This window comes from Peromyscus californicus, unplaced genomic scaffold (assembly GCF_007827085.1).
Source record: "Peromyscus californicus insignis strain IS unplaced genomic scaffold, ASM782708v3 Scaffold_4__1_contigs__length_199733344, whole genome shotgun sequence".
In the NCBI taxonomy this organism is placed as follows: Eukaryota; Metazoa; Chordata; class Mammalia; order Rodentia; family Cricetidae; genus Peromyscus; species Peromyscus californicus.
This window is the reverse complement of record NW_026294562.1, coordinates 192,866,975-192,939,063: the sequence shown is the minus strand read 5'-3', so window position 1 is coordinate 192,939,063 and position 72,089 is coordinate 192,866,975. Positions and strand designations below refer to the sequence as shown.

The 72,089-nt window shown below is 39.6% G+C and overlaps 1 protein-coding gene and 1 pseudogene across 1 annotated transcript; both read left to right on the top strand.

Moving 5' to 3' along the window:
* The first annotated feature begins 30,668 nt into the window (after positions 1-30,668).
* LOC128124269 (zinc finger protein 54-like) lies at positions 30,669-62,268 on the top strand. The gene is made up of 6 exons (XM_052760440.1): positions 30,669-30,742; positions 30,906-31,105; positions 40,469-40,560; positions 57,505-57,631; positions 61,066-62,019; positions 62,102-62,268. Exons 1-6 carry the CDS (start codon positions 30,669-30,671, stop codon positions 62,266-62,268), a joined length of 1,614 nt encoding a protein of 537 aa, XP_052616400.1.
* Positions 62,269-70,856: 8,588 nt separating this feature from the next.
* Positions 70,857-72,089, top strand: part of LOC128124268 (zinc finger protein 54-like) — a 5,603-nt pseudogene continuing 4,370 nt past the window's right edge.

Here is a 72,089-nt window from a genome sequence, read left to right as displayed (position 1 = left end):
AGCCTGAAATTAGTATACTTTTATTTCTTTTTCTTTTTGCCCCCAAAAAGATCCCACTGTGTAGCCCTTTCTGTCTGGGATTCATTATGCATCATTCTGTGGTAGTCATCAATAAAATGTCTTTGGGTATTGACTGATTGATGTGAATGAGCTATCCCATTGAAGGCAGAAAGAACATTCCTCATGATTGTTTTGCTCTTATCTGTTCCTGTGAGAGGGATGGCTCTATTACACTACGCTGAAGCTGCAGTGTTTTAAGGTGGAGATTTGGAAAACGGACTCTGATCAGAAGGTTTGCATTTCTATCCTGAACTCATAGCTTAGACAGAATATATCACCTAGACACAGTTCCAGAGAAATAAAGGAAGAATCATAAACACTACTAAAATAATAAATCTGTTAGACAATACAGCATAAGTGCTAAGAAGGAAAATATGGAAAACAACAAAATTCAGACATAAAAATGCTCAAATTTTCTCTTGGGCTGTTTTTCTAAAGTCTATTACATTTAAAAAGTGGTGATATTTCTCACAGAATTAAATATATATTTTTAAAGATTTATTTATTTATTGTGTATACTGTGTATCCTTTGAGGCCAGAAGAGGGAGTCAGATCTTATCACAGATGGTTGTGAGCCACCATGTGGTTGCTGGGAATGGAACTCAGGACCTCAGGCAGAACAGCCAGGACTCTCAACCTCTGACCAACCTCTCCAGCCCTTGATATATTCTTTTACTGACAGGAAATCTATGTCACTTCTGAATGCATCCACAGTTACTACACTGATGTGTACATGCTTAGCTACAACTTAAACATTGTTTGATGTGTTCTTGTACTTTGTAGTCAAACTTCTTTTGTGGGTCAGTTAGCCCCCCAATTATGAAAGCTTGGCCTTTAACTTAGGTTAAAGCTCTTATAATTCAAAATAACCTGTTTTCTATTAGTCTATGTTCTGTCATGTGGCTTTTTACCTTTCCTTCTTTCTTTACTTCCAAGTTGCTCTGTGTCTTGCTGGTGTCTCTCTCTCTGTATCAGATTATTCCTGACTTTCTCTCTCATTAGAACTCCTGCCTAACTCATGGACATTCAGCTCTTTATTAAACCAATGAGGCATGTTAAGCAAGTGAGGCAAAATATAGACACATCTTTACACCATGTAAAAAATGTGCTGTAACAGGACTTCCCTCAATTTTTGTAACACTTCAGAAATAAAATATTCTTCAAAATTTCTTAAATTGTTATTTTGGCTAAATTGGCATATTCCTATTTTATTAGGGATATTGTAGATTATATTAAATGTGGTTGATGTGGATTTTCCTATCTGCTTTGTAGTAGCTCAAAAATGCTTATAAAATATTTCCATATACTACCTGCTTTTATACATTAATGTTAAAATTTACAGAAGGCAGCATTACTGTGCTCATTGTTACTGTGGAAAAAAGGAAAATTCTTTGCCTATGAACTCAACCATGAATACTATCTTCCATATCTACCACTTTGCTCTTTAATGGAATGGCATTGGACCTAGAGTTTTTACATATGAACTGAGCATGTTAGAATGCAATCATGTAAGGCTGAAGAATGCACAGAATTGATTGAGTGGCAATATTTTACCATGAACTGCAGGTACAGCAATTAAAGCACATTTCCTCATTATGAATTTTCTTTCTGAGACATGTACACTGTGATTCTGTGGAACATAAACACAACATCCATAACAGATGGATAACCATGTCCAGATCTTAAATATGTGTTTTTTAATGTATATTGCTTGTGAGCATATTGTATCATCCTGTTTTCACAGTTAGAAAATCCATTATAGAATGTGACTGTATAAAAATCATCTGTTTGAGTGATTGTCTTCATCATCTACATCCATAATTTCCTCAACTCTACTGATATCCAGGGAAGCACTCTGTCCGGTAGCCTGTGTGTTGCTGGCTTTGCACCTGGAGTCTTGAGGTCCCTGATCCCAGGGGAAGAGGGTGAGCAGACACAGAGTCAATGGCACAGACTCTGTGAGGTGTGCAAGCAATCTCTCATTTACTAAACAAAGTACTGAGGTTTATATATGTAGGTTTTGGCAGGCTCTGTTCCAAGCTGCTGTGGCATTTCTTGGTTGGCTCTGGGCTGCATGTCATCATGTTTAGGTTTGGAGCTTATGGGTCAATTTTCCTCCAGCTAGCATGCTTTCTGCCCATGTCATAGGTCTCTGTTAGCTTAAGGTGTGACCCAATGCTTTTGGCCTTACCCACCTCACACATGCTCAAACAAATTTTGTTTCAGGGTCTGTTGACATTCAGGGATGTGACTGTGAACTTCTCCCAAGAGCAATGGGAATGCCTGGGCACTGCTCAGAGAGCTTTATACATTGATGTGATGTTGGAGAATTATAACAACCTGCTCTTTGTGGGTGAGAACATTTTGCTCCTAGAATTCTAACTAATCCTTTATATGCATTGGCATTATAGAGTGTAAACTCTCTGTTAAGCTGTCTTAGAAACCACAGGAGACTAGGGAAAGATTGGTAGTTGAAAAGAATATTTTCATGGTTATTTGATTTTTTCTTTCCATTTTCCATGTCAGACGTGTCATGTACGCCTCATTTTGGTTCCACAATGCATTCAGATACATAGTAGTATATAACATTTATACCCATATCTGAAAGTTCCATGTCCATAGTTGTACCTGACATGGATTTAATTGTGAGAAAAAATTCAAGATGTGCAAACTTAAAATTCTCCTTAAATATTTTGAAGATTCTGACATGAAATAGCAATAGAAAATCATTCTTAGATTCCTCTATTTTCTGTTCTCTTCATATATGGAGCACAATACTGTTTCAGACATCTGTATTCTTTCTAAAAATTCTAGCATGGGTCATGGGCTACCTCACAGAACACGTGGATTATTGTATGGAAAGCCTGGTCACCTGTCCAGAGCAAATGAGATTGCCCTAGAATATGAAGAGGTGAGGCTAGCCACTAGCAGGGGGGCTAGGGAATGAGCAGGAAAGCAGTGATGGCTTCCAGGGAAAGAGAAGGCAAGACTGAGAGTGGTTTGTGATATTCAGTCACACTTGAAAAGTTTCCTGATCATTTGACTTAGTGTAACGTCCTGGTCCCAGAATGCATCCTTCCTGTTGTTAACTATTAGAACAGGTGCCAATTACACCTTAATTGTAGTGACAATATTAGTACAAAATTCAGTTTTAGTTGACTCTTCTGACATCAGATTGGAATAATTTTACAAACTACAAGCCTAATGTGAGACCATGAAATAGGATTAGTCTTTAATTGCCTTCCTTGCTGGCTGACTTTATATTACACCCTTAATTTTCTTCCTTGTGGAGAATACACAGACACCCTTCAGGAAAATATTCTCAGGAGTTAGTATACAGACTAGACTTGAGAATTACCATATAAGGAATGTTAAACACAGCAGTATGTAGATCTCAGAACATAGAGAATAGAAATAAGCAATAGTTGCCAATGACAACTGCCTCAAACAATCTAGAGCCTGTCATGTCTGGCAAAATACTTGGCTTGCCTCCATTACTTTTGAAGACTCTAATGAATTTTTCCAGAGGGAAAAGTAAATCCTGTGATGCTTTTAAGTAAGACTTTAAATTTACAGGAATTAGATATTCTGTATAGTTTTCTTGATTCACTATCACTTAGTAAGTATAAATACTGTGAACCTGAGTGTGCATTATACTCTTCATCAATTTCTGAGAAGAAATATTTCAACATAGAGACATTTATTCTAAACATAATCCATGAATGAGGTTCATCTAAAAGTTACTTATTAATTCCTCAAATTCATGATCCACCATGTTTCAATAAGGATAAGATATCTGTTATTAATTACAGATGCTTGAAGTCTGTCATACTGTTTTTGTGAGAATACATTCACTTATAGTGAAAGACAAATGACGAAGTTGTTGCCAGTTGACTTATCTTAAGAGAGAACTTAGCGAGACAGTCACCTATATGTTTGGTCTTAGAACAAGCCCTGTTAATATGACCTTACTCATTTTCAGAGAAATATTTCAAACGTGACCCTGTCCATCAACATGTGAAGAATGAAAGTGAGTCACATCAGTGTAGTGTGCTTGTCAAAATACTTCCTGACCCTTCCATATATGCACATTATAGAACAAGTGAGACTTCAGAAAACTCTAATAACTACAGATGCATTAATCACAGGGATGCCTCTATTGATACATAAATCCCAGACAGACATGAAAGCATTCACACTGGAGAAGAAACTTGCAAATCTAAAGACTGTGAGAAATCCCTATATTTGTATTACAACATTTCTCAAGATCAGATACTGTACACTGCAAAGAAAGAAAACAGGCAGGGAGAAAAATGATGACAATTTTGTCTCTTCACAAAGTCTTCTGAAACAGCCTGGCTGTATTGGAGAGATACCACACCAATGTGGCCAATGCATGAAATGCTTCAGTACTGCCTCAAACTTCACTGTACATCAGAGGATTCATACAAGGGAGAAGCCTTACAAATGTAAGGAATGTGATATATCCTTTACTGTGAAGTCAACTCTCATAAGCCATCAAAGAATTCATACTGGAGAGAAACCCTACAAGTGCAACTCTTGTGAAAAATCCTTTTCCCGATGCTCAAATCTTAAAACACATCAAAGACTTCATACTGGGGAGAAACCTTACAAATGTAGGCAATGTGACAAATCCTTTACCTGGGACTCACACCTCAGAATTCATCATAGAATTCATACTGGAGAGAAACCTTACAAATGTAAGGAATGTGACAAATCCTTTGTCAGTTGCTCACATCTTAGAACACATCAGAGAGTTCACTCTGGGGAGAAATCATACAAATGTAAGGAATGTGACAAGTGCTTTACTGTGCAGTCAACTCTTACAAAGCATCAGAGAACTCATACTGGAGAGAAACCCTACAAATGCAACTTTTGTGACAAATCCTTTAAACAGTGTTCAAATCTTAAAATACATCAAAGAATTCCTACTGGGGAGAAACCTTACAAATGTAGGCAATGTGACAAATCCTTTACCTGGGACTCACATTTTGGAAAACATCAGAGAGTTCATATTTGAGAGAGACTTTACAGATGTAAGGAATATGACAAATCCTTTACCACTTGCTTACATCTTAAAACACATCAGAGAAGTCACACTGGAGAGAATCCTTACAAATATAAGGAAGGTGACAAGTCCTTTACTCAGGACTCAAATCTTAGAACACTTCAGAGAATCCATATTGGAGAGAGACCTTACAGATGTAAGGAATGTGGCAAATCTTTTTCTACATGTTCAACTCTTAGAGAACATCAGATAATACATACTTTATAGAAACTTTACAAATATTGCAATGTGACAAGTCTATTAGTACATGCTCACATCTTAGATAACACCAGAAAATCGTACTGGAGAGAAGTCTTATAGTTCAAACACCATGATATATTCTTTAATGGGATTTCACATCTTAGAAGACATCATAATATTGGAGATAAATCCCACAAATGCCTGGAATGTGAGAAATCCTTTACCTACATGTCAAATTTTAGAACATATCAGAGAGTTCAGACTGCAGAGAGACTTTAAAGACATGAAGAATGTGACATGTATTTTACTAGCTGCTCATATCTTAAAGCACATCAGAAAATTCATACTGGAAAGAAACTTCATAAATTCAAAGGTTGTGGCATATCCAATATCTACTTTCAAATCTTAGAAAACATCCAAGAGTTCATAATGGACAGAAAAATATTATTGGAAATCATGTGACAGCATTTATATGGTATTCTCTGCTTACAAATCCCATGTATGCATAATAGAAATATAAAGATAAGAGATTGTGAAAGTCTTCAGTGATGTTTTAAATCTTATAAACGATCACAGAGTTTATATTCAAATAAAATTCTGCAATAGAAACTGTGATTTTTTTTTAATCTGTCGGGTGCTTTGTCTATAAGACTTTATGTGCACAACATGTTTATATGATGGCTCTAGAGGCAAGAAAAGGGCATAAGATACCCTGAAGCTGTACTTTAAAATAGTTGTGGGCTGTTCGGTGTGTTGAGAATTGAATCCAAGTCCCCTGGAACAGTAAAGACTACTATTACCTTCAAAGAAATCTCTCCATCCCTGGGGAAGAGCTGTAATCAAACATTTAGCTTGTTCATCCAAAAATTGATAATAATGCCATGAAAGTTAGTGCATGTTTTTAATCCCAGAACTCAGGAGGCAGGAACAAGAAGATCTCAATGAGTCTGAGGCCATCTGGTCAGTATAATGAGCTCAAGAACTGCCATAACTACATAAACCCTGTCTTAATAAATAAATAAATGAATGAATGAATAAATATATAAATAAATAAATATTTACACATACACACCAAATGTTTGGTTTTTAGCAACACCATGTCCTTAGGGTATTTAAGCAAGAGCACTGGAAATGATCTGTTTTGTTCGGTGTGCTTCTGGGGCCTCCATGGCTTGAAAGTCCAAGGGAGATAAGCAGTACTTTGTGTAGAGAGTTGCATTTGATATCGCTGTGACTGGGACCAGCATTACTGACCCATGTGGCATAGCTCTCTTCAAAGTTTTAAAATTTTATTTTTTATTAGCTTGTGGGATTTCATGAGGCTTCTTCATTTATTTTTATTTATTCTATTCTATTCTATTATTTTATTGGTTATTAAAGGTAGAGTTTCTTGGTGTAGCTTTGCGCCTCTCCTGGAACTCATTCTGTAGCCCAAGCTGGCCTCGACCTCACAAAGATCCACCTTTCTCTGCCTCCAGAGTGCTGGGATTAGAGGCATGCACCACCACCACCTGACCTATGAGGCTTCTTCATAAAATCATCCTTTTGGTTAACCCACTCCTCCTCCTTTTTTGTATGCGATCCGCAGTTGAATATCTAATACATACTATAAAAAGACACATACATTATAACACTTGTGTTCTACTATCCTCTCTTACTGTATTTTTTACATGGGTTGCAATATAATAATTCCATGGAGTTTCTTCATGGACATCCCATTTGAGTGGACCTTACAGCAGTCCCCTCTTCTCCACTGCATCACATATTTGGAATATTCTGCCCAATTTCCAATTTCATAGCACTTATATTCTACTATTCATCCTCTCTTCCTACATCTCCCCACTAAAGAACTATTTCTGGCTTACTGGCTTCTATATGTAGTCTTACTTGAACAAGTTTGAAGCTAGGACCCACATTTGAACTTACCCATGTGTCATTTGATGGACATCTAAGTTGATTCTACACCCTAGATTCTGTCAATAAAGCAGTGATGAAAATCATGGGCAAGTTCTAATTGGAAAGATGGCAGGTCCTTGAAGTTCATGCCTAGGAGTTTTGAGTGTGTACCAATTTGCTCTGAGATTAAACTGCTTTATCTTGTAGGATGATCCTTAAAACACACATTATTAAAAGAGATATAAAGGACTGGAATGCTCCAATGTAGTAATTCTCAACCTTCTTAATGTTGTGACACTTTGATAATGTTTATCATGTTGTAGTTTCCCCAAATGTAAAATTATTCTTGTTCTACTTTATATCTCTAATATTGCTACTTTCATGAATCATAATGTAAATATCTGATATGCAGGCTGTGTGATATGTGATACCAAAAGTGTCCTGGTGAAAGTGCTGAGTGCCACTGCTCTGAGGCAAGGAAAAATATTTCATCCTGCAGAGAATACCCAGAAGCTCAGAAACAGACAATAGCTTTAAGAAGTCATAGAAACTGGTAATGTTCACTAGTGCCCTCGTGCCTCAAGCATATATAATCACAAAGGGCTACTGACACTCTCACAGAAGCTGAACTGCAAAGAAGATGTTTAGACCAGCTATGAAGCAGACACCAGTCAAGGTGCCCAAATGAGACAAGAAAAGACAAGCTGCCTGGAGGAGGTAGTGAGGGGTGAAAGACACTTCCAATCTCCCTTGAGCTGCCTGAAAGCTGTGTAGTGATCCCCAGGTTTGCACCTGCAGTAGCCATCATCTTGAAAGGATCATACAGCTGTCATTGAGTTCTTCATGCAATTTTTTTTGGTTTTTTACAAAATAGAGTTTCTTTGTGTAATTTTGGTGCCTGTCCTGGACCTTGCTCTGTAGACCAGGTTGACCTCAAACTCACAGAGATCTGTCTGGCTCTGCCTCCCAAGTTCCAGAATTAGAGGCATGCACCACCACAACCCAGCTCCTTCATATTTTTATAAGTATTCTATCACCCATACTCTTCTAAGTCACCCCAGTATAATTTACTGCTCCACTTAGCTTTAAACATTACTCAGTGGTTAAGAGTACTGTCTGCTTTTTAAGAAGACTCACTTGGAATTCCTAGCACCCTCACATGGGCACTCAACCTGTAACGTCAATTCCTGGATATCCAATGCACTCTTCTCGCCTCTGCTAGAAGTAGGCACACACATGGCATACAGATAAATGTGCAGACACAACACCTCTAATCAAGAAAACAGAATCCTTATTGGTTCATCAATGTGGTTTTGTTGGTTTCCCATTTGTTGGTCATTGGTTCCTTATGAGTGCTGAAAACATGTTTGTCATTGTTTCCACAGGAATAGTGTCACACACTGCTGCTGTAATTGCATAGTGTAGTAGTATTCTTCCTTTCTTTATTCATTGTTTTGAGAACACTAAACTGATTTCAAAAGTTGATTCTCTAGTTCTAATGCCAACAGCTGGGTTTGAACTCCTTTCTCCAAATTTATGCCAATATTAGTTACCATTTAGTTTTTAATTCAATTTTTTTCACTTTACTTATAAAGCCCAGTTACACTTCCCTCCCCTTTTCCACCCCCCTGACCTCTCCTCATCTCACCCCCCTCTACCCCTCAGAGAGGGATAAATCCTCCCTTTGTGGAGTCAACAAAGTCTGGCATACCAAGTTGAGAGAGACCAATTATCTCCCCTTTACATCAAAGCTGAGTAAGGTATCCTTCCATAGGGAATGGGCTCCAAAACTTCAGTTCTTGTACCTGGGATAAGTCCTGGTCACACTACCAGGGAACCCACAAACAGATCAAGCCACACAACTGTCACCCATATTCAGAGGGCCTACTTTGGTCCCAAGCAGATTCCCCAGCTGACAGGCCAGAGTCCATGAGCTCCACTAGATCAGGGCAGCTGTCATTGTGGTTTGTCCTGTCATGATCTTGACCCCCCTTGCTCATATGATCGTTCCTGCCTCTCTTCAACTGGATTTTGGGAGCTCAGCCTGTTGCTTGGCTGTGGCTCACTGTATCTGCTTGCATCAGTTACTGGATGAAGGTTTTGTGATGACAATAATAGTCACTAATCAGATTACAGGAGAAGTGAAGTTCAGGCACCCTCTCCACTATTGCTAAATGTCTTAGGTGGAATCACACTTGTGGATTCCTGGGAGTTTCTCTGGCATCAGGTTTCCCCTAACCCCAAAATGGCTCCCTCTATCAAGATACCTCTTGCATTGCTTTCACTCTCCATCCATCCTGAAACTTGGCAATTTTCATCCCTCATGTTCCCATCCCCTATTCCCTCCATTCTACACACCTCCCATTTTACCCAGGTGATCTTATCTATTTCCTCTTCCTGGGACTTTCATGCACATCCCTTTAGGGTCCTCCCTTTTACCTAGCTTCTGGGGGCATTGTGGATTGTAACCTGGATATATTTTGCTTTGCATCTACTATGCACTTAAGAGTGTGTACATATCATGTTTGTCTTTCTGGGTCTGGGTAACCTCACTCAGAATGATATTTTTCTAGGTCCAATCATTTGCCTACAAATTTCATGATGTCGTGATTTTTTTACTGATGAGTAATACTCCATTATGTAAATGTTCCACATTTTCTTTATCCATTCTTCAGTTGAGCGGCATCTAGGCTGTTTTCAGGTCTGACTATTACAAATAATGCAGCTATGAACATAGTTGAGCAAATGTCCTTGCAGTATGATTAAGTGTACCACAAAAACTCTCCACTCTCTCCTCTTTTCTATCCTAATCCACAATTCCAACAAATCCCTCTGTTGTGTTCTTCTCCATTCATTTTGCTTGGCATCCCCTGAGATAACCAGAGCCATGTGTGAGACTGTTTGGAGCTATGTGTTGGAGTCTGATGGGCTCAGAGAGAACTACAGCTGAAGGTAGTGATTCTTCTCCTACAATCAATGCAAACACAGCCAACATTTGAGAAGTAAAGGGTGGGCCTTGTGAGTCTTTCCATTTCCTAGATGGGTTGTGGTCTAGTGTGAGGTCAATGCAGCTAAGTACAGTTGCTGTTGGCTACTGATTACAATAGCTGTATGGAGTCTAGAGAAGGATATGTCTTAGGCTTTCTTACTCTATGTTCTCCTCCTCTTCCTCAGTGTTCCCAAAGCCATAGATGAGATGATGTAACTGATGTTTTTAGGACTGGGACCAAATACCTTACTTATTCTCTGCATCTGGGACACCAAGAGTCTCTGCATTCACCTGGGGATAGTGTATGTGTGTGTGTGTGTGTGTGTGTGTGTGTGTGTGTGTGTGTGTGTGCGTGTGTGTAGGGGAGGAGTATTTAAGCAAATTTAGCATGAGTTACAAAAGAACCACTTGTTTGATAGTAAAATGATAAGGCCACCACCATCTAGTGGTGAGCAGTACAGTTCAGCATGAACTCAGTCCAGGGCTTTTAGCAATGGGCTGACCACTGACTTCTTGAGATACCTTTTTCTTTTCAAAGTCCAAGTCTCTGGAATGTCTCTCCTCAAGTCACAATTGCAGTATTTGGTTTTGGCTTGTCATGCTGTGTTTGCACTGGGAGGCTAGCATCTGAATTTAGCCTTTTATCATTTGTTTAAGTATGTAGAAGCTAGGCTGCCTGTCTTTTATATGAAGGGCCCAGAACTCACAGTGGGGTCAGATACCAGGGTGCAGCATCCTCCTAGATTTAATTCTGGTGTAGGCTGGTAGCAAGCATGTGGGGAGGCTGTGCAGATTGGATCAAGGGCAGCCTGACAGCTGGAGCTGTGTCTTGGTCCCAGGGTATCCACCACCCATCCAAGTGTCCGGCCATGCCAAATCCTCATGCAGCCTCTGAGACCACCTGGCTCCCACCTGTGCCATGCTGCAAAGCCTCTACCCCCGTGACTCCCTGAGGGAGTAGGGGCCTGGTCCAAGGTGCACCTAGTCTGGTCCTGTGGTGCTCACAGCCCGCTTAGCCCACTTAGTGGCGCCCGGGGTCCCTGCAGTTGCCCCTGGGCAGCACAGATTGCCAGACTCGGAGCAGTGCATCCCCCCCCCACTGCCCATGCTTGTCTTCAAACTTTAAGTGTCATTCCATGTTCTCCTTGATTTTGGATCATTGTCTGGACACCTGGTCATATTCTGTTGTTCGGTGTTTTCATGTGGTTTGACCTTGTTCTCTAACAGGTTTCTGTGGTGGTAGTTTGTGTATGCTATTACAAATAAAGCTTTCCTGAAGATCAGAGGGTAAAGCCAGGCACTAGTTAGCCATAGAGGCCAGGCAGTGGTGGCATGTACTTTTAATCCCAGCACTCGGGAGGTAGAGATGACAGACTTTTGTGAGTTCAAGGCCACCCTGGGCTACGCAAGAATGATCTAGTCTAAAAGAGAAACAAAGCCAGGCAGTGGTGACACACACCTTTAATCCCAGCAACTGGGATCTTATGCCATTGCTCCCAGTACTGGGGAGGCACACATGCTTGTATCCCAGCACTAGGGAGGTTGAGATAGGAAGTGGAATGGCTGGGCAGAGAAAGGAATATAATGTGGAAGGAGACAGGAGTTCAGCACTCTTTCACTCAGAGGATCACACAGAGGTAAGAACTAGTGACTGGCTACTCTGCTTCTCTGTGCATTAAGCTTTCACCCTGGTATCTGACTCTGGGTTTTTATTAATAAGAACAATTAGAATTTGGATTACAGCTTTCAGCATTAATTTTTTCATAAAATACTTGGTTTGCCTCCATTACTTTTGAAGACTCTAATGAGTTTTTCTAGAGAGGAAGTAAATCCTGTGATGCTTTTAAGTATGACTTTAAATTTTGAAGGAATTGGATATTCTGTATAGTCCTCTTGATTCACTATCACTTAGTAACCATAAATTCTGTGAACCTGATTGTGCATTATACTCTTCATCAATTTCTGAGAGGAAATATTTCAACATAGAGACACTTATTCTAAACATAATCCATGAATGAGCTTCATCTAAAAGTTCATTATTGGTTCCTCAAATTCATGATCCATCATGTTTCAATAAGGATGAGATATCTATTATTAATCATAGACCCTTGAAGTCTGTCATACTGTTTTTGTGTGAATACATCAATGACAGTGAAAGACAAATGACTAAGTTGTTGCCAGTTGACTTAGCTTAAGAGAGAACTTAGAGAGACAGTCATCTATATGTTTGGTCTTAGAACAAGCCCTGTTAATATGACCTTACTCATTTTCAGAGAAATATTTCAAAGGTGATTCTGTCCTTCAACATGTGAAGACAGAAAGTGAGTCACATCAGCATAATGAGCTTGGCAAAATACTTCCTGACCCCTCCATATGTGCTCATTATAGAACAAGTGAAACTACAGTAAACTCTAATAACTACAGATGCATTAGTCACAGGGATGCCTCTATTGACTCATCAAATCCAGACAGACATGAAAGCATTTACACTAGAGAAGAAACTTTCAAATCTAAAGACTGTGAGAAATCCCTATATTTGTGTTCCAACATTACTCAAGATCAGAGACTCTACAGTGCAAAGAAAGAGCACAGACAGGGAGAATATGATGACAATTTTGGCTCTGCACACAGTCTTCTGAAACACCCAGGCTATATTGGAGAGACACCACACCAATGTGGGAAATGCATGAAATACTTCAGTACTGCTTCAAGCCTCACTGTACATCAGAGAATTCATACAGGGGAGAAGTCTTACAAGTGTAAGGAATGTGATATATCCTTTACTGCAAACTCAAATCTCATAAACCATCAAATAATTCATACTGGAGAGAAACCCTACAAGTGCAACTCTTGTAACAAATCCTTTTCCCGATGCTCAAATCTTAAAAGACACCAAAGACTTCATACTGGGGAGAAACTTTACAGATGTAAGGTATGTGACAAATCCTTTATCAATTGCTCATGTCTTAGAATACATCCGAGAATTCATGCTGGGGAGAAACCATACAAATGTAAGGAATGTGACAAGTGCTTTACTCTGCAGTCAATTCTTACAAACCATCAGAGAACTCATACTGGAGAGAAACCCTACAAATGCAACTTTTGTGACAAATCCTTTAAACAGTGTTTAAATCTTAAAAGACATAAAAAATTCATACTGGAGAGAAACCTGACAAATGTAAGGAATGTGACAAATCCTTTATCAGTTGCTCACAACTTAGAATACATCAGAGAGTTCACAGCTCTGGTCCCCCTACGGTCATGGTACCCCCCGATGGGTCAGTCCATGGCACCTCATGTAGAATTTGTGGCTGTGAGTAGCCTTTTAATCCCAAGGAGTATCTAGCCTTACCCTTTGCAGCCAGGTCTGCACCCAGTGATTCCTCAGTTTGCAGATATGGAAGCTCAATCTGGTCCTTGACACTTAGGGCTTTTGCTTCACAGTTCAACTTCACAGTCCTCCCTCACTTGATATCCCAGAATTCAATTGCTTGACTTCTGTAGCTTCTTCCACTCTATGGTGTTCTCCTACACTCAGCTAAATTCCAATCTCCTCCCAACCTCTGTTTACAGGTGAGTGGGACCGAACAAAACACCAGTCCCTCCTACTGTCTCAAGCTGCCTTCCACACAGCTCCAGCTGATTTTTTTCTTTCCATTTTCCATGTCAGACATGTCATATACCCCTCATTTTGGTTCCACAATGCATTCAGATACATAGTATTATATAACATTTATACCCATAACTGAAAGCTCCATGTCCATAGTTATACCTGACATGGATTTAATTGTGAGAAAAAAACTCAAGATGTGCAAACAACATTTTCCTTAAGCCAGGCAGTGGTGGTGCACACCTTTAATCCCAGCACTGGGGAGGCAGAGGCAGGCGGATCTCTGTGAGTTCAAGGCCAGCCTGCTCTTCAATGTGAGTTCCAGAAAAGGCACAAAGCTACACAGAGTAACCCTGTCTTGAAAACCCCCCCCAAAAAAATATCCTTTAATATTTTGAAGTTTCTGACATGAAATAGTAATAGAAAATCATTCAAAGATTCCTCTGCTTTCTGTTCTCTTCATGTACTGGGCACAGTACTGTGTTAGACATCTATATTCTTTGTAAAAATTCTAGCATGTATCATGTGCTACCTCAGAGAACATATGGATTATTGTATGGAAGGTAGGCCTGGTCACCTGCCCAGAGCAAATGAGATAGCCCTGGAATATGAAGAGGTGAGGCTAGCCACTAGCAGGGTGGTCTAGAGAATGAGCAGGAAAGCAGTGATGGCTTCCAGGGAAAGAGAAGGCAAGACTGAGAGTGGTTTTTTTTTTTAATTCAGAGCCACTTGAAAAGATTCCTGATCATTTGACTTAGTGTAACATCCTGGTCCCAGGATGCATCCTGCCTGTTGTTAACTATTAAAATAGGTGCCAATGACACCTTAATTGTGGTGACAATATTAGTACAAAATTCAGTTTTAGTTGACTATTCTGACATCAGATTGGAATAATTTTACAAAATATAGGCCTAATGTGGGACCATGAAGTAGCATTAGTCTTTAATTGCCTTCCTTGCTGGCTGACTTTATATTACACCCTTAATTTTCTTCCTAGTGGAGAATACACAGACACCCTTCAAGAAATATTCTCAGGAGTTATTATACAGACTAGACTTGAGAATTACCATATAAGGAATGTTAAACACAGCAGTATGTGGCTCTCAGATTGTGGAGAATAGAAATAAGCAATAGTTGCCAATGACAGCTGCCTGAAACAATCTAGAGCCTCTTCTGTCTGGCAAAATACTTGGCTTGCCTCCATGACTTTTGAAGACTCTAATGAGTTTTTCTAGAGAGAAAGGTAAATCCTGTGATGCTTTTAAGTAAGACTTTAAACTGTAAAGAAATTGGATATTCTGTATAGTTCTCTTCATTGACTATCACTTTTAAGTATAAATACTGTGAACATGAGTGCACATTATACTCTTCATAAATTTCTGAGAAGAAATATTTCAACATACAGACACTTATTCTAAACGTAATCCATGAATGAGCTTCATCTATAAGTTAATTATTGATTCCTCAAATTCATGAGCCATCATGTTTCAATAAGGATGAGATATCTGTGATTAATCACAGACCCTTGCAGTCTGTCATACTGTTTTTGTGAGAATATATTCAATGCCAGTTAAAGGCAAATGTCTAAGTAGTTGCTGGTTGACTTATCTTAGGAGAGAACTTAGAGAGACAGTCATTATCATATGTTTGGTCTTTTAACAATTCCTGTTGATATGACCTTACTCATTTTCAGAGAAATATTTCAAATGTGATACTGTCCATCAACATGTGAAGACAGAAAGTGAGTCATGTCAATGTAATGAACTTGGCAAAACACTTCCTGACCCTTCCATATATGCACATTATAGAATAAGAGAAACTACAGAACACTCTAATAACTACAGATGCATTAATCACAGGGATGCCTCTATTGACTCATCAAATCCAGAGAGACATGAAAGCATGCATACTGGAGAAGAACCTTGCAAATCTAAAGACTGGAAGAAAACTTTAAATTTCTGTTTCAACATTACTCAAGATCAGAGACTCTACACTGCAAAGAAAGAGCACAGGCAGGGAGAATATGATGACAATTTTGGCTCTGCACACAGTCTTCTTAAACAACCAGGCTATATTGGAGAGACACCAAACCAATGCGGGAAACACATGAAATGCTTCAGTACTGCCTCAAACCTCATTGTACATCAAAAAATTCGTACAGAACAGAAGGCTTACAAATGTAAGGAATGTAATATATATTTTACTGTGAAGTCAACTCTCATAAACCATCAGAGAATTCATACTGGAGAGAAACCTTACAAGTGCAACTCTTTTGAAAAATCCTTTTCCAAATGCTCAAATCTTAAAGCACATCAAAGATTTCATACTGGGGAGAAACCTTACAAATATAGGCAATGTGACAAATCCTTTACCTGGGACTCAGGACTCAGAACACATCAGAGAATTCATACTGGAGAGAAACCTTACAGATGTAAGGAATTTGACAAATCCTTTATCAGTTGCTCACATCTTCGAATGCATCAGAGAATTCACAATGGGGAGAAACCATTCAAATGTAAGGAATGTGACAAGTGCTTTACTCTGCAGTCAACTCTTACAAAGCATCAGAGAACTCATACTGGAGAGAAAACCTTATAAATCCAACTTTTGTGACAAATTCTTTAAACAGTGTTAAAATCTTAAAACACATCAAAGAATTCATACTGCTGAGAAACCTTACAAATATAGGCAATGTGACAAATCCTTTACCTGGGAATCAGACCTCAGAATATATCAGAGAATTCATACTGGAGAGAAACCTTACAGATGTAAGGATTGTGACAAATCCTATACCAGTTGCTCAGAACTTAGAAGACATGTGAGAGTTCACACTGGGGAGAAACCATACAAATGTAAGGAATGTGACAAATCCTTTAACAGTTGCTCACAACTTAGAATACATCAGAGAGTTCATGCTGGGGAGAAACCATACAAATGTAAGGAATGTGACAAGTACTTTACTGTGCAGTCAACTCTTACAAGGCATCAGACAACTCATACTGGAGAGAAACCTTACAAATGCAACTTTTGTGACAAATCCTTTAAACAGTGTTCAAATCTTAAAACACATCAAAGAATTCATACTGGGGAGAAACCTTATAATGCAAAAACTGTGACATATTCTTTAATGGGATTTCAGATCTTAGAAGTCATCAGAATCTTCAAACTGGAGGAAAACCCCACAAATGCCTGGAATGTGAGAAATCCTTTACCTACATGTCAAATTTTAGAACATATCAGAGAGTTCACACTTCAGAGAGACTTAAAAGATGTGAGGAATGTGACATGTCTTTTAATAGCTGTTCATATCTTAAAGCATATCAGAAAATTCATATTGGAAAGAAACTTCATAAATTCAAAGATTGTTGCATATCCAATATCTACTTTCAAAACTTAGAAGACATCCAAGAGTTCATAATGGACAGGAAAACATTATTGGAAATCATGTGATAGCATTTATATGGTATTCTCTGCTTACAAATTCCAAGTACACGTAATAGAAACATATAGATAAGAGACTTGTGAAAGTCTTCAGTGATGTTTTAAATCTAATAAACTACCACCGATTTTATATTCAAATAAAATTCTGCAATAGTAACTGTGTGAATTGTCCTTCATGTGTATGGGTACTTTGTAAGACTTTCTGTGCACTACATGTTTATATGATGGATGTGGAGACCAGAAGAGGGTACCACATTCACTTAAGCTGTACTTAAAAACAGTTGTATGTTGTTCTGTGTGTTGAGAATTGAACCCTGGTCCCCTGGAAGAGCAAAGACTGCTGTTAACTTCAAAGCAATCTCTCCATCCCTGAGGAAGAGCTGTAATAAAAACATTTAGCTTGTTATTCCAAACATTGATAATAAGGCCACACAAGTTAGTGCATGTTTTTAATCCTAGAACTCAGGAATCAGGAGCAAGAAGATCTCTATAAGTCTGAGGCAATCCTGGTCAGTAAAGTGAGTTCAAGGACTGCCATAACTACATATACCCTGTATAAATAAATAAATGAATAAATAAATAAATAAATAAATAAATATTTACACACACACCAAGTGTTCAGTGTGTTTAGCAACACCATGTACTTAGGGTATTTAAGCAAGAGCACTGGCAGTGATCTCTTTTGTTTGGTGTGCTTCTGGGACCTCCACGGCTTGTAAGTCCAAGGGAGATAAGCAGTACTTTGTACAGAGAGTTAGATATGATACCACTGTGAGTGGGACCAGCATTACTGACTCATGTGGCATAGCTCTCTTCAAAGTTTTAAAATTTTATTTTTTATTAACTTGTAAGACAGTGGGATTTCATGAGGCTTCTTCATTTATTTCTATTTATTCCATTATTTTATTTTATTTTATTTCATTAGTTAATCAAGGCAGGGTTTCTCGGTGTAGCTTAGTGTCTCTCCTGGAGCTCATTCTGTAGCCCAAGCTGGCCTCGAACTCACAAAGATCCACCTGTCTCTGCATTCAGAGTTCTGGGAATAAAGCTGTTCACCACCACCACCTGGACTATGAGGCTTCTTCATAAAGTCATCCTTTTGGTTAACACACTCCTCCTCCTTTTTTCTTATGCCATGTGGGGTTGAACATCTATCACACATTATTCAGTGATCATACATTATAACACTTGTGTTCTACTATTCTCTCTTATTGTATTTTTTACACGGGTTGCAAAGTATTAATTCCATGGAGCTTCTTCATGGACATCCCATTTGAATGGACCTTACAGAAGTCCCCTCTTCTCCACTGCACCACATATTTAGAATATTCTGCCCAATTTCCAATTTCATGTCACCTATATTCTACAATTCATCTTCTCTTCCTAAATCTCCCCAATAAGGGACTATTTCTGGCTTACTGGCTTCTACAGGTTGTCTCACTTGAACAAGTTTGAAGCTAGGACCCACATTTGAATTTACCCATGTGTCATTTGATGGACATCTAAGTTGATTCTACACCCCACATTCTGTCAATAAAGCAGTGATGAATTATGATAGGCAAGTTCTCATTGGCTAGATGGCAAGTCCTTGAAGTTCATGCCTAGGAGTTTTGAGTGTGTACCAATTTGCTCTGAGATTAAACTGCTTTATCTTGTAGGATGATCCTTAAAGCACACATTATTAAAAGAGATATAAAGGACTGGAATGCTCCAATGTAGTAATTCTCAACCTTCTTAATGTTGTGACACTTTGATAATGTTTATCATGTTGTAGTTTCCCCAAATGTAAAATTATTCTTGTTCTACTTTATATCTCTAATATTGCTACTTTTATGAATTGTAATGTAAATATCTGATATGCAGACTATGTGATATGTGATTTCAAAAGTCTCCTGGTGAAAGAGTTGAGTGCCACTGCTCTGAGGCAAGGAAAAATATTTCATCTGGCACAGAATAACAAGAAGCTCAGAAACAGACAATAGCTTTAAGAAGTCATAGAAACTGGTAATGTTCACTAGTGCCCTCGTGCCTCAAGCATATATAATCACAAAGGGCTACTGACACTCTCACAGAAGCTGAACTGCAAAGAAGATGCTTAGACCAGCCATGAAGCAGACACTAGTCAAGGTGCCTGGATGAGACAAGAAAAGACAAGCTGCCTGGAGGAGGTAATGGGGGGTAAAGACACTTCCAATCTCCCTTGAGCTGCATACAAGCTGTGCAGTGATCCCCAGGTTTCACCTTCATTAGCCATCATCTTCAAAGGGTCATACAGCTGTCATTGAGTTCTTCATGTTTTTTTTTTGTTTGTTTTTTTTCAAGATAGAGTTTCTCTGTGTAATTTTGTTACCTGTCCTGGATCTTGCTCTGTAGACCAGGCTGACCTCAAACTCATGGAGATCCACCTGGCTCTGCCTCCCGAGTGCTGGGATTAGAGGCATTCACCATCAAAACCCAGCTCCTTTATACTTTTATAAGTATTCTATCACCCATACTCTTCTAAGTCACCCCAGTATAATTTACTGGTCTACTATGCTTTAAACACTACTCAGTGTTTAAGAACACTGTCTGCATTTTAAGAAGACTCACTTGGAATTCTTAGCACCCTCACATGGGCACTCAACCTGTAGCCTCAATTCCTGGATATCCAATGCACTCTTCTTGCCTCTGCTAGCAATAGGCAAAAACATGGTTTACAGATAAATGTGCAGACAAAACACCTCTAATCAAAAAAACAGAATCCTTACTGGTTCATCAGTGAGGTTTTGCTGGTTTCCCAACATTTGTTGGTCATTGGTTCCTTATGAGTGCTGAAAAGATGTTTGTCATTGTTTCCATGGGAATAGTGTCACACACTGATGCTGTAATGGCATAGTGTAGTAGTATTCTTCCTTTCTTTTTTCATTGTTTTGAGAACACTAAACTGATTTCAAAAGTTGATTTTCTAGTTTTAACTCCCACAGCTGGGTTTGAACTCCTTTCTGCAAATTTATGCCAACATTATTTATCATTTAGTTTTTAATTTAATTTTTTTCACTTTGCTCAGAAAACACATTTACCCTCCCCTCCCCTCCTCACACCCCCCTGACCTCTCCTCATCTCACTCCCATTTACTCCTCAGAGGGGATAAATCCTACTTTTTGGAATCAACAAAGTCTGGCATATGAAGTTCAGGGGACCAAGCATCTCCCCTTAACATCAAAGCTGAGTAAGGTATCCCTCTGTAGGGAATGGGCTCCAAAAAGTCAGTTCATGTACCTGGGATAAGTCCTGGTCACACTACCAGGGAACCCACAAACAGATCAAGCCACACAACTCTCACCCATATTCAGAGGGCCTACTTTGGTCCTAAGCAGTTTCCCCAGCTGACAGGCCAGAGTCCATGAGCTCCACTAGATCAGGGCAGCTGTCATTGTGGTTTGTCCTGTCATGATCTTGACCCCCCTTGCTCATATGATCCTTCCTCCCTCTCTTCCACTGGACTTCAGGAGCTTAGCCTGGTGCTTGGCTGTGACTCACTGTATCTGCTTGCATCAGTTACTGGATGAAGGTTTTGTGATGACAATAATAGTCACTAATCAGATTATAGGAGAAGGTAAGTTCAGGCACCCTCTCCACTATTGCTAAATGTCCTAGCTGGAATCATACTTGTGGATTCCTGGGAGTTTTTCTGGCATCAGGTTTCTCCCTAACCCCATAATGGCTCCCTCTATCAAGATATCTCTTGCTTTGCTTTCACTCTCCATCCCTCCCAAAACTTGGCCATCTTCATCCCTCATGTTCCCATCCTCTATTACCTCCATTCTACACACCTTGCAGTTTACCCAGGGATATTATCTATTTTCTCTTCCTGGGGTTTTCATGCACATCCCTTTTAGGGTCCTCCCTTTTACCTAGCTTCTGGGGGGGAGTGTTGGGGAGATGGATTATAGCCTAGATATATTTTGCTTTGCATCTACTATGCACTTAAGAGTAAGTACATATCCTGTTTGTCTTTCTGGGTCTGGGTAACCTCACTCAAAATGATTTTTTTCTAGGTCCAATCATTTGCTTACAAATTTCATGATGTCATTACCTTTTACCAATGAGTAATACTCCATTGTTGAAATGTTCCACATTTTGGTTTTTTTTCTAATGCCGAATGCTGTTTATTGAAGGAGGGAAGAGGTCTCAAATACAGGCTTACAGCACAATGGGAGAACCCTGGAGGGCAGCAGTTCACTACAGATGTTTTACAATCTTGCATCTAAGCTGTTAACGCCCTTTAATTAGGATACACAGACAAGGAACTTCCCTTAAGCATTCATGAGGGTGGAACTCAGCAGAGAATTAGCATGAGGAAGATATCAAGGTCAAGGTCAGCAAGCAAGGCAACAGTTACCCAAAATGGGGGCAAGGACCCTACACGTCCCCCTTTTACTAAAAAATGAGCTTCTAACTTAGGTTGTGTGGGATGTCAGCAGGTCACCTTACCCATCATCGTGACACCTGCCCAGGCCACTCCACATTTTCTTTATCCATTCTTCAGTTGAGGGGCATATAGGCTGTTTTCAGGTTCTGATTATTACAAATAATGCAGCTATGAACATAATTGAGCAAATGTCCTTGCAGTATGATTGAGTGTACCAAAACAACTCTCCCTTCTCAGCTCTTTTCTATCCTGATCCACAATTCCAACAAATCCCTCTATTGTGTTCTTCTCCATTCATTTTGCTTGGCATCCCCTGAGATAACCAGAGCCATGTGTGAGACTGTTTGGAGCTATGTGTTGGAGTCTGGTAAGCTCAGAGAGAACTACAGCTGAAGGTAGTGATTCTTCTCCTACAATCAATACAAACATAGCCAACATTTGAGAATAAATGGTGGGCCTTGTGAGTCTTTCCCTTTCCTAGATGGATTGTGGTCTAGTGTGAGGTCAATGCAGCTAAGTACAGTTGCTGTTGGTAAGTGATTACAATAGCTGTATAGAGTCTAGAGAAGGGACTATCTTAGTCTTTCTTACTCCATTTTCTCCTCCTGTTCCTCAGTGTTCCCAGAGCCATAGATGAGATGATGTAACTGATGTTTTTAGGGCTAAAACCACATACTTTACTTATTTTCTGCATTTGGGAGAGCAAGAGTCTTTGCATTCACCTGGGGATAGTGTGTATGTGTGTGTGTGTGTGTGTGTGTGTGTGTGTGTGTGTGTGTGTGTAGGGGAGGGGAATTTAAGCAAATTTAGCATGAGTTACAAAAGAACCTCTTGTTTTGATAGTAAAATGATAAGGCCACTATCTAGTAGTGAGAGTGAAAGGACCAAGCAGATGCCATAACAGGCTGCTCAGTCTTCTCTCAGAGATCAAGCCTCAATTTCAGATTCCTGAGACTTGAGCAAGCAGTTTCTGGGAGGACCATGAACAAAAGACTGCTAAGAGTTCAGCTGGATGTTTACTGTCTGGGGCCCCTCACCAACTTAGAGTTATTTGCAGTATGTGCTTGGCCAGCCAGCCCCATGGTGGCTCAAGGACAAAGCCTGGGACTTGTGCTGGACTGCCCACAAAGTAATAAATTGTAAACACCAACCAGTAAATTCAAAGGTTACATACCCTCACCCAATTAAAAGAGAACAGAGATAAAAATAAATCAATACGAGTTGCACCTGTGCAAAAATCCCCCAACACCCCTGAAGGGCTTGTGGATTTTGCCTTTAAAAAGCTAGCCACACAAAGAAAAAGCAAGTTCCTCCTGGCCTCAAGGTTACTACGAGTGAGTGCTTTGGATCGAGCTTCCCTGCCCTCGGCTTGTAAACAAACAGAAATAAACCATGCTATTGCATTCTATACCTAAGGTCTGTGGTAGAATCTTTGGGGTCACAATCTGGGCATAACATTTGGTGCGTTGGCCGGGAACCCCAGAGACCCCACCAGGACCCTCAAGTGTCCAGAGGTTTATTGACATCTACAGGTAAGAGCACTCTCTGTCTTGTCTGTGTCTGTTATGTTACTTTTGTTTTGTACCGGTCAATCAATTTGTACTTTGCAGGCTCTCACTGGGGCAGACATGTCCGGACAGTCAACCTGGCAGCGAAGGGAGACGTCCCAGAGCCCTAAGGCTACCTCAGAGGTGACTATTTGGTTTAGGAGAATCTTTGGGTATCTTCCCCCACGGTGGGAGGAAGTGCCACTTTGTATTTTGTCCCAGGAATTTTTCAGAGCCATTTTGTGGGTTTTTTTTGTGTGTGTTTTGTTGTGATCATTGTTACTTTACTCTCTCCTTCTCTTCCAAAAAAAAAAAAGGTGCATGTCTGACAGGGATGAGGAAGCCCCTAATGTCTGTTTGATCAGGGACAGAGATCCTGGAGTCTGGATTGTTTTGGTGTGATTGAGCCTGGAGGGTCACTCCCTCCAGAGCACATCAGGCTGTCATTGTTCTTGGAGCTTTGTTGGTTGTCTTGTTGGGGCAAAGTTTTTTCGTGTGCCCTTGGTCTTGTGTGTAATGTGTTAACTGTTCTCATTGTTGACTTGACTGTGATGGATGCTATGGGACAGTTCCCTTCTTCTCCACTATACCTTTGCCTAGCCCACTGAAAAGATGTGCGAGCCACAATAGAGGGAACTGGGTCCCCCACCCCCACTCCCCGACTGAACTGAGATAAACAGGTAGCTCCTGCCAGGTGGGGCTTGCATACTGCAAGAGGGGCTCACTAGCTGTGAATGAGGCCATCGTCTGAGTGCTGATGTACCGGCACTTGGATTGTCTGTGTAAATGTTATTTGTTTCTGTCTACTAACCTCCCTTATTTTCCTAGAGGAAGAGGAGGCTAGAGAGAGGCATAACAAAGGCCACCTCCCTCCCTCCGTAGCTCTCTTGCTATCAGGACTGCAGCCAGCTGGCTGCTCTCAGGAGGGTGGGGGTGCGTGCTCTCGGTACAGTCGGGCAAAGATGGGAGCTTTGGACAGGGCAATGGGACTGCCTGCAATTGACAAAAACTGTGTGAACACTGAGCAGAGAATCTGACTTTAGTCAGAGGAGTTAACAAAAATATTTTTCAGGAACACTGGCAGCCAAGGACACGCTCCATGCCCACTGCTCCCCCTCCCTTCCTTTACTGTGATAACTTCAAGGTCTCTTCTGCTGGCCAGCTGCTTCTCTTGTTAACCCCTCTCTGTCCGGGTATTGCTTGAAAAGAAATGTTAAATTACCAGTTCAAGATACTGGGAAAATTATGCTTTTGTTTCCACAGGAAAAATAAAAATTTGCATGGGTTTTGGTCATTTGAGTTCAGTGGGTTACAAATACTTGCCATCATTTAAGAGAATTGGTTTCAAATTATTGTTGGTTAAGATAAAAAATGTTTTAAAATACAATGTTTTTATAAAAATATGAAGGCTTGAGATATGAGGATAAAAGTTTAAATAAATGATTTTTTGGTTTGAAAAAACAGTTTAAGATATAAAAATTTAAAGGCTTAAGCGTGTCATGAGGGTTTAAATATATGATATTTTGGGTCTAAATAAATAGTTTGAAATATAAAAACAGAATTTTAAAGTTTAACTTTAAAGTTTAAATAAATTATAAAATTTAAATAAAGTTTTTATAGGATATAAGATATAAAGGTTTTAGATATAAAAATAAAAAAAAGTTTTAAAAAATATGTAAAATGCAAGTTATTAGAATACGTAAAAGCAAGGTATAAAGGTCTGAGGATAAAAAGGTTTAAATAATGATTTAAAAAATGACTTGAGATATATAAAAAAGTGAAACATGTTTCAGATTTCTTTGTCTTGCTATTCTGCTGTTACATTGAGACTCCAAAGGGTCATAGTTGTAAAAATGTCTGTCTACTCTGCAGGTATGAATGAAAAATGTGGCCACATGTAGGTTTGGTTTTGAATGTCTGAATTTGCATGTCCTTTGTGTTAAGGAATACAAGTTAATACTAGTCATCTGGCTATTCAGATACTAGTTTAAAGCATAAACTCTTCTATTTAAACAAAAAAAACCTGAGAGGTATATTTGACTAATACATCTATAGGAGAACAAATTGGCCTGGTTATTGTTACCAAACTTAGAGATATTTTCAAGATTAGGCCGAGATTTGTTTGGCTCAGATAAATTTAATAGATAATGGTCCTCAAACCTGTCAAAGATCTGATGAATATGGCATTTACATTATTTGATAAAAAGCTTACTATAGCAAACAGAGACTCCGAGCTCCCCACCTCCTAGGAATGACTCCCAAGGTCTCCAAAGAAGATCTGAAACAATGACAAGAAGATGCCACCTGAATTTCGGACAACATCAACCACTGGGCAAGACGCTCTGACTCAACACCTGCTGCCAGGGATCCAGCATAGAAGAATGGACAAATGAGACACTGACAAGATAAGGTCAGTCTTTCTCCTCCACAGGGAGAATTTCACATTATGGGCCCAGTAGCCAAGACTGATGCTGTCCTGACACCTGTCCTGCCAACACTATGAAGACTGTAGGAGCCTGGGATGATGGCAGTCTGGGTAATGGATAGTCTCTGTTGTTTTTAAATAGATTTAAAAGTCTGCACTCAGGTAAAGTTTATCCTTCTCAGATCTTTGATAACATTGATGACTGGGCTAGTCATACGTTTGTCAGCTTAGTAATTGATTGATCAATGGATTAATTAATTAAAGCTAATAAGTCTCTTTAAAAAAGATAAACAGGTTCTAAATATAGATTTACAGATGCTTTTCATTGGGCCAAAGAAATTTCAGTCCAATCTATACTTGGCTCTCTATATAGAAAAGACACTATGGATTTCAGGGCAAATTGATAATACTACAATTATTAAGACTATGGGTCTAAAAGTTCCAAATAAGTTTGTAAGTTTTAACTCCTGTTCCTAGTTTATATCTGTCTCAACAGGTTTCCACTTGGCTGACAGATACATCCAAGCATCATTTGCTGGTGACAACCTACTGCAAATGACTGTGAGCCCTGAACTTGCTGAAAGCTGATATGGACCAATTCAGCCGATATGCATACCATCTCTTCAGCTGGTCAATAAAACGTTCCCTCTTGTGTTTGACTAACATTCTGGCTTTCCAGGGCTCTGACAACAATGTCCCAATGTCAGCAGGAAGTAATTACAGAAGAGAAAACATCGCCCTTCCCCCCCCCCCGGAATGTTAGATCAAAAGGGAATTTCTTGTCATAGGGAACCTGAGATAAAGTTCCAAGTTCCTTGAGGATAAGGAACTCTGTCAGTCATCACAAGGCTTTTGGCCATTGTGCTTCTGCTAATTGCTGTTGGCTCTTATATCACTGGTGTCTTAACTAAATGAAGATTCCTGTCTGGGTACCACTAAACTGAGGATGCTAGAATTCCAATATCCACCTCTAAACCCATGACACACTTGCAGATGGCAAAAACTGAATAAGGGGAAGCTCGCTTTGCCATTGATAATGGAAAAACTCTTATGTTCTGGTCCAATTAGTCTCTGATATGATCTACTACCCTGGTGACAAAGTCTTTTACCAAAAGCAACATCTCCATGATTGGAGATGATATACAACTCAAGGGGGGAATGAAAGAAACAAGCAGATGCCATAACAGGCTGTTCAGTCTTTTCTCAGAGATCAGGCCTCAATTTCAGTTTTCTGAGACTTGAGCAAGCAGTTTCTGAGAGGACCATGAACAAAAGACTGCTCAAAGTTCAGCCGGATGTTTACTGTCTGGGGCCCCTCACCAACTTAGAGTTATTTGCAGTATGTGCTTGGCCAGCCAGCCCCCATGGTGGCTCAAGGACAAAGCCTAGGACTTGTGCTGGACTACCCCCAAAGTAATAAATTGTAACCACCTACCAGTAAATTCAAAGGTTACATACCCTCACCCAATTAAAAGAGAACAGAGATAAAAATAAATCAATCCGAGTTGTACCTGTGCAAAACTCCCCCAACCCCCTGAAGGGCTTGTGGATTTTGCCTTTAAAAAGCTAGCCACACAAAGAAAAAGCAAGTTCCTCCTGGCCTCACGGTTACTACGGTTACTACGAGTGAGTGCTTTGGGTCGAGCTTCCCTGCCCGCAACTTGTAAACAAACAGAAATAAACCATGCTATTGCATTCTGTACCTAAGGTCTGTGGTAGAATCTTTGGGGTCACAATCTGGGCATAACAAGAGCAGTACAGTTCAGCATGAACTCAGTCCAGGGCTTTTAGCAATGGGCTGACCACTGATTTCTTGAGACACCTTTTTCTTTTCAAAATCCAAGTCACTGGAATGTCTCTCCCCAAGTCACAATTGCAATATTTAGTTTTGGCTAGTTATGTTGTGTTTGCACTGGGAGGCTAGCATCTGAATTTAGCCTTTTATCATTTTTTTTTTAATTATGTAGAGGCTAGGCTGCCTATCTTTTATATGAAGGGCTCAGAACTCACACTGGGGGTCGGATATCAGGGTGCAGCATCCTCCTAGATCTAATTCTGGTGTAGGCTGGTAGCAAGCATGTGGGGAGGCTGTGCAGGTTGGATCATAGGCAGCAGCCTGACAGCTGGAGCTGTGTGGAAGGCAGCCTGAGACAGTGGGAGGGACTGGTACATTTGGGCGGTCCCACTCACCTGTAAACAGAGGTTGGGAGGAAGGTGGACTTTAGCTGAGTGTAGGACAACACCTTAGAGTGGAAGTAGCTAGATAAGTCAAGAAATTGAATTCTGGGATATCAAGTGAGGGAGGACTGGGAAGTTGAACTGTGGAGCAAAAGCCATAAGCTTCCAGGTCTGCAAAGTGAGGAATCACTCGGTGCAGACTTGGCTGCGAAGGGTAAGGCTAGATACTCAATGGGATTAAAAGACTACTCACAGCCACAGATTCCAGAATCTGTGGAATCCCAGAAAAGTCACCAGTCAACAGAACAGTGGCAGAAAATGCGGGGCTGGGACACAGGAGGGAAGGGACCAGGTGTTGAATTAGTTTCTCTGCTAAACATAAGAAAATTGGCTCTGAATTTCTGTTGTGGATATTTTACCCTTGATGATAAATTTCAGATTATATGACTTGTCATAATCTTCCCTTTTTTTGGATTCACTTTCATTGCCAAATTATTCTTATAAGAATAATCTTGTCCATCTTGCCTGCAGGAGTCCTGCCTACTGGCCTGAAACTGGGGATGCAATCAATGGGTGGTGGTATAGTGGCATGAGGTGTTGCCCGGGCCCAAAGCCTAGAGGATAGGGTGATGAACTAGGAGAAAAGACTCACCTCTTAGTCCAATTGACACTGGCATTCTTTGTCTCAAGGAACAGCTGTAGTCTAGGAGGGTGGGAAGGTTTGGGGGATTGGGTGGGGCTTGTAGGTTACAGGGTCCAGTGGGGGATGGTGGTAGTCCAGCCTGAGTGCTGGACTGAAACTGGGGTTGTAATGGGGGGTGGTTTTGGGGTGTGAGGTTTTACTCACTCATAATTAAATACTAGATATAAAGCATAGGGTAAACAGATTACAAAGCACATCTCCAGAGATGCTATCTAACAAGGAGAAACCTAAGAGGGATGCATGGATTGCCTTGGGATGGGGAAATACATGAGATCTCCATGAGTAAACTTGCAGTGGGGGGGAAGGGAGGGTACGGGATGGGGAATGAGAACCTAAGGGAATGGGATGGTCGATCTGGAACAGGGACTGAGTGGGAGAGCAATGAGAGAGATACCATGACAGAGGGAGACATCCTGGAGATGGGAAGAAACCAGGTGCTAGGGAAGTTCCCAGGAATCCACAATGATAACCTCACCTTAGACTACTAGCAGTAGAAGAGAGGGTGCATGAACTTATCTACCCAGGTAATCAGATCAGTGAATACCCTACCTGTTATCATATAGCTTTCATCCAGTAACTGATGGAAGCAGATACAGAGATCCACAATCAAGCACCAGGTGAAGCTTCAGGAGTCCACTTGAAGAGAGAGAAGAGGGATTCTATGAGCAAGGGGCATTAAGATCATGATGAGGAAACATACAGAGACAACCAAACCAAACAAGTAGGAAGTCATGAACCATGGACCAATAGCTGTGGAGCCACCATGTGACTGGACTAGGCCCTCATCATAGGCAAGACATTTGTGTAGTTGATCTGCTTAAGGGGCCACCTGGCAGTGGGATCAGGATCCATCACTTGTGCATGAGCGGGCTTTTTGAGGCCACTGCCTATGGTGGGACACCTTACATAGCCTTGTTGCAGGGGAAGGGGCTTGGACCTGCCTCATCTGATTGTGTCAGGCTCTGCTGACTTCCCATGGAAGGCCTAGTCTTGGAAGAGGTGGGAATGGTGGGTCAGTTTGGGCTCTAAGGTTGGGGGGAGGAGGAGAGAGGGTAGTAGGATCTTTGGTTGGTGTGTAAAACCAATAGAAATTTTCTTAATAATAATAAAAGAGTATTCTAGTAGAATATTTGAATTTATGTGTTGATATTTGCAAACACAGTTCTCTTTGCTATGGTAGAAAGGACATAGCTCTTCAAGTTTACATTCATGCACACTGACTTCCATGTTAATCCCCTTCCCTATTCAAGAGAGTGGCATATAGGACTAGGGATTTAGCAATTCCCAGAGAGCTTTTAGATATCAGTCTTGAAAGAAAAACCTGTAATGTAATTAAATCCAAAATTGTCATTTTTGTGAATTCCACAGATAAGATTGTAAACATTCACATTTAAAGGTACCCATTTTTAACCACCATTAATTTTCCATCTGAGATGTATGCACTCTGTTATATAAATACAACATTCTGAAAAGAGTCTCTGATAAGCTTGGTGGCACAGGCCTTTAATCCCAACACTAAGGTGAAAACAGCTGATGGACCTCAGTGTGATGGAGGACAGCCTGGTCTCCAAAGTGAGTTAGAGAACACCCAGGGCTTCAGGATGAGTCCCTGTCTCAAAACAGAGAAAGAAAAAGGAAACGTGTGTTTTTGTGCTGAGTTCTTAATGCTGCAACTTAGAGCCTTGAAAATCACAGTATGCTGTTTCATGGTATCAGATCACAGTATTTTCAAAGTTAGAAAAGGTATTATAAACCTTAAATTAAAGGTGGTGGTGGCACATACCTTTAATCCCAGCATTGGGAAGCAGAGGCAGGTCCTTGCCAACTTTGTCTTCAGAGCGAGTTTAAGGACAGCTGGGACTACACAGAGAAACCCTGTTTCTAGAGCATGGGCAGGAAGGAAAAAGAAATGAAAGGGTATTATTATATAAGAGAACTTTAGAAAGCATCTTTTGAATAATTATAATAACTCATCTATATCAGAAAATGTCTACAATAGTCTTTTGCATCCTTGTTCCAAGATAAGCACTATGTCCATGGATGCATGAACAAAATGGTTTTTGGTTCTGGCATTTTCTTTTATTTCAGACCTGAACTCACAGCCACCTCCACTGTCGCTAGTGGAAGAAGAAGTGCAGAATGGCGGACCTGGACACCCAGCGTTCTGACATCGAGATGCTGCTCAAAGCCTCACTCTGGAAAGGGGACATCTGGTATCTAGTATATAGTCGCTGGTTCAAACAGTGAAAAAGTATGTTGGCTTTGACAGTTGGGATAAATACAAGATGGGAGATCAAAATGTCACTATGGAGGTCATTATACTGCTTTTGTGAAAAATAAAGATGATGGCAAATGGTACTCTTTTGATGACAACAGTGTCTCCACTGCATCCGAAGAACAAATTATGTCCAAAGCAGCGAACGTCCTCTTCTACCAGAGACAGGACACTTTCAGTGGTACTGGCTTCTTCCCTCTGTACGGAGAAATGAAAGGTGCTTCAGCTGCCATGGGCATCCCCCTGGAAAGTGACGACAATGACAGCAATGACAATGACAATGACCAAGAGAATGAAAACTGTATGCACACTAACTAACGAGAGTCCCAGAAGCCATAGAGAGACCTTCCTGCTGGTGGTGGTGATGGCAGTGGAATTCTCCACCACATTAAAACACAAGTCTGAGATGAGGAGTTTCAGATAACCAAATGTAAATCCTTTATCAGATTTTAACTTGTGCAGTACTTGAAGTGAAACACAATGAAAACTTTAACAGAAATTGTCTCTTAATACATTTACAGTCTTGTATTTACAAGCTAAATATATATACGAAATCACAAAGAAATCCCTTTTAAGTTTGCTATTGTTTTGACAAATTATGTTTACTTTAATTTTTTGGATGTGACTTAATTGATGACAAATGTTAAACTTGTGGATTTTGGTCATTAATTTTGCTCTAATAATAATGCAAGAAAGCTAAAAAAAAAAAGACCTGAACTCACAGTGTTGCTCTATCTGGCCAGGAATTCACCATGTAGACCAGGCTGTAATGGAACTCACATAGTTCCACACACCTGTTTCTACCAACTAGTAGATTAAAGATATGCACAAACACAACTGTTCAAACTGTTATGTTTCATTTTGAGTTCTGTTGACAGCCAGTGGTGTGACTGTGGACTTCTCCCAGGAGGAGGGCTTTGTACATAGACTGGATGTTGCAGAGTTGCAGCATTCTGGTCTCTGTGGGTGAGAAGAGTTTGCTTGCAGTCTCCCTTGCTCCTTCTCAGGGTTTCTTGGAAATTTACTCTGCAGGTGTGTTTCCCTTGGGGCGATTTAAGACTTCCATCAAATTTGGTCCATGATAAATCCACTAATTCATTTCTGTATGCTTTTGTGATCCCAATCATTCAGTTCCATTTCTTCCCCTGAGATTTGACTGAGCTGTGATTGGAAGTGGCATTCAAGTTTCACTCAATGCTTTATGAATATTTTCAGTATTCTGACTCTGCATGACAATTGGGGAATTGTTTTACTGTCAGCTTAGTGGTTGCACCAGAAGCTCCTGATATTTAAACAACCATCCTTTGTCCCACAGCCCCATAGTCAACACCCATTGCTCAGGGCTTTGGCCAGGTGGGATTTCCAGGTCTGCAGCCATCAGCTCTGGGGTCACCAAATAAAGTTTTAAACTAAGACTCTATTGTTCTATTTACCAATAAAGACACAGAACTTCAATGTTGTGGTGAAAAGCTACTAGATTAGAGAGGCTGAGAAGCAACCAGCTGATCTTCCTTTTCAGTTGAAGAACCAGCAAGTGTCTCTAAAGCTGTACCAAATAAAAAAGACCATGAAACTCTAAGTCCCTCACTACTAAATCCTGTGTGTCTCCCTGGCATCTCCCTCCTCTCTATAGCTAATTCATGTCAAATAGTTGCTTGCTCCACCCCCTCTTCCAATGATGACTTCATTAGCACAGTATAAGTGTTTCACAGTGCCATCAAATATCCCGCAATAAGGAATAACTTGTAGATTCCTCTCTTCATCTAATGAACACAATACTGTTTGAGAAATACAGGTGCTTTCTAATCAATCTCTTTCTCATGTGCAATGTTCACTGATCACCCAGACCAGCTCAACTCTGGAGCCAAAAAAGACCCAGAAAGATGGAAAGAGAGAAAATAATAGCTAAAGAACCAAGGGGACATGAATTGAGATTCACCATATTCTGTTTTGCTAGAAATAGTTCTGCAGACTTCCACTGAGAAAGATCTCAAGATTATCCTGTTATAGCTATGAGAAAACTTTCTTTCTTTCTTTCTTTCTTTCTTTCTTTCTTTCTTTCTTTCTTTCTTTCTTTCTTTCTTTTTTTCTTTCTTTCTCCCTTTCTTTCTTTCTTTTCTTAGTTTTTTGAGACAGGGTTTCTCTGTGTAGCTTTACGCCTTTCCTGGAACTCACTCTGTAGCCCAGGCTGACCTCCAAATCACAGAGATCCATCTGCCTCTGTCTTCCAAGTGCTAGAATTAAAGGCTTATGTCACCACTACCTGGCAATGAGAAGACTTTCTACAGAACAATTGATACTGGGAGGCAAATCAAATTTATATGACTACTGATAAGAGTGATACATAGTGGATTTAGGTTCTCCTAAAATATCCATCCTTCACTTACCCCCATAAACTGGGTGGGCTTCCAGTACCAGTCATGATTTACCTCTTGTTGAGAGGGTCTTAATCCAGTTAGAAGCTGTTGGTTACCACCAAGGCATGTGTGCTAATCTAGCCCCATTTGGTTATTGTGCAGGGCCAATCATTGTTTTGGTTCATAGGTGTCATAGCTGGGTGAGACTATTGGTTGGATTCCTCCTTTGAAAGATTCCATATTGCCTTCTGGTACCATGAAAGATACTCCCCAAGGAAGGAAGCTTAAAATTCTGATCCATCTCAAATCCTCTGGCTGTGACTTAAGTACATGGCTTCTTCAAATTTGGAGTTCTCCTTCTGCCTCTGTGAGAAAGCCATGATCAATAGCAGTAGCCTGTAATGTTTGGAGAATCTCAGGGACAGCTATGACCAACAACTTCAAAGCAGGCTGATAGAGGTGGTTTGTTAGAAAATTTATGTCCCTTGTGAGGAGCATCTTCAGCTGAGAAAGGATAGTTTCATTTATATTCTAACTGAATATGCATGCACACACTTATAGGTAGTATAGGCATTTGGGGTAGATAATAGTAAGATTCCTTATGACTTTTTCCAACATCCTTACTGTTGTATGACATTTTGTTAGTATTCTGACAAATAAAGCTTGCCTGAGGATCAGAGACACTGAGCAGACAGCCACCAGAGAGACTTCTTACCTCTATAAAATCTCAGAACAAATGGCATGGGGAGATCTTTGAGTACAACCAGATTACGATCCTATATAATACCTCTAAAAGTCCTCAGACTGAATGGCCCAAGACACTGTCTCCACCTGCTTCATATTCCTGTCTCCACTTCATTAGTGCTGAGATTAGGGCAGAGCTAGCCCCTAATTAACAATAGAGGCCAGGCAGTGATGGCATACACCTTTAAGCCCAAAACTTGGTAGAGGGAAGCAGGAAGAGCAACAAATCAAGACCAGCCTGGGCTACAGGAAATTGAATCAAGCTAAAAGAGAGGCAGTGGTGACACACAGCTTTAATCCCGAATAATCAAGAGGTGGAGACATGAATATAAGGCAGGTGGAGACAGGATCTCTGCCCATTCAGTCCAAGGTTTCATAGAGACAGGTCGGGACTCATTCAGTCAGAGGATTCATAGAGGTAAGAATTTGTTTCTGCTCAGCTTCTCTGATCTTTCAACTTTCACCCAAATATCTGACTCTGGGTTTTTATTAAGACTAATTAGGATCATGCTTCACTTACTGTTTTTTTTGTACCCATTTCAAGAAACCCCCAGAGACCATCAAGGAGCTGGTTTACGATGCAAGCACATAAGGGTCCTTTTATAGAAGTTCAACCTGGTCCACTGCCAGGCAGATGGATGGAAATGTGGTGGCAGCCATAGCCCAGGTTTAGAGAGTTTCTGTAGGGAAAAACCACAAGCCAGGATTACATGCTTGAGATTGGGGAGAAGGAATATGTGGCAAGGTGATTTTTTTTGAAACTGTTGGTTTAGACTTTGAACACAAAACCACATTTGAAACCATTGGTATAGACTTTTGGAGGGGAACCACAACCCTCTGAGCAGAATTATCTGGATTGCTCAGCAGGATTATTTAGATACCTTTAAGGGCCATAAATTGCAGTCAGGAGATCTGCAGGAGTATCTGGATCCTATTAAACTTTACTTCCCTGTATCTGTTCAAGTTGCCATGGCATATTCCTGAGTTTCTTCCTCGAACTGAATACAGTAGGTGGTCTGGGATGGTGGCTCTTTCCATAAGATGGGGCATGTAAAATCAAGTATAGACCTTCATAATTCTTGATTCACAAATATTAATGTCAGGATTCAATCATGAGTCCTAACTGTCCAAAGTTTCAAGGATATTGGGACCTAAAAACCATTAGCTAACAGACTTTTCTAGGACAGTATCTATTGTCATTTTTAAGGCCTGCTAGCTCTGAGTTTTGAGTAAAACCAGATTATGATCCTATATAATACCTATTTGGTTCTGCATAAAGAAGTTCAAGTATCTTATCTTATTGCAAAATCATTTCAGTTAATAAATTTATCAATTGACAATTCTGAACCTATTTTCCTAGTATGTCCATGAGGATTATAGTTGGCCATCTTGCTTCTATGCCTGGGAGTTTCCTTTTGACCCAGCATTTCAGCCTTATCTGGACAGGGAACATGATACAATATATTCTCTTCTGGAACTGCTTTGAGCTGGCATTGGGGCACCATTGTCAGGGCCCCAAAAAGGTTGAAAGGCTGGTCAAAGTCTGGGCAATGGGGCATTTGTCAGAAGCATGTGGCTATCTGACCCTGTAGCAACAGGGAGCAATCATTTTGGTCGGGCTGGTCCACAACAGCTTTTAGCAAGTCTAGAGCTCACAGTTGTTTGGTGCAGTGTAGTCAGGAACTGAAGCTTGGAGGTGTCTGCCAGCCAAGTGGAAATCTGTTGAGACAAACTAAAACTAGGAACAGAAGGTAAAATTTATAAACTTATTTGGAACCCTTAGGCCCATATCCTTAGTAACTGGGAAGAGCAGGAGTCCCAATACCAGGAGAGAGAAAAAATACCATCCTTAGGAATAAGCTGCACTTATCTGGGGTCCCTTCCAACCTCTGTGAAGTAAATCCAGATCTTACAAATGACATAAAAGTTTTAGATATATTAGTATTACCAGTCTGTACTGAAATCCATATCATAGACAAAGCAGGTGATGGGTTTCTGTAAAACAGCAGAAGTGGACTCATACTTCTGAGTCCCAATAAGAACTACAGATTTTGGATTTAAAACATGTACATTTTCCTTCTGTCCAGAGAACTAGGTATAAATTGGACAGAGATTTTTTTGGCCTAATGAGAAGCACTTGTAGGTTTATATTTAGACATATTTAGATAACATCTAAAATGTTGAGCTTGTGACTGAACACTAATTAGTCATTGTTCTACCAGCTTAGCTGTAATATCTTAAATGTTAAGCTCTAAACTGTTAAGGTAATAGAACAGGAGAGCAATCTGAAACATTTTTTTTACCTTAAATTTTTTTGAGATCATCAAAGCTTATATGCTTTTATATCCTCAGACCTTGTTTAGACCCATATTAAGCCTTTATAACTTATTTAAATTTTTATATCTTAGAGCATTCTCTTAAAATGAGCTAACAAGCTGACTATAGATCTGGTTGTCTGATGCTGCTAGGCTGACAAAGTTAGAGCTAACCTAGCTATCAGTACTATCAGAGATCTGAGAAGGATAAATTATACCTGAGTGCAGACCAAGGAGCTTCCAATTCTATAAAAGACAGGCACTGGTCCATACCTAGGTCTCCATAGCGTTGGAGGCACAAATCAGAACATCATCCTCTTCTTCTGCCATCAGGCCCATAAGACAGAATTTTTTTTGTGGAATAGGGACACATAAGACTGACATTATTTTGTCCAGGCAAAGGAGTGCAATCATTTCCAGTGTCCTACTGCTTGTCCACAATCTGGGCTGGGTCCTGGAGGCAGGTGTTGCATTGGGCTATCGTGCCCTGTGGTCAGTATTGCCATAATCCAGGCAGAAATTGTGGTGCCTCGTACATTATCTTCTTCGGAGACATTGGGTCACTGCTAGGATCTCAAAGTCTGTCTGATATAATAAACTTTCAGATCAACATTTTAAATGCCATATTCTGCAGATCTCTGAAGTATGAGAGCTGTCCAGGTATATCTGAAGAGAAAAACTTTGTTTCTAGTTATTTGTTTCAAGCTCAACTCTAAAAACATATGCAAGGGACTAAGTGAAGCTTTAACTTGTAATATTACATCAATACTTACCTTGACTACAATTTAAAAACTTGATTATTTATGACTGACTATCTACTTATGTTCTCTAACAGTCTACAATAAGTAGTCTTAAAAACAATGATTTTAAATAGAAGCTCTTCTATCACCAATATGGGTTCAGGAAAGAAACAAAAATAAAATATTAATATAAGACATACATATGAATCAATTTATCCAAATAGCTTGAGCTTAACAAACTTAGCAAAGGCAAGGAGGCTAGGCATACATTCTTTTTTTAGTAATTTATTCATTTTTAATGTGCATTGGTGTTTTCCCTGCATGTCTATCTGTGGGAAGATGCCAGACCTCCTTGAGCCTGAGTTCCAGACAGTAGTGAGATGCCATGTGGGTGCTGAGAATTGAACCCAGGTCTTCTGGATGAGCAGCCAGAGCTCTTAACTACTGAGCCATCTCTCCAGCCCCTAGGCATAAGTTCTTAAGCTTCACTGGTTTTTAACTTTCTCAATGCTATTTCATAACTACTGTTTTGCCATTGTTGAATCTCTATGTGAACATCGGACATTCAGGTAGTCCTAGGCTACCGCAGTAAAAATATTTTTTCAATTCCCAAAGAGTCAGGATTCATGGAGTCAGAAGCTGTTCCAAGCCCTTTGTCAGAATGCTCAGGTCACTGTCTTGCTGCATCAAAAGAAATGAACATCCCAGTTTCTAGTTAGTATTTGGAGCTTATGGCTGTGACCCTAATTTTTAGCCTTTTATTCTAAGTCCAAATACTAACAATATAGAGCATTTTATAAACTGAAAGTGTCCCATAGCCTTATAAACATAAATATTTTAAAAACTGTTTTTCTCAAATGTCTTCCTGCAATATCAATAATAAAGTACTTTCTTTTCCTTTAAGAGGGAGAAAACATGGCATCACCACAATTTGTATAAAGTAAAACCAAGCTCCTGAGTGCAAACAATCCCAAAGTTTAATATCTGGGATTCATTCATGATTCTTTTGGTTCTTTAACTTAGAGGCTTGGATGATTTCTTTGGTCCTATCTTGGCAGCATATATATATCCTCTCTTCTAGATTCCAGCCTGCCCCATTTCATTATGACAGGTACTTCTGGTGATGATCACCTGGCACTGACATTTATAAAACTGCTAAGGTCCACAACTGAAACTAGACCCTTTTTAGGACTGTAGCCCTGCCATACATTTGTAGACCTCAGCTGTTTCCTATAATCCCTTCATGTCTTTAAAACTATTATTATCTTATTAAATGGGTAAATGTTAAATTACAAAGTTTAGCTACCAGAGCAAGGTAAATTCTTGTGTACAAAAGCATTGAAGTGTGGCTTTAATATTTATCAAATACCTTATTTATTAAACATATATAGCCATCTATTTAAATTCCCTAGAAGCTTGCTGTTGAACATTTTGTAAAGACATAAATACTTATATCTCTATGTTATATCTCTATGTTAGCTTTTGTTAACCTTAATAGATCTTTATAAACTTAGTAAAAAATGGCTGCCAGCCATGTGACTGCCCATGAGGACACCAGCAAAGATGGAGCAAAGTCAGGTGGTTGCTGGTTAAAGCATGATTTCCCAAACAATAATTGTGTCCACACATACACCCAGTTGGATCTGAGTTACATGCACATATATACTGTGAAAGCTTGCTTACATTTACACATATAGTTAAATCCAAGTCACATACATGTCCACATACACACACATATATATCTCCATCTTTAACATAAACAATTTGTAGTAAAGAACATCGGCTAATTTTAAAATGAAAACCAACCAGAATTAACTTTCAAATTCAGTATTTGCAGATATAAGAAACAACAATAAACAGATTTCACATCACATTTCCTCTGACTTTCTGCAACCTTCCATGTACCCTCAGTCCATTCCTTTGATCCCTCAGACATTTACTTCAGACAAATTCTGCTTTGCCTTTCCTTTTTTTAAACATAGAAACTCTTACCAAAGTCTTGTGATTTTCCTCACTAGTCTACAATATATTGTACAGCAATAAAATTTTGAACAAGAATAGAAATACATACATATACTACAGCAAGAATAACTCTAAATTGTGTCAGCACTGTGCCACAGAAAAGAAACTGTTGGTTAGCATTATAACATAGCCATGGTAGCTTAGCAAACATAGGCAGTGACATTCCATTCTACTCTTGGAGATAAACCTCTGTCAGATTTAGCCCCAGGGCAGGTTTTAGGAGCCCCAACCTTCAGCATTGGAGAGACAGAGGACCTGGAAGGCATCCACAATGGGGACAGAAGATCGCTGTTAATCTCATATTTTCAAGTGCATAAGAATGGCATACTGGAAGGGACTATCTGTCCCTGGCTGGGCCCACAGACCTGTAGGACACTTCTCAGCTGCCACCCTGGAGGGGCAGTTAGTTCTCCACTAGCTCCCAGCAGGTTCAGGCACACTCTGAGTTCCTCCAGGCCCCTGCTGGATCCTGCCAGCTCTGCCCCATGGTTTTCCGCACGTGGCCAATACAGAACCCTCTGGCCATGTCTGGGCCCATTGGTGTCCACTGCCCACCCTAGCGCCCGCCCATGCCTAATCCCCATGCAGCCTCTGAGATGACCTGGCTGCCACCTGTGCCATGCTGCAAAGCCTCCACCTTATGACTCCCTGAGCAAGCAGGAACCTGGTCCAGAAAGAGCCTCCTCTGGGCCTCCTCATAGCCTGCCAGCCCACTTAGTGGCGCCCGGGGTCCCTGCAATTGCCCCTGGGCCACACAGCCTGCCAAATTCATAGCAGTGCCTTCCCCGCCCACAGCCCATGCTTCTATTCAAGCTTTAAATGTCATTCCACGTTCTCCTTAACCTTGGATCGTTGTGTGGACACCTGGTCATATTCTGTTGCTTCTGTGTTTTCATGTGGTTTGACATTGTTCCCTAACAGGATTCTGTGGTGGTAGTTTGTGTATGCTCTTACAAATAAAGCTTGCCTGAAGATCAGAGGGCAAACCCAGGCAATAGTTAGATATAGATGCCAAGCAGTGGTGGAATGTACCTTTAATCCCAGCATTTGGGAGGCAGAGATGACAGATCTTTGTGAGTTCAAGGCCACCCTGGGCTACACAAGATTGATCTAGTCTAAAAGAGAAACAAAGCCAGGCAGTGGTGACACACACCTTTAATCCCAGCAATTGGGATCTCATGCCATTGCTCCCAGTACTGGGGAGGCACACATGCCTTTAATCCCAGTACTAGGGAGATTGAGATAGGAAGTGGAATGGCTGGGCAGAGAAAGGAATATAATGTGGAAGGAGACAGCAGCTCAGCACTCTTTCACTCAGAGGATCTCACAGAGGTAAGAACTAGTGACTGGCTGCTCTGCTTCTCTGATCTTTCAGCTTTCACCCTGATATCTGACTCTGGGTTTTTATTAATAAGAACAATTAGGATTTGGGCTACAACTTTCAGCATTAATTTTTTCCTTTTCTTTTTGATCGCTTATATGAAAGGTCAGCAAGTCATCTATTCCTTCTTCCTGAAAGAGAAACTCATAGAAAAGAAACAGAAAGGAATGGCTGATTCTCCAGTAAGCATTTCCCAGGTTAGTGGTCATGCCTACTTTTCTAGAAATGTTATATGTTCAGATATTGTAAGCCTTTAATTTTCTGCTGCTGATAATAGTTTAAATTTTATTATGACAAATGCTCCAAAAAAGAAATGAACAACAACAACAAAAAAACCTCACACACTGAAATTAACCAGACCTAAATACTGGACAAATCAATGTACTTTTGTGTAGTTAGAGTAGTCATTGTAAACAGAAGTTCTGGAGTCTTACAAAAGGGGTTTTATGTTTATTATTGAATATATTTTTATCATCTTACCAGGAAAAAAGTAACTGTGATAGAATTAGAGCTAGAAAAGCACTTAGCTTTATGGCCTTTTTCATAACTTGTGTTGATTAAGTTTATTCAGTCTTACCTCAACCCTGATAATTATCCATTCTTGTTCTCTTTTCTCCATATTCTCCTGTGCTCTGGTGTTTGTTGTTTCTCACATACACATACTATTAGCTAGATTCTTCATGTGAGGGTGTAGATGTAACCAACTGTTTTATTAAATAAGAAACACAGAGCCGATTCAGAGAAGAAAGCCAAGAGGTCAGAGCTAAGAGCCTTACCCTTCCTGCTTCAGCCAAGAGAGCTCTCTGAAAGGGGCCTACTTCCTGTCCATCTTTATAGAGACTGTCTGTTCTGCCTTCTTATTGGTTGTAAACCCAAACACATGACTGCTTCCTCACTGCCTGTATGTACAGCCCTCCATGTCCTCTATGGTATTGAGATTAAAGGCGTATGTCTCCAATGTTGGCTGTATCCTTGAACACACAGAGGTCTACCTAGCTCTGTCTACCAAGTGCTGGGATTAAAGGCGTGTGCCACCACTACCATGCTCTTGCTATGGCTCTAATAGCTCTGACCCCTGGGCAACTTTTTTTATTAATATACAATTAAAATCACATTTCAGTACAAGTAAAATACCACATTTTCCCTTTTCTATTTTAATAAAAAGGAAAAAAAGAAAAAGGTTATAACTAACAAAAGAAAAACTATATACAAAAGTACAATAAATATATTTAATATATACAAGTAATAAATATCTAAACAATGTCTAGTCCATTTGTATTTGACAAATTCAGAGAAAGTAATTTCATTATCTATCCTATTTTGGTAAGTCCAAAATGTATCTAATTCACTTTCTATCCTAATTAATCTTCAACTATAACTAACTAACCTTCAACTATAACTGACTAGTCTTCAACTCCCTCAGAGTCCCAAGAAGGAAATAATATTAGCTAACAAAAATAAAAACAGGAAGTGCATGCAAGCAACTTCCAAAAAATTTTGTGAGTTGACAGAAACAGCCGGTTGGACAGTCACCTGATGTTTCTCCGCAGTGCTGGGGCATCATCTTCAGCCTATAGGCTTAGCATATCTGACAGACTCATTTGTGAAGCAGGATGTACACAAGGTCAACAGTTCAACCTCACATTGGGTGAGAGCAGTCCATGTACCAGAAACACCTGAATTCCACTAGTGTCATGTCATGATTCAGGATTTTAAATTCTGGAAATTGTTGATGGTTTTTTAATTCAGCTGTCCATTCTTCTTGGCTGTGTATATATGGCTTCATCTCAGCATCCCGTTCTTCTCCACATCCCTCTATCAAATGCCAGTCTACTATTGAGAGGCATGAGCTTAGTTACTCTTCAAGAATAACTGTTTCAGCTGCTGTTCCATAGCACATCAGAAGCTCACTGCCTGTTCAGGTGCCTTTGAAGAAAAGGGCACTGTGCCTTTTCCAAATTGCAAAGGCCACTTCAGGGATGGTGCCATATTGTCCTGGCCTCAGAAGATGCCTTTTGATAAAGTCATAACCACACTTGTTTTGGCAAGAATCAGTAGTCCTTTGTTTCATATCCTGTCTGTCCATTTGGTCCTGTTGATTCAAGGATACTTTGTTGTCCAGTGGCTAACTTTTGCCACAATGAAAGTTAACTCCATACACAGTTTCTTCAATGCCCATATTTTCTCTGAGGTAGATTGGTACTGCCAGGAGCCGACATGTCTCAAAAAAGAAAAATTTTCTAAGTTATTAAAACATTTTAAATGCCATATTCTGTAGATCTCTGAAGGGTTTGAAGATGACCTGTCTAAAATATATCTGCTCAATTTTTAAAACATATCTAATATAACTACAAGTTCTATTATAATGTCTAACTACTAACTTTCATTTCTTTATATCCTAATAGTTGGTAATAATAACATTCAAGGATCAGAAAATTGCATTGTTAAATGAACGGTATAAGTACAATTAGAAATATACATATAGCATTTTCTAACAATATCAATTTCAATATATATAATTTGTATACAATATAAAACAATCCAATCCAATGTAAAGTATTTAAAACTAGTAATTGTCTTTTTCTTCTTCTTTTTTTCTTTCTCTTTTTTTTAAACAAGAACCTTAAATCTAATCTCCTTTGCTTAGCCTTTTTCCTAACCCTTGACAACAACTTGTAACCAACCCCCCTAAACAATGAAAATTATCCCAGACTCAAAACCCATTAAAGAGACCTAAAAACCACCCACCCCACACCACCTCTTTGGGAATGTGGGCGTTGTATTCTTAAAATTGCTTCCTGCTGGGTATGGGCGAAGTTATATTTATGCTGAAAGAAAAATTTTAGGTTAATTGTCAAATTCTAGAAAAGGTAACTATATCCTTTATTATCCAGTCTGTGTATAATGCCAAAGTTCAGGGTTTTTCTCAAGTCCTTATTCAAGTAGTCTTTGAGACTGGATCATCTCAGCTAGTCATCGCAAAATTGCTCTGGGCACCTTGTAGCTCAAAGCTGATCTGTAGATGATGTTTGTCAGCTTATTGATATTATTATTGTCCACGTGGAATTGTTGTTGTTGTGGGGCCCTGTCTTCCTCCTGGAGACTTCAGTTGATGTTAGGCCTGGCCGTGATTTCCTGCAGAAAACTGATAAGAGAATTGAACACAAAGACATATATATGCCGCTAATTGAAGCCTTTTTTTCTAGAATTAATTAGTACTCTATATGACCATTCATATCTTAACAAAGTTTAAAATGTATATATATCTATATATATTAATCTTGCAAATTTTGATATAAAATTTATACTTTAAGAAAAGTTTAAAGAATCAGAATAGAATCAAAGAGTTGAGATTAGTAATAGAATAGTCCCTTAATTAATTTGGCTTTTCTCCTGTCCCATAGCAGAAGATGGCTCTTTTCTTCTGGCATGATGCAGGGTGCATTTTCCTTTTAACAACATGCTTGAGTTTAAAGAAGGAGAGAGCCATTCTCCAACTCCAAAGTCAGCTTTAAATTTTAATTGAACTGGGACTATTAGAAGACCAATAGTGTTAAATCTTTAAAAAAAACAGAAACAGCCGGGCGGTGGTGGCGCACGCCTTTAATCCCAGCACTCGGGAGGCAGAGCCAGGCGGATCTCTGTGAGTTCGAGGCCAGCCTGGGCTACCAAGTGAGTTCCAGGAAAGGCGCAAAGCTACACAGAGAAACCCTGTCTTGAAAAACCAAAAAAAAAAAAACAAAAACAAAACAAAACAAAACAAAAAACAGAAACAAACATTTAGGAAGACATAAAATTTTTTAGATAACATACCCATACGCCATTTCACTCTGTTTCTTAGGATAGATGATTTGTCCCTTTTCTTCAGTTGTCTCATTTGTCCAGTGTTCTTCAGATTCCTTAATCTTCATTCTTCTAAAAGACAAAAACAAAAACCTTTCCCCCAAGACTAATTTTGGGGGTGTTCCTTTTTGGCAAGTTATTATCTGATTAAATGAAAAGGCATGTGTTACTGGTGTAAGTTAGTTTAAATTGGATGTTCATGTTGGTTGATGAACTATCACCTCCTCTAATTAAGAGGTTTTTCTTGTTGAAATCGAATCTTTATCAATTTTGATGGTACCCACAGCTTATCTTCTCCTGTAGAAACAAAAGCAAAACCTTGTCCCCAACATAATACATACCCTGGTTTCCATTCTGAGGTCAGCACATCCTTAAAGTATATAGGCTGATTTAATTCTGTAGTTTTTTCTATTATCCAGTGTGTCTCTGCAGCTGTTGTTCCTTTCTCATTGGCATTAAGAAAATTCAAAGTTAATAGAGCATTATGCAGTCTATTTCTGGGTTTTTTGTTACCCCTTTCAGTTTATTCAGCATATCCTTTAAAGTTCTGTTTGATCTTTCTATAACTGCTTGACCTGTAGGATTATGTGGTATGCCTGTAATATGCTCTATATTGTAATAAGCAAAAAACTGTTTCATTTTAACAGAGACATATGATGGAGCATTGTCAGTTTTGATTTGTGCAGGTATACCCATGATGGCCATAACTTCTAGCAAATGAGTGATTACAGAATCAGCTTTTTCAGAACTCAAAGCAGTTGCCCATTGAAATCCTGAATAAGTAACGATAGTGTGGTGTACATATTTCAGTTTTCCAAATTCTGCAAAGTGAAACACGTCCATCTGCCAGATTTCATTCCTTTGAGTACCTTTTGGGTTACATCCTGCTGGTAATGGCATTTGATTGTAGAAGGAACAAGTAGGACACTTCTTTACTATTTCTTTGGCTTGTTGCCAGGTTATGGAAAAATCCTTTTTTAAACCTTTACTATTGACATGATGTTTTTTATGAAATTCTGAGGCCTCATTTCCTATCAATAATTTATCAATCTCATCATTGCTTTGTGCTAGAGGGCCTGGCAGACCAGTATGGGATCGGATGTGAGTTATATATAAAGGATGACTCCTTTTTCTGATTGTATCTTGTAATTGAATAAATAGTGAAGTTAATTCTGAAGCATCAGGGATAAATTCTGCAGTCTCAATATGTAATACTACACTTTCAGCATACTGAGAGTCGGTTACTATGTTGAGAGGTTCTGAAAAATCCATTAATACCAATAGAATAGCATACAATTCTGATTTTTGAACTGAATTATAAGGACTTTGAACCTCTTTACTTAAATTTTCTGATTTGTAACCTGCCTTTCCTTGTTTGTTGGCATCTGTATAAAATGTACAAACTCCAGGTATGGGTTTTTCCAGTAGAATTTGAGGCAAGATCTAATCAGCTCTCTTTATAAGATCAATTCTATAGCTTTTGGGATATTTGCTGTTAATTTCTCCCAAAAAATTACTGCAAGGTCCTTGCCAAGGTTCACTTTCTGTCCATAATTTTTCAATGTCCTCCTTAGTTAAAGGTACAACAATTTCTGCTGGGTCTATTCCTGCTAATTGACAAAGTCTCAATTTTCCTTTCCAAATCAAGTCAGAGATTTTTTCCACATAAGTTTTTAATTTTTTATTTGGTTTATTTGGTAAAAAAATATCCATTCCAATATAACATCTCCCCTCTGCATTAACATTCCTATAGGAGAATGCCTAGAAGGTAAAATAACCAAAATGCAATCCAGCTTTGGATCAATACGATCCACGTGCCCTTCATGTACTTTCTTTTCTACCAAGGCCAATTCTTTGTCAGCTTCAGGTGATAATTCTCTTGGACTATTTAAGTCCTTGTCACCTTCTAAGGTTTTGAACAAATTATGCAATTCATCATTTTTTACCCCAACAATAGTTCTTAGATGAGAAATATCTCCAAATAATCTTTGAAAGTCATTAAGAGTCTGTAGTCGATCTCTCCTAATTTGCACCTTTTGGGGTCTAATTTTTTGTAGCTCTATTTTATATCCTAAATAATTAATAGAATCTCCTTTTTGTATCTTTTCAGGAGCAATTTGTAATCCCCAGCAAGGTAAAATTTTCTTTACTTCTTCAAACATTCTTTCTAAAGTATCTGCATTTGAGTCAGCTAGTAAAATGTAATGATAAATTGTAGATTTAGGAAATTTTTTACATATCACTTCCAATGGCTGTTGTACAAAATATTGGCACAGTGTTGGGCTATTCAACATTCCTTGTGGGAGGACCCTCCATTGAAATCTTTTAACTGGTTGAGAATTATTATAAGTAGGCACTGTGAAAGCAAATGTTTCTCTGTCTTTTTCTTGTAAGGGTATTGAAAAGAAACAGTCTTTTAAATCAATAACTATGAGAGGCCATCCTTTTGGTAACAGAGTAGGCAAAGAAATTCCAGATTGTAGAGAGCCCATTGGCTGAATTACTTTGTTAATTGCTCTAAGGTCTGTTACCATTCTCCATTTCCCAGATTTCTTTTTAATAACAAATACAGGAGAATTCCAAGGGTTGGTTGATTCTTCAATATGCTGAGCATTTAACTGTTTTTCTACCAGCTCTTCTAAAGCCTGGAGTTTCTCTGTTGTTAAAGGCCATTGTTGAACCCATACAGGCTTGTCTGTTAATCATTTTAAAGGTAGAGTTGTTGGTGTCTTTGGAAGATCATCAGTTGTTGTGCCCTGTTCTTGTATAATATGGATGGCTGGTGACCACTCAGAATAACGCCATCTAATATTTCTCTCAGAAACATGTGCTATTTTATGATTTGCTTCTGAGATTGGAGGGATGTTAATCTGAGTATTCCATTGTTGCAACGTCTCGACCCCACAGGTTCATAGCTATGTTAGCCACATATGGTTTTAATTTTCCTCTCTGTCCTTCTGGACCTATACATTCGAGCCATCTTGCACTCTGTTTCACCTGAGATAAAGTCCCAATTCCTAACAGTTGAACATTTACCTCCTGAAGCTGCCAAGTTGGATGCCAAAATTCTGGTGCAATTATGGTAACGTCCGCACCTGTGTCTACCAGACCAGACAACAAAACACCATTTATTTTTATCGATAATTTTGGTCTTTGTTCATGAATAGAAGTTTGCCAAAAATTTTTCTTTATGTTTTCTCCTGAATTTTCTATTCTTTCTGTTTTATCATCCTGACCAGCATGATTTATTCCAATAGACATTTGGTTATTTAATTGCTCTGAGTAGGGGTTTCCTCTATGACTGCAGGAAAGGTTTGAACTGGATTTGCTATTGGGGCCTGCATGAGGCCCCTCTGAGAGTTTCCCGAAGACTGAGGCAAAGGATTATCCTGTCTGTCCCTTGTTGATCTACATTCGTTGGTCCAGTGTTTTCCTTTACCACACCTTCTGCATACTCCAGAAGGAAGGGGCATTCTGTTGCCATTGTTCCTTGAAGAAACATTGTTTCTAGGAATGACCTGTTTACAGTCCCTTTTCAAATGTCTTTGCTTTCCACATCCAAAACATCTAACATTCCTCAAACCTTTTGAAATTGTTTGTCCTACCCACATATCATCATGCTCATGAGTTTCAACATTAACTGTGTCTCTAATCCAATCTTCCCAAGGTGCAGATCTTGCCTTTAATGGCCTGATTATTCTTTTGCATGCCGCATTTGCATTCTCAAAGGCCAACGATTCAATTATTATCTTACTAGCTTCTGAATCCGGGACCATTCTCTTTACTGATGAAGCCAGTCTTTGTAAAAAATCTGTGAAAGATTCTTTTGGGCCTTGCATAACTGTTGTAAATGGACTCAGTTTTTTTCCTGGTTCCTCAACTCTGTCCCATGCATTCATGGCTGCTGTTCGACATAAAATTAGGGTTTAGACATCATATAAACATTGTGTTTGTGCTGAAGCATATTGACCTTCTCCAATAAGCTGACCCTGGCAGACTTGTATTCCTTTATCCCTCCATTGTTTTGCTATGTTTTTAGCTTCATCCTTGAACCAAGTTAGCCACTGAAGCCTTTGACTGGGTTCAAGAACAGCTTTTGCCAGCTCCCGCCAGTCCTGTGGTACAATCCTATTATAGGTTGACCAAGAGTTTAACATTTGCTTTACATATGGGGAATGCATGCTATAAGATACTATTGCCTCCTTAAACCTTCATAAATCTAACAATTCAATTGGAGCCCAAATATTTTGTGTAGTCATTTGATCAGGTACCTGCTGTACGGTTACTGGACAAATTAAGGGTGACTGTGTGACAACAGGCTTTCTTTCTGTAACCTTATGATCCAATCTTGAAGCAAGTTCACTGTTAATTTCTTCTGTCTGAATTTTTACAGGTTTAACAAGTTTTTCTAAAGCTGTCACCCTGGCACTTAAATTGACTATCTTTTTAAATAGTAAAATGAGGATAAGCATAGTAATAAAATGCATAATTCGATCAACATTAATCTTCTCATATAGTTGTTCCATTGTCAGACTGCCTCAAATTGCAAACAAAGCCCAATTTTCTTCCAATGTACACAGAAAACCCAATTTTTTAATGTGGAAAAAATTTCTCTTTTAATTAGTTTCCTTTAAAATATCTGATATGTTAAGTGACTTACCAAGTCCTCGTAGAACAGTACAAATCTGAGGGAATTTCAAAACAGCCACCTAGTGTCCGAGGTGTGAATCCAGAGAGAGAGAGAGAGAGAGAGAGAGAGAGAGAGAGAGAGAGAGAGAGAGCAAGTGTAGCCACAAGTTCTGCCTAAGAGCTTGAATCCAGCCATGTGTTCCCGCTTGAGCCTAGTAAAGCCTTGGCTCTAGCTTCCTTATTCTCCAACCATGTGCATTGGCTTTACAGGCATGGGCCCTGTTCGGCAGGGGAGGCCTGAGTTGTCCGTAGCACCTGCTTTAAGCTAACCGCTTGGTGCTATGGTCAGTCTGGCCTAAAGCCAAGCCGACCTGGGCCTGGGCTAAGGAGCTGGCCGCCCAAGCAGGAAACTGGACCTGCCGGCCGCCCAGGCGGGAAACTGGACCTGCTGCCAAGCCAAGCTAAGCAGTTTTTAATGGATTCTTGTCACATTGGGTGCCAAATGTAGATGTAACCAACCATCTTATTAAATAAGAAACACAGAGCCAATTCAGAGAAGAAAGCCAAGAGGTCAGAGCTAAGAGTCTTACCTTTCCTGCCTCAGCCAAGAGAGCTCTCTGAAAGGGGCCTACTTCCTGTCTGTTTGTCTTTATATAGACTGTCTGTTCTGCCTTCTTATTGGTTGTAAACCCAAACACATGACTGCTTCGTCACTGCCTGTGTGTACAGCCCTCCATGTCCTCTATGGTATTGAGATTAAAGGCGTGTGTCTCCAATGCTGGCTGTATCCTTGAACACACAGAGATCTACCTAGCTCTGTCTACCAAGTGCTGGGATTAAAGTCATGAGCCACCACCACCTCCATGCTCTTGCTATGGCTCTAATAGGTCTGACCCCTGGGCAACTTTATTTATTAATATACAATTAAAATCACATTTCAGTACAAGTAAAATACCACCACATGAGGGAAAATATGATTTCTCCTTTCTGACACTGTGTGACCTAACTTAATATTCCACATTCTAAGCCTAACCATTTTCCTGAAATTTTTATTGCAATTTTTTCTTCACCTGAGTGGTATTCCACTTTACGTGTGTACTATCTTCATTATAATTAGATTGGTTCTAATACTTTGCCATGTTGAAGGCAGTAGCAGTGAATATGGGGTTAAATATCTCTGTATTAGGGTGTTGAGATTTCCAGTTATATTCATAGGGGTGACATTACAGACTCATATATTAATTCCAACTTCAATTTTTTTCTTTAGAATTAATTTATTAAATCATACATGTATTACAGACTCTTAGCTCTAAACATGTACTTAAATTGTCATTGGAAAAACATTATGTCTTATTACACCATGATCCAGACTAATAACTTTTCAAAACTTTTGAGAAAAATCTTAAGAAAGTTTCTCATGTCACCTGAAACTTACAAATTTAACATTATCAAAGACCACTAGAAAGAAACAAAATTAAAAAGCTAAGAAACTGTCTCAAAGGCATTTTTTATAATCCTTCCTCCATAATAAATTTATGTTATTAAATAATCCAATCCATTCACTAGATGGCTCTCTGAGTCTGCTCTGGTGTCTTCTGCCATGTCACTGAATATTTATGTATGACTGAGATAAGAGTTTCCTTAACTTAGTTATTTTGATAATGTTAAGCTGTTCTGTTACCTCTGGGCTCTCATTCTCTCCCATTTATACAGTGAAACCCATCATAAGTAGGAAGAAGCTCAATATCAGTTCCACCCACCATATCCCCCATTTCCTCCAGGACCATAGTTTTCTGAACCATATGGTCCTCCTGTGATCTTGCTACCACCAATGTTTCCACTCTTCATTAGGCTATAGTTAGAAGGTTGCTGATTATAATTTCCAAAATCATTGTTATTTTCATTTCCACAATTTCTTCCTCCATAGTTGTCAATACTACCTCTAGAGTCTGTAGCATGAATCTTAAAAGTTCTTATTAATAAAATCAAACCTGAAGCCAGTTATTGGGGTGAACACTGGATGATCAGAGAGACAGAACAAGCCACAGCTATCTCACCTTGCCAATTCCTCAGCTAGTCCTGTTTCCTCAGACTGGAAGCCTCTGAGTCCTCATCCACAATGAATCTCAGCTGAACTGTGTTGCTCCAAAGCCTGAAAGCTTAACCAGCCAAATGCTTAACCAGCCAAATGCCTCTAGTTTCTGGTCCTTGCGCCTTATAAAACTTTCTGCTTTCTACCACTACTCCCTGGGATTGAAGGCTGCTTTCTGGGATTAAAGGTGTGAGTCACCATGCCTGGCTGTTTCCAATGGGGCCTTGAACTCACAGAGATCCAGAGGGATTTCTGTCTCTGGAATGCTAGGATTAAAGGTGTGTACTAACGTTTTCTAGCCTAAGTATCTTGTGGCTTTTCTGTTCTCTGACCCCAGATAGGTTATTAAGGTACACAATATTTTGGGGAACACAATACCACCACATTTCCTCTCTTTTTGTCTAAAATTAAAAAGGCTTATAACTAATACAAGAAAAACTATCCAATAAGTATATACAATATATACAGCCAAAAATTATATTAATGATGTCTAGTCCATTAACATTTGACAGATTCAGATAAAAACTCCATTATATATATTAACAATGTCCAGTCCAGTAACATCTGATAAACTCAGACCAAATTTTTTTCATTACTTATCTTATTTAAAACAAGTAGCTCCTTTTTAAAAGTAGATTCAATAATCTCCCTTTTTATCTTATCATAACCATATTCTCTCTTTTTTCTTTTCATAATAGATTCAGTAGTCTACCTTTTGTCATTTTTATATCTTCTCCTTTTTCTTCAGTGTAGATTCAGTGATCTACCTAGTTATCCTATTATTTCTTTATCTTATTTCTCAGAGTAGATTCAATGATCTATCTCATATCTTATTCTCTTTTTCTTTTTGCTTTCTAGGGGTGAAGATATCTTTAGGGGATCTTCAAAAGAAAATTTTTGGGTTAATTGTCAAGTCCTGTGTCATTTGTACAGTCTCTGCATAAAAGGAAAGTTCAGGGCTTGTCATAAGTCCTTGCTCGAGTAGTCTGTCAGGCTGGATCATCTCAGCTAGTCATCTCGAAATTGTCCTAACCAGTTTGTAGTCCAAAGTCGAATTTTTCATGATGTTAATTGGCTTAATGGCTTTACCATAGTCCATGTGGAATCATCATTGTGGAGTCCTGTAGTCTTTTTGAAGATTTCAAAGTCACTGTTAGGCGTGGTCATGGCTCCCTGCAGACTTTTTTTTCCCTCCTCTGTGGCTTGGAGTAATCACAGTCTAATAAATGTCTGTCTCTTGGAACCATGAACATTCTTCCCTAGAACAGAAAATCTTCACAGCTTTTCTCCCCACGATTTGTCCTGCCAAACTTTTCCAAACTGACCTTTGCCAATGCTTTCTTGTAACACGATGGTCCTGGCAATTCTTCTCTGAACCAGCAGCAGTAAACCCTTAGTCCCAGGTAGCAGCATCACCACAGTCACCAACACGATGGGAAGGAGCTGGCAACGTGGAGCAGTAGCCACTGTCTCCATGGTCCCACTGCTGTTTGTGGCTCAGTCTGGGCTGAAGCTTCTCCCAAGCCTCCTAGGCTGGCCTCAAACTCGGGATCCTCCTGCCTCTGCCTCCTTCAGGAAATCCTACCAGCATGTCACCACAACCAGCTATGTATAGCTGGGGTCTGAGCTGGGGCCCACAAGGCCCTAGCCAAGTAGCTTTTTCAAAAATGCGTAGCACAAACGTTGGGCACCAGATCAAATTACAGATGGCTGTGAGCCACCATGTGGTTGCTGGGAATTGAACTCAGGACCTCTGGAAGAACAGTCAGTGCTCTTAAACTCTGAGCCATCTCTCCAGCCCCACCCTGAATGCCATATCCAGATACTCCACCAGCATATCCTCCTTTTCCTCCTCAATAACCAGAGCTCCCTCAAAAATTGCAACCTCCAGGTACTCCTCCATACTCACTATAGCGATGCTTAGGACTGACATTGATGAGTCATACATTATTTTCATCTTCATTGTTTTCAATAATCTCCAAACTGATTCCCACAATGGCTTATTAAATTACACCCTCCCCCATCAACAGTGAATAAGGCTTCCTTTCTCTCCTCATTCTGCCTAACATTTGTTTTCTGGTTAGTTGATAACAGCAAAATCTGCCTGGGGTGAAGCAATATTTCAAAGTACTTTCAGTTTCTGTTTCCATGATGGCATTTTAGGGATCCTGAACACCTGAAATATTTATTGGGCATTTGTGTATTTGTATTTAAAATGTCCTGTTTCAACTCATTTGCCCATTTGTTTTTGGCAGTTTTATTTCCTTGGTATTTAATTTCTGTAATTCTTGGTAAATTCTAGGTAAGAGCCTCTATCCAAAGTGTCACTGGAACAGACTCTTTCCCAACATCTTGGGTGTCTGTGTGCCCTGCTGATTGTTTCCATATAGAAACATTTTATATTCATCTTGTTCCATTTGTTCAGTAATTCTGCTGTTGGTGTTCTTTCTAACCAGTAAGTCCTTGCACATCCTAATATCCTAGAAGATATTTCCTATGTTTTCTAAGTTTCTATGTGTTTCTGGTTTGAAATAAGATTTTTTTTAATCTATTTTGAATAGATTTTTGTACAAATAAAAGGTAAGAGTCTAATTACATTCTCCTGATGGATCCATTTTTATCAGCATCATTTGTGGAAAAGTCCACATTTTTATACTGTATGTTTTTTTGTTTTGTTTTTTTGAGACAGGGTTTCTCTGTGTAGCTTTGTGCCTTTCTTGGAACTCACTTTGTAGCCCAGGCTGGCCTTGAACTCATAGAGATCCGCCTGCCTCTGCCTCCCGAGTGCTGGGATTAAAGGCGTGTGCCACCACCGCCCGACTTATACTGTATCTTTTTATCTCCTTTGTCAAATATTAAGTATTCTGTTATCCCCTTCTCTCCTTTTTTGACATTACCAGGCTGAATTTATTACTATGGCTATGCAGTGTAATTCCATGAATCCACACTTGTAGCACTTTCTCCATTGTGTTCTTTCCAGATCATTTTCCACTGAGAGAGAATGCTTCTCATGAATTTATGTTCTGTAATTTTGAAATATTTCCATTTTAACACATGAACAAACAATAGGCTGATGTGATGCATAATTGCTGTACTAGATGGATTATTTTGTTATATATTAGTATGGGAGGCTTCCTGTGTCATATAGGCTCTATTTGTGGATTTCTCTTATATCCTTCTTTCATGATCTAAGGAGAACATATTGAAACAACATCTTAAAAATATGTGCAATTAAGAGACAAAGCTTGCCGGGCGGTGGTGGCGCACGCCTTTAATCCCAGCACTCCGGAAGCAGAGCCAGGCGGATCTCTGTGAGTTCGAGGCCAGCCTGGGCTACCAAGTGAGTTCCAGGAAAAGGCGCAAAGCTACACAGAGAAACCCTGTCTCGAAAAACCAAAAAAAAAAAAAAAAAAGAGACAAAGCTTGATGTTTAATTCTAAATAATACTAGGTTCCTAATACTAAACATTTAAGCCCACTAGACTAAATAGAGCATGGTTTGCACACGTGACTTAATCCTACCATGAAAATTTTGTTCTTGAGTGTAATATTAGGTTATAGTTGTCTCAGTAAGGGTTTCTTTTGCTGTGAAAAGACACTATTGACCATGGCAGCTCTTAAAAAGTAAAACATTTAATTGAGGTGGCAGCTTACATTTTCTGAGTTTCAGTCCATAATCGTCATGGTGGCATACAGGCAGATAATAAATCTAGAGGAGTAGCTGAGAGTCCTATATCTGCAGGCAAAGGGAAGTCAACTGACTGTCACACTGAGTGAAGCTTAAACAAAAGAGATCTCCAATCTCACCCCCACAGTGACACACTTCCACCAAAAGGCCATACCTACTCCAACAAAGCCACACCTCCTCACAGTGCCACTCCCAATGCAGGCCAGTTATACTCAAATTACCACAGTAGTCTACATGTATTTCCCTTTGGTGTTTAATATCATGGTAGTAATGATGTGTCCATGTGTTTGTTGAAAACTGCCATCAGTTTGTCTCAGGAGAATAGCTTCTCACATCCCTCACTTGATTAGGATACTCAGTTGTACCTTCCCCAACTACAGAGCTCAGTGTTTTGTTTTGTTTTCTTTTGTTCTTCTACACAATGTTTCTCTTTGGAAATATGGCTCTCCTAGAAGTAGTACTGTAGATCACGCTGGCCTCAACTCACAGATATCCACATGCCTCTGCCTCCCAAGTGCTAAGATAAAAGACATGTATAAACACACCCAGCCTGAAATTAGTATTCTTTTATTTCTTTTTCTTTCTGCCCCAAAAAGGATCCCACTGTGCAGCCCTTTCTGTCTCGGACTCATTATGCATCATTCTATTGCAATCATCAATAAAATGTCTTGGGGTATTGATTAATTGATGTGCATAAGTCATCCCATTGAAGGCAAAAAGATTGTTTTGCTCTTGTCAGTTTCTGTGAGAGGGATAGCTCTATTACACTACGCTGAAGCTGCAGTGTTTTAAAGTAGAGATTTGAAGAATGCACTCTGAACAGAAGGTTTGCATTTCCATCCTAACTCATAGCTTAAACAGAATATATCACCTGGACACAGTTCCAGAGAAATAAAGGAAGAATTGTAAATACTACTAACCTAAAATCTGTTAGACAATACGGCATAAGTGCTAAGAAGAAAAACATTGAAAACAACAAAATTCAGACACAAAAATGCTCAAATTTTCTCCTGGGCTGTTTTTCTAAGCTCTATTACATTTAAAAAGTGATGATATTTCTCTTTTTTTTTCAGAGCTGAGGGCCGAACACAGGGTCTTGTGCTTGCTAGGCATGGTATCTACCACTGAGCTAAATCCCCAACTGATACCTTGCACAGAATTTAATATATTCTTTTACTGACAGGAAATCTATGTCACTTCTGAATGCATCCACAGTTACTACACTGATGTGTACATGCTTAGCTACAGCTTAATCATTGTTTGATGTGTTTTTGGACTTTATACTCAGACTTCCTTTTGTGGGTCATTTAGCCCCAAATTATAAAAGCTTGGCCTTTACCTTAGGATTATTCCCACCTAGCTCTTATAATTCAAACTAACCTGTTTTCTATTAATCATGTTCTGTCATGTGGCTTTTTACCTTTCCTTCTTTCTTTACTTCCAAGTTGCTCTGTGTCTTGCTGGTGTCTCTCTCTAAATCAGATTCTTCCTGACTTTCTCTCTTTCCCTAGAACTCCTGCCTAACTAGTGGACATTCAGCTCTTTTTTTTTGGTTTTTGGAGACAAGGTTTCTCTGTGAAGCTTTGCGACTTTGCTGGATCTTGCTCTGTAGACCAGGCTGGCCTCGAACTTACAGAGATCCACCTGCCTCTGCCTCCTGAGTGCTGGGATTAAAGGCATGTGCCACCACCACATGGATCTGCTCTTTATTAAACCAATCAGATGTCTTAGGCAAGTGGGGCAAAATATAGACTCATCTTTACACCATGAAAACAATCATTCTGTAACAGGACCTCCCTCAATTTTTATAACACTTCAGAAATAAAATATTCTTCTAAATTTCTCAAATTGTTATTTTTGCCTAAGTCAGCATATTCTTATTTTACTAGGAATATTTAGATTATATTAATGTGGTTGATGTGGATTTTCCTATCTGCTTGGTAGTAGCTCAAAAAATGCTTATAAAATAATCACATAGACTACCTGTTTTATACATTAATGTTAAAATTGACAGTATGTAGTGTTATTGCACTCATTGTTACTGTGGATAAAAGGAAAATTCTTTGCCTATGAACTCAACCATGAATACTACCTTCGTATCTACCAAATTGCTCTATAATGGAATGGCATTGGATCTAGAGATTTTACATATGAACTGAGCATGTTAGAGTGCAATCATGTAAGGTTGAAGAATGCACAGAATTGATTGAGTGGCATTATTTTACCATGATCTTTAGGTACAAAAATTAAAGCACATTTCGTCATTATGAATTTTCTTTCTGAGACATGTACACTGTGATGCTATGAGACATAAACCCAGCATCCATAACAGATGGATAATGAAGTGCAGATTTAAAATGTGTGTTTTATGTATATTGCTTGTGAGCATATTGTGTCATCCTGTTTTCACAGTTAGAAAATCCATGATAGAATGTGACTGTATTAAAATCAACTGAGTGATTGTCTTCATTATCTACATCCCAAATTTCCTCAACTCTACTGATATCCAGGGAAGCACTCTGTCTGGTAGTCTGTGTGTTGCTGGCTTTGCACCTGGGGTCCTGGGGTCCCTGATCCTAGTGAAAGGGGGGGAGCAGACACAGAGTCAATGGAACAGACTCTGTGAGATGTGCAAGCAATTTCTCATTTACTAATCAAAGGGCTGAGGTTTATGTATGTGGGTTTTTGGCAGGCTCTGATCCTAGCTGCTGTGCCAGTTCTTGGTTGGCTCTGGGCTGCATGTCATCATGTTTTGTTTGGATCTTATGGGTCAGATTTTCCTCCAGCTTGCATGCTCTCTGCCCATGTAATAGCTCTTTGTTTGCTTAAGGCATGACCCAGTGCTTTTGGACTTACCCGCCTCACACGTGCTCAAACAAATTTTTTTCAGGGATTGTTAACATTCAGGGATGTGACTGTGAACTTCTCCCAAGAGGAGTGGGAATGCCTGGATTCTGCTCAGAGGGCTTTGTACATTGACGTGATGTTGGAGAATTACAACAACCTGCTCTTTGTGGGTGAGAACAAATTTTTCCTAGAATTTTAACTAATCCTTTATATGCATTGGCACTATAGATTGTAAACTGTCTGTTAAGCTGTCTTAGAAACAGCAGGAGACTAGGGAAAGATTGGTAGTAGAAAAGAACATTTTCATGGTTATTTGATTTTTTCTTTCCATTTTCCATGTCAGACGTGTCATGTATCCTCATTTTGGTTTCACAATGCATTCAGATACATAGTATTATATAACATTTATCTCCATATCTGAATGTTCCATGTCCATAGTTGTACCTGACATGGTTTTAATTGTGAGAAAAAACTCAAGCTGTGCAAACTTAAAATTCTCCTTAAATATTTTGAAGATTCTGACATGAAATAGCAATAGAAAATCATTATTAGATTCCTCTACTCTCTGTTCTCTTCATGCATGAGCACAGTATTGTGTTAGACATCTGTATTCTTTCTAAAAATTCTAGCATGGGTCATGGGCTACCTTAGAGAACAAGGGAATTATGGTATGGATGGTATTCCTGGTCACCTATCTAGAGCAAATGAGATTGCCCTGGAATGTGGAGAGGAGAGGCTAGCCACTAGCAGGATTGGCTAGAGAATGAGCAAGACAACAGTGAAGACTTCCAGGGAAACAAAAGGCAAGACTGAGAGTTGCTTGTGATATTCAATTCCACTTGAATAGATTCCTGATCATTTGACTTAGGGTAATGTTCTGATCCCAGAATACATCCTGCATGTAGGTCACTACTTGCCTATTACAGAATTATGGTGACAATACTAGAAAAAATGCAGGTTTAGTTGACTATGCTGACATCATAGTATGGAATAATTTTAGAAATTATAAACCTAATCTGTGTTCATGAAGTAGGATTAGTCTTTAATTGCCTTCCTTGATGGCTGACTTTATATTACACCCTTATGTACCTAGAGTTTTCCTGCCTGACCCACAGTCAGGAAAAATCTTTGTCACCCGCCAGTCCCACAGTCACTCAGAACCAACCAAGTAAACACAGAGACTTATATTGGTTACAAACTATATGGCCGTGGCAGGCTTTTTTCTAACTGTTCTTATACCTTAAATTAATCCATTTCTACTAATCTATAACTTGCCACATGGCTTGTGGCTTACCAGCATCTTCACATGCTTTTTGTCATCGTGGCAGCTGGCAGTGTCTCTCTGACTCAGCCTTCCACTTCCCAGCTTTATTCTCCTCCTTGTCCTGCCTATACTTCCTGCCTCGCCAATGGCCAATCAGTATTTTATTTATTGACCAATCAGCAACACATTTGCCATACAGAACATCCCACAGCACTTCCCCTTTTCTTTTTTTTTTCAAAAAGGAAGGTTTTAACCTTAACAAAGTAAAATTACATGTAATTTGGGAATTTGGGGGTATAGCTTCTCTTACTACTTCCTGCTGGAGGGGGGCGCTGTATCTTATGGGGACACAAAGAAAATTTTAGGATTATGGAATAGTCCATGAGGGTGTATCGTCTGAGCCAGTTGCCTTCAAACCATTCTGGATGTTGGAACATCTGGGCCATGGTGTCATTGGAGACTTTTCAGAGGGTCTTGGCTTGTCAAACCTGATGTATCTTAATCTGGAACAAATCCATAGCCTTTGGCTTTCTGTGGGAACAAAAGCAGAGTCTCCTTTCCAATGCAACATATCCTTATATCCAAATTTTGAAGTCAAGGTATCTTTAAAATATACATATTGGTTTAACTCAACATTTTTTACGATCCAATTTTTTTCTACAGTTAAAAGTCCCAAAGACAACACAATCCAGATTCTCTGTGTAATATTCATCTTAATGTGGCTTATTTTTTATATTAATTTTACTGTCTCTTTAAAGACTTTATTTTTAAAACTATGTATTTCTTTATATAACTGTATATATTCCTTTTTCTCTCTCTTCCAAGCCTACATACATTTTTACACACATTGTAAAGCATTTAAAGTCTTGTTTTATCTGAATCTGTCTTATTGTGAATCTATTGTTTTAAACTGCAGCATTTGTAAGACTGAAAGGGCGATCTGAATCTGTCTCATTGTGAATCTTTTGCTTTAAACTGTAGCAGCTGTGGCTGCTGTCTACACCCACCTCAGCTTCCCAACTTGGATACGTTTACCGCCAGCTCTGGGAGCTATCATGGGTCTATGCTTTATCTAAGCAGCGTGTAGCCCAAAAACCTCTTTTTTTGTTTAGGACTAGCAAAGGCTAAATCCACCATGCAGCTTAATGTGCCACTTGCAGAGGCCTCATTCCCGCCATACTGCATATTGAGCACGCACACTAGGAACCTGCCAGTAGCTCAAACCAGCAGCTGCTGCTCATTAGAGAGAGACAATTAGGAAGCTGTTTTTAGCTCCGTTTTAGAATCATTTTTCTCAATTTTTAGGTGGAAACTCTTGTCACCACATTGGACACCATTTGTAGCTAAAATTTTCCTGCCTGACCCATAGTCAGGACAAATATTTGTCACCAGCCAGTCCCACAGACACTCAGACCCAACCAAGTAAACACAGAGACTTATATTGGTTACAAACTGTATGGCCATGGCAGGCTTTTTGCTAACTGTTCTTATACCTTAAATTAATCCATTTCTATTAATCTATACCTTGCCACGTGGCTCGTGGCTTACCGGCATCTTCACATGCTGTTTGTCATGGTGGCGGCTGGCAGTGTCTCTCTGACTCAGCCTTCCACTTCCCAGCTTTATATTTAGATTTCTTCCTAGTGAAGAATACACAGACACCTTTCAGGCAAATATTCTCAGGAGTTATTATACAGACTAGACTTGAGAATTACCATATAAGGAATGTCAAACACAGAAGAATATGGATCACAAAATGTGGAGAATAGAAATAAGCAATAGTTGCCAATAACAGATGCCTAAAACAATTTAGAGCCTCTTCTGTCTTACAAAATACTTGGCTTGCCTCCATTACTTTTAAAGACTCTAATGAGTTTTTCTAGAGAGAAAAGTAAATCCTGTGATGCTTTTAAGTAAGACTTTAAACTGTAAAGGAATTGGATACTCTGTATAATTCTCTTGATTGACTATCACTTAGTAAGTATAAATGCTGTGAATCTGAGTGTGGATTATACTCTATCAAATTCTGACAGGAAATATTTCAACATAGGGACACTTATTCTAAACATAATCCATGAATGAGCTTCATCCAAAAATTAATTATTGATTCCTCAAATTCATGATCCATCATGTTTCAATTAGACTGAGATATCTATTATTAATCACAGACCTTGAAGTCTGTCATACTGTTTCTGTGAGAATACATTCACTTACAGTGAAAGAAAAATGTCTAACTTGATGCTGGTTGACTTATCTTGAGAGAGAACTTAGAGAAACAGTCACTTATCATAAGTTTGGTCTTAGAATAAGCCCTGTTAATATGACCTTACTTATTTTCAGAGAAATATTTCAAATGTGATCCTGTCCATCAACATGTGAAGACTGGAAGTGAGACACATCAGTATAATGAGCTTGGCAAAGTTCTTCATGACTGCTCCATATGTGCTCATTATAGAACAAGTGAAACTAGAGAACACTCTAATAACTACAGATGCATTTATCACAGGGAGGCTTCTATTGACTCATTCAATCCAGATAGACATGAAAGCATGCACACTCGAGAAGAACCTTGCAAATCAAAACACTGGGAGAAATCCTTAAATGTGTGTTCCAACATTACTCAAGTTCAAAGACGGTATACTGCAAAGAAAGAGAATAGCCAGGGAGAATATGATGACTATTTCAGCTCTGCACACAGTCTTCTGAAACTACCAGGCTATATTGGAGAGACACCACACCAATGTGGGAAATGCATGAAATGCTTCAGGACTGCCTCAAGCCTCACTGTACATCAGAGAATTCATACAGGGGAGAAGCCTTACAAATGTAAGGAATGTGATATATCCTTTACTGTGAAGTCAACTCTCATAAACCATCAGAGAATTCATACTGGAGAGAAACCTTACAGATGTAAGGAATGTGACAAATCCTTTACCAGTTGTTCACAACTTAGAAGACATGCGAGAGTTCACACTGGGGAGAAACCATACAAATGTAAGCAATGTGACAAGTGCTTTACTGTGCAGTCAACTCTTACAAACCATCAGAGAATTCATACTGGAGAGAAACCCTACAAATGCAACTTTTGTGACAAATCCTTTAGACAGTATTCAAATCTGAAAACACATCAAAGAATTCATACTGGGGAGAAACCTTACAAATGTAGACAATGTGACAAATCCTTTACCGGGGACTCACAACTCAGAAGACATCAGAGAATTCATACTGGAGAGAAACCTTACAAATGTAAGCAATGTGACAAATCCTTTACCCAGAACTCACATCTTAGAAACCATCAGAGAGTTCATACTTGAGAGAGACTTACAGATGTGAGGAATATGACAAATCCTTACCACTTGCTTACATCTTAAAACACATCAGAGAAGTCACACTGGAGAGAAACCTTACAAATATAAGGAAAGTGGCATGTCCTTTACCCAGGATTCAAATCTTAGAAGACATCAGAGAATCCATATTGGCGAGAGACCTTACAGATGTAAGGAATGTGGCAAATCTTTTTCTACATGTTTAACTCTTAGATAATATTAGATAATACATACTGGATAGAATCATTACAAATGTTGCAATTTGACAAGTCTGTTATTACATGCTCACATCTAAGACAACACCAGAAAATCATACTGGAGAAAACCGTATAATGCAAAGACCATGACATATTCTTTAATGGGATTTCAGATCTGAGAAGACATCAGAATCTTCATACTGGAGAGAAACCCCACAAATGCTTAGAATGTGAGAAATCCTTTACCTACAGGTCAAATTTTAGAACAAATCAGAGAGTTCACACTGCAGAGAGACTTTAAAAATTTGAGGAATATAACATGGGTTTTAGTAGCTTCTCATATATTAGAGCACATCAGAAAATTGATCCTGGAAAGAAACTTCATAAATTCAAAGTTTGTGGCAAATCCAATATCTACATTCAAATCTTAGAAGACTTCCAGGAGTTTATAATGGACAGAAAAATATTATTGGAAATCATGTGACAGCATTCATATGGTATTCTCTGATTACAAATCCCAAATACACATAATAGAAATATAAAGATAAGAGACTTGTGAAAGTCTTCAGTGATGTTTTAAATCTAATAAACTACCACAGATTTTATGTTGAAATAAAATTCTGCAATAGTAACTGTGTGAATTGTCCTTCATGTGTATGGGTGCTTTGTCTGTAAGGCTTTCTGTGCAGTACATGTTTATAGGATGGATGTAGAGTCCAGAAGAGGGCAATAGATTCCCTGAAGCAGAACTTAAAAACAGTTGTGTGCTGTTCTCTGTGTTGAGAATTGAACCCTGGTCCCCTGGAAGAGCAAAGACTGCTGTTACCTTCAAAGTAATCTCTCCATCCCTGGGGAAGAGCTGTAATAAAAACATTTAGCTTGTTCATTCAAAAATTGATAAAAAGGCCACGCAAGTTAGTGCATGTTTTTAATCCCAGAATTCAGGAAGCAGGAGCAAGAAGATCTCTATGATCTGAGGCAATCCTGGTCAGTATAGTGAGTGCAAGAACTGCCACAAGTAAGTGTTTAGCAATACCATGTGCTTAGGGTATTTAAGCAAGACCACTTGAAATGATCTGTTTTGTTTGGTATGCTTCTGGGCCTCAATGGCTAGTAAGTTCAAGGGAGATAAGCAGTACATAGTACAGAGAGTTGCTTTTGATACCACTGTGACTGGGACCAGCATTACTGACCCATGTGGGAGAGCTCTGTTCAAAGTAATAAAATTATACTTTTATTAACTCATAAGACAGTGGGATTTCATGAGGCTTCTTCATTTATTTTTATTTATTTTGTTTTATTTTATTTGTTTTTCAAGACAGGGTTTCTCGGTGTAGCTTTGTGCCTTTCCTGGAACTTATTCTGTAGACCAGGCTGGCCTTGAACTCACAAAGATCAACCCGTCTCTGCATTCCAAGTGCTTGGATTAAAGGCATTCACCATCACAACCCGACCTATGAGGATTTTTTATAAAGTCATTCTTTTGGTTAACCCACTCCTCTTTTCTTATTATGCCAACCCCAATTGAACATCTAGAACACATTAATCAATGACTGATATTTTATAACACTTGTCAAGGTGCCTGGATGTGACAAGAAAAGACAAGCTGCCTGGAAGAAGTAGGGAGTGGTGAAAGACACTTCCAATCACCCTTGAGCTTCCAGCAAGCTTTGCAGTGATCCCCAGGTTTCCACCTGCACTAGCCATCATCTTCAAAGGGACATGCAGCTGTCATTGAGTTATTCATGCTTTTTTTTTTTTTTGGTTTTTCAAGATAGAGCATTCTGCTGTGGGATGTTCTATATGTTGCTTGTGTTGCTCTGATTGGGTAATAAATAAAACACTGACTGGCCAGTAGCCAGGCAGGAAGTATAAGTGGGAAAAGGAGAAGAGAATTGGGGAAGTGGATGCCTAAGGCAGAGAGATGCTGCCAGCCACCGCCATGAGAAGATGTTAATATAACAACAAGGCACAAGTCACGTGGAAACTTACAGATTAATAAAATTGGTTAATTTAAGATAAAAGAATAGCTAGCAAGAAGCTTGGGCCATTAGGCCAAACATTTTAAGTAATATAAGTCTCTGTGTGTTTACTCGGTTGTGTCTGAGCAGCTGAGCTAGGGAACTGGTGGGTGAGAGAGATTTGTCCTGACTGTGGGCCATGCAGGACCAAGAAAACACTAGCTACCACCTCCCGAGTGCTAGAATTAAAGGCATTTGCCACCACTACCAGGCTCATTCAAGCTTTTATAAGTATTCTATCACCAAAATTCTTCTAAGTCACCTCAGTATAATTTACTGGTCCACTTAACTTTAAAGATTACTCAGTGGTTAAGAGCACTGTCTGCTTTATAAGAAGACTCACTTGGAATTCCTAGCATCCTCACATGAGCACTCAATCTGTAACCTGAAATCCAGGACATCCAATGCTCTCTTGTTGCCTCTGCTAGCACTAAGCACACACATGGTACACAGACATATATGCAGACAGAACACCTCTAATCAAGAAAACAGAATCCTTATTGGTTCATCAATGAGGTTTGCTGGTTTCCCAACTTTTGTTTGTCATTGTTTCCACAGGAATAGTTTCACACACTGGTGCTGTAATTGCATTGTGCATTGGTGTTATTCCTTTCCGTTATTCATTGTTTTGAGAACACTAGACTGATTTCAAAAGTTGATTCTCTAGTTCTAACTCCCACAGCTGGGTTTGAACTCCTTTCTCCAAATTTATGCCAACATTAGTTATCATTTAGGTTTTAATTTAATTTTTTTCAGTTTACTTCCAAACCCCATTACCCTTCCCTCCCCTTCTCCCACCATCCTGACCTCTCCTCATCTCAACCCATGTACTCCTCAGAGGGGAGTCAACAAAGTCTGGCATACCAAGTTGAGGGGGAACCAAGCATCTCCCCCCCCCTACATCAAAGCTGAGTAAGGTATACATCCACAGGGAATGTTCTCCAAAAATCAGCTCATGCACCTGGGACAATTGCTGGTCACATTACCAGGAACTCCACAAACAGATCAAGCCAAACAACAGTCACCCATAATTAGAGGGCCTATTTTGGTTGCAAGCAGGTTCTGCAGGTGACAGGCCAGAGTCCATGAGCTCCCACTAGCTCAGGGCAGCTGTCATTGTGGTTTGTCCTGTCATGATCGTGAACCCCTTGCTCATATGATCCTTCCTCCATCTCTGAAACTGGACTTCAGGAACTCAGCCTGGTGCTTGGCTGTGGCTAAATGCATCTGCTTCCATCAGTTACTGGATGAAGGTTTTGTGATGATAATAATAGTCACTAATCAGATTACAGGAGAAGTGAAGTTCAGGCACCCTCTCCACTATTGCTAAATGTCTTAGCTGGAATCACACTTTTGGATTACTGGGAGTTTCTCTGGCATTGGGTTTCTTCCTAACCCCATAATGACTCCCTCTATCAAGATATCTCTTTCATTGCTTTCACTCTCCATCCATCCCGAATCTTGGCCAGCTTCATCCCTCATGTTCCCATCCCCTATTCCCTCCATTCTACACACCTCCCAGTTTACCCAGGGGATCTTATCTATTTCCTCTTCCTGTGGCTTTCATGCACATTCCTCTTAGGGTCTTCCCTTTTACCTAGCTTCTCGGGGTTGGGGGTGGATTGTAGCCTGGATATATTTTGCTTTGCATCTACTATGCACTAAAGAGTGATTTCATATCCTGTTTGTCTTTTTGGGTCTGGGTAACCTCACTCAGAATGATTTTTTTTCTAGGTCCAATCATTTGCCTACAAATTTCATGATGTCATTATTTTTTCACCAATGAGTAATACTCCATTGTGTAAATGTTCCACATTTTCTTTATCCATTCTTCAGTTGAGCGGCATCTAGGCTGTTTTCAGGTTCTCACTATTACAAATAATGCAGCTATGAACATAGTTGAGCAAATGTCCTTGCAGTATGATTGAGTGTACCACAACAACTCTCCACTCTCACCTCTTTTCTATCCTGATCCACAATTCCAACAAATCCCTCTATTGTGTTCTTCTCCATTCATTTTGCTTGGCATCCCCTGAGATTAACCAGAGCCATGTGTGAGACTGTTTGGAGCTATGTGTTGGAGTCTGGTGAGCTCAGAGAGAACTACAGCTGAAGGTAGTGATTCTTCTCCTACAATCAATGCAAACACAGCCAACATTTGAGAAGTAAAGGGTGGGCCTTGTGAGTCTTTCCCTTTCCTAGATGGATTGTGGTCTAGTGTGAGGTCAATGCAGCTAAGTACAGTTGCTGTTGGTTACTGATTACAACAGCTGTGTGTAGTCTAGAGAAGGGCATATCTTGGTCTTTCTTACTTCATTTTCTCTTCTTCATCATCAGTGTTCCCAAAGCCATAGATGAGATAATGTAACTGATGTTTTTAGGACTGGGACCACACACCTTACATATTCTCTGCATCTGGGACAGCAAGAGTCTTTGCATTCACCTGGGGATAGTGTTTATATGTGTGTGTGAGTGTGTGTGTGTGTATGTGTGTATGTGTGTGTGTGTGTGTGTGTGTGTGTGTGTGTGTGTGTGTGTAGGGGAGGGGGATATAAGCAAATTTAGCATCAGTTACAAAAGAACCACTTGTTTGATAGTAAAATGATAATACCACCATCTAGTGGTGAGAGCAGTACAATTCAGCATGAACTCCATGTGACTGGACTAGGCCCTCATCATAGGCAAGACATTTGTGTAGCTTTGTCTACTTAAGGGGACACCTGGCAGTGGGATCAGGATCCATCACTGGTGCATGAGTCAGTCGGCTTTTTGAGACCACTGCCTATGGTGGGACCATAAGTAAACTGGAAAAATTCTGGGTTTGGTATCCAGGATTTAGGCACCAAAATGATACTAAATTGATGGCTGAAACTGAAAGGACACAGTTCAGCCCTAGAGGGTGAGGTATCCCAGACACTTGAGCTTCTTAGAACAAGAGCTCTACCCTGAAGTTGTCCCAGACACCTGGGCCTGCTTAGAACAAGAGCTCTGCCCTGAAGTTGTCCCAGATACCTGGAACTGTTTAGCAGAGCTCTGATGGCTGGGACTGCAAAGAAACAGCCCAACCTTCAAAAGGAAGGTTTTCTGACTTCTTGGAGGGTCAGGCCTGGAACTTCTTCAGCAAGGAAGGGTATCCTGACTCTTCGGGAAGGGCAGGATATGCCAGTTATGATGGTATGATGGGACATGGTTTCCCCGCAGGACACAGCAATCCTGCTCCTCTCCTGGAGAGCCACAATCTCTGGCTCAGTGTTACCAGCTCTTTCTCACTCTGTCCACTATGGTTCGTCCCAGCAAGTTCCTCTGTTTAGCTCTCCCTTGCTCTATCCACTATAGGATGTCCCAGCAAGGTTCTTTTGTGCAGCTCCCTCTTGCTCAATCCACTATGGGAGGTCCCAGCAAGGTTCTTCTGTTCCTCTGGCAAAGAAGGTCTTCACCCAATACTCTTTTGAGAAAGAGGTTTATTTGGGAAGGAAGAGTTCAGGAGAGTAGCTGCCTCTATCAGGGTGGACAGAATAGCTCACAACTGACTAGGCAGGGCAGTTTATATAGGCTGTCTAGGGGCAGAGTCGACTGTGATGGGTTAGTTTATTTTCTGCCCAGGGATTGGCCACTTTTGTGAGCAAGGGGCAGAGGTGGCCCCGACTTCAGGGCCAAACTGTGTTTCTTTCACTGTACTTTCTAGACTCTTTGACACTACCTCTAAGGCCATGCCACATTTTCTTCACTGACTCTGATTCTAGGGGCCAAGTGTGTTATTTTGGTACTAGTTTCAGAGTCAGGGCATATTTCCTGGGTTCTGCGTTTGGGGATAGAGTGTTCATTTCTCTGGCTCAGGTCCCAAACACAGGCTGTGTTTTTTCCCTGGTCCTGGATCCTAGGGCCAGGATTCTACTGTCCTGCTCTGTGATTGATTTCACAATTCAGTTGAACAGGGGCAGAGATGGATCTGCTCTGAGCTAAACTGTGTTTCTCTCACTGGCCTTAGCTTTTTGACACTATCTCTAAGGCCAGGGCACATTTCGGTTACTGACTCTCATTCTAGGGGCCAAGAGTGTTTCTTTGCTACAGGTTTCAGAGTCAGGGCATGTTTCCTTGGTTCATTTCTCTGGCCCAAGTCCCAGACACAAGCTGTGTTTCTTTCCCTAGTCCTGAAACCTAGGGCCAGGATTCTGCTGTCCTCTCTGTGATTGGTTGATTTCACAAGTCAGTTGGACAGGAGCAGAGATGGCTCTGCCCTGAATAAACTGTGTTTCTCACACTGGCTTTATCTGAGCCATCTGTCCCTAATTCTGGGATTGAGGTTCAGGGTAGGTTTTTCTAGCCAGCCCTTTTTCCCTACAGGGCCAACTTACACAGCCTTGTTGCGGAGGAAGGGGCTTGGACCTGCCTCATCTGACAGTCTCAGGCTCTGCTGACTCCCCATTGGAGGCCTAGTCTTGGAGGAGGTGGGAATGGGGATGAGTTTGAGGGGAAGGTTGTAGGGGGACGAGAGAGGGGAAGGAGATCAGTGGTTGGTATGTAAAACCAATAGAAATTTTCTTATTAATAATAAAAGAATATTCTACTACAATATTTGAATTTATATGTTGATATTTGCAAACACAGTTCTCTTTGTTATGGTAGAAAGGACATAGCTCTTCAAGTTTACATTCATGCACACTGACTTCCATGTTAATCCCCTTCCCTATTCAAGAGGACCAGGGATTTGGCATTCTCAGAGAGCTTTTAGATGTCAGTCTTGAAAGAAAAACCTGTAATGTAAGTAAATCCAAAATTATCATTTTTGTGAGTTCCACAGATAAGATTGTAAACATTCACATTTAAAAGTAGCCATTTTTATACTGTGCTGTTGGTGTTCTTTCTAACCAGTAAAGCCTTTGGCATTCTGATATCCTGAAAGATATTTCCTATGTTTTCTAGGTTTCTATGTGTTTCTTGTTTGAAATAAGATTTTTTTATCCATTTTGAATGGATATTTGTACAAATAAAAGATAAGAGTCTAATTACATTCTCCTGCTGTATCCATTTTTGTCAGCATCATTTGTGGAAAAGATGCTGACATTTTTATACTGTATCTTTTTATCTCCTTTTTCAAATATTAAGTATTCTGTTATGCCCTTCTCTCTTTTTATGACCATACCAGGCTGAATTTATTACTATGGCTCTACAATGTACTTCCATAAATTAACACTTATAGTACTTTTCTCCATTCTGTTCTTTCCACGATTGTTTTCCACTGAGAGAAAATGCTTCTCATGAATATTTGACCAGTAATTTTGAAAATATTTCCATTTTAACACATGAACAAACAATAGGCTGATGTGATGCATAATTGTTGTACAAGATGGACTATATTGTTATATATTAGTGAGGAAGAGCTCCTGTGTCATATAGGCTCTATTTGGGGAAACTCTCTCATATCCTTCTTTTATGCCTATAAAGAGCACATATTGAAACAACATTTTAACAATATGTGCAATTAAGAGACAAAGCTTGGTGTTTAATGCTAAATAATACTAGGTTCCTAATACTAAAAATTTAAGCACACTAGACAGAATAGAGCATGACTTGCACATGTGACTTGATCCTGCATTGAAAATGATGTTCTTGAGTGTAGATTTAGATTATAGTTTTCACAGTTAGGGTTTCTATTGCTATGAAAAGACACTATTGACCATGGCAGCTCATAAAAAGGAAAACAATTAATTGAGGTGGCAGCTTAAATTTGCAGAGTTTCAGTCCATTATCCTCATGGTGGATAACAGGCAGGCAGAAAAGCTACAGGAGTAGTTGAGAGTACTATATCTGCAGGCAACAGGAAGTCAACTGACTGTCACACTGAGTGAAGCTTAAACAAAAGAGATCTCCAATCTCACCCCCACAGTGATGCACTTCCTCCAACAAGGCAATACCTACTACAACAAAGCCATAACTCCTCATAGTTCCACTCCCAATGGGGGCAAATTATACTCAAATTACCACAGTAGTCTACATGTATTTCTCTATGGTATTTAATCTCATGGTAGTGATGATGTGTCCATGTGTTTGTTGACACCTGCCATCTGTTTGTTTAAGGAGAATAGCTACTCACATTACTCAATTGATTAGGACACTCAGTTGTAACTTCCCAAACTACAGAGCTCAGCGTTTTGTTTTGTTTTCTTTTGTTATGTTTTTCTACACAAAGTTTTTCTTTGGAACCATGGCTCTCCTAGAAGTAGCACTGTAGACTATGATGGCTGCAAAATCACAGAGGTCCACATGCCTCTGCCTCCCAAGTGCTAAGATAAAAGGCATGTACAAACACACCCAGCCTGAGATTAGTATTCTTTTATTTTTTTTCTTTTTGCCCCAAAAAGGATCTCACTGTGCAACCCTTTCTGTCTGGGACTCATTATGCATCATTCTATGGCAATCATCAATAAAATGTCTTGGGGTATTGACTGATTGATGTGCATATTCCATCCCATTGAAGGCAGAAAGAACATTCCTCATGATTGTTTGGATCCTGTCAGTTCCTGTGAGAGGGATGGCTCTATTACACTACGCTGAAGCTGCAGTGTTTTAAGGTGGAGATTTGGAGAATGGACTTTGCAGAGAAGGTTTGCATTTCTATCCAAAACTCATAGCTTAGACAGAATATATCACCTGGACACACTTCCAGAGAAATAGAGGAAGAATTGTAAACACTACTAACCTAAAATCTGTTAGACAATACAGCATAAGTTCTAAGAAGAAAAACATTGAAAACAACAAAATTCAGACACAAAAATGCTCAAATTTTCTCCTGGACTCTTTTTCTAAGCTCTATTACATTAAAAAGTGATGATATTTCTCCTTTTTTTTCAGAGCTGAGGACTGAACACAGGGTCTTGTGCTTGCTAGGCTTGGGCTCTACCGCTGAGCTAAATCTCCAAACAATGTTTGGCACACTATTTAATACATTCTTTTACTGACAGAAAATCTATGTCACTTCTGAGTGCATCCACAGTTACTACACTGATGTACACAAGCTTAGCTACAGCTTAACCATTGTTTGATGTGTTTTTGGAGTTTATACTCAGACTTCCTTTTGTGGGTCATTTAGCCCCGAATTATAAAAGTTTGGCCTTTACCTTAGGATTATTCCCACCTAGCTCTTATAATTCAAACTAACCTGTTTTCTATTAATCATGTTCTCTCATGTGGCTCTTTACCTTTCCTTCTTTCTTTACTTCCAAGTTGCTCTATGTCTTGCTGGTGTCTCTCTCTAAATCAGATTCTTCCTGACTTTCTCTCTTTCCCTAGAACTCCTGCCTGACTAGTGGACATTCAGCTCTTTTTTTTTTTTTTTTTTTTTTTTTTTTTGGTTTTTGGAGACAGAGTTTCTCTGTGTAGCTTTGCAACTTTCCTGGATCTCGCTCTGTAGACCAGGCTGGCCTTAAACTTACAGAGATCCACCTGCCTCTGCCTCCTGTGTGCTGGGATTAAAGGCATGCACCACCACCGCCTGACTCAGCTCTTTATTAAACCAATCAGATGTCTTAGGCATGTGGCGCAAAATACAGACACAACTTTACACCATGTAAACAAACATGTGGTAACAGGACTTCAATTTTTATAACACTTCAGAAATAAAATATTCTTCAACATTTCTCAAACAGTTATTTTTGGCTAAGTCAGAATATTCCTATTTTACTAGGAATATTTTAGATTATATTAAATGTGGTTGATGTGCATTTTCCAATATGCTTGATAGTAGCTCAAAAAATGCTTATAAAATAATCACATAGACTACCTGCTTTATACATTAATGTTAAAATTGACAGTAAGTGGTG

Excerpts from the sequence above, each read along its gene's own strand:
- LOC128124269 (XM_052760440.1), top strand. The coding sequence starts at position 30,669 with ATGGCGGACCTGGACACCCAGCGTTCTGACATCGAGATGCTGCTCAAA. Across the intron at positions 40,561-57,504 it reads CTCCAGTAAGCATTTCCCAG|GGATTGTTAACATTCAGGGA; the intron begins GTTAGTGGTCAT and ends AATTTTTTTCAG. Across the intron at positions 62,020-62,101 it reads GAACTCACATCTTAGAAACC|ATCAGAGAAGTCACACTGGA; the intron begins ATCAGAGAGTTC and ends ATCTTAAAACAC.